Genomic DNA, 72,089 nt, shown 5'->3' on the forward strand with positions numbered 1-72,089 from the left:
TATTTTAGGAGACCAGAAAAGTCTTTTATGCCTTACTGTTTTTATACTTAACATTTATTAGTTTTCTTTAACATACATTGTGCAACTAAAAAAATAGCCACAAAAATATTTTTTAGGTCAGCTGCAAGGATTCTGCTTAGTTTTTGAAAAACTAAATGCCCAAATAAGAAGCTAGAGATAATACACCCTTAGAACTACTATGGCCTCTTCTTTGTAAAGACTACCCTCCAGGGCTATCTATCAAAGACTACCCTCACAATACCACTGTAAAATGCTTCCCCCATTTTACGTGTTAATAAAAAAAGAAAAAAGCTAGAAGTGGGCAAGTCAATTAAAGAGCCAGACAAAACCAGGGTGAAATACAACACCTCTGAAACTGTTATGAGTATCCAGGCCACAGGGTCAGTACTCTGCACTCCCAGCAGCCATTTTTCGTCAGGAGAAGAGACCAGCATGAAGCTGAAGGCAGCAGTGCACCATGGCTGACAGGAGCACAAATGAGAGCCCTGGGACAACCACAGCATTTCCCACAGCTTTGCCAAGATCTCCACACTCAGTCAGGAAAAGCAGCCTCACCTCATGGCTGCCTCACGTTTTCCTTTCTGCTTTACACCTTCCCTACTTTTCAGCCTCAGGATGTCTATTTCTGGTGTTTCTCATTAATTAACTCCTCAAATAAACCAAGCTTTACCAAAGACAATATTAAAACTCTCCAGGCTTGCGACACCTGCTGCTATAAGACTGTTCATAGCTGCTGTCCCTCATGGCCTGTCTGGGCCTCAGCCACCCACCCGGCCTGCCAGGCCTAGCAACCGCCCCACACACGCCTCAGACAGCGACACACTGCAGGTCCTCCCTCACACACCCAAAATCAGTTTTTTAAAAAGCAAAACAGCACAGGAAGATGTCAGCTCACTTGCAGAAAATACCTTTTTAGCCAAGCCAAACGCAAACAAACCAAAAACATCCAAGCACCATCTTTGTCCTTTTTTACCTGAGCCACAGGGAACTATGGAAGTCCTCTTCCCTGAGGCAGCGCCAGCACTCCTTCACTGTTTCAGGCTGCCTCCTCACCAAAGGCACTGCAGTGCACCACCAGCAAAACATCTTGACAGACCCAAGCTGTGGGCCTGAGGAGCAGCCCACAACCCCCTGGGCCCCTGAAGAGAGGGGTACGCGGGCCAGGCCTGCTCCTACACAGCCATGCCCCTCCTTCAGCTGCTGCCCTCACCTTTTGCAGGGAGCTGGCAAACCGAGCCAGAGCTTGGTTACATTACCAAGCTGGTTATGTAAAGAAATGCTCAGCTTAACTCTGAACACCTGCTGCTCCACACTCATAAAATACTGTGCTTGTTGTACCTCCCGTCAGACACCTGTGGCTTGTTTGTTTTCCAGTCCAAGTGAGACTTGGTTTAGTTTTTGCTTGTGGGCTCTGAAGCAGCATAACAAAATGTTGCTGCAAACTTCTATTCTGTGGATATTTTTATAGTTGAACTTCATAACTTTTGAGAATGACAGGTATACATTTATAAGTTAGAATTACATTTCATTGTTGTGCTACTTTAGGGTTTAGATTTCAAGAATATTTCAAAGACGTGATCCTAGAGGTTTAAAGTCCCTCAGTTTTTTCAGATACTGGTGAAATGCTCCAACCAAACCCCATAGCTCTTCTATTAGGTCTCCAATGCTGTCCACGTGCTGTCCCTGTTCACGGATGGGGACACCAGGACTCAGAGATGTGGTAGGAATGGCACCCCCAGCCAGGAAGAGCCTCTCGATCCCCAGTGGGGAACCCTGGAGACACACTGCCTTCCTGACGCCCCAGCGCTTTTTAAGATAGCTAGTGATAGACCCAGAAGCATGGAAGCGTCAACATCGTTTTCACTTGTATGCAATTGGACCAAGTTTTGCTGTTACCACGTCTCACAGCTGAATTTATATTAATGCCTCAACACCCAGTGATTAATTGCATGATGGGTGCAGGGCTTCAAATGTGACTTATTAATAGATCTTGCCCTAACGCTTTTGAAGTAATGAGTGAAGTAAAAGTACACCAGAGTTTTCAAAAATTGTCAATAAAATGCATTGCATACACAATATGGCTAGAAGATTGTTCTTACTGTATTGTTCTACTTTCACTGCTCTGGGGCCTGACTCATTATGTTTAAATTTTCAGATTCTGCTAACACTGGAAGTTATCCAACACATCATTCTTTTGGTATCTGCACAACAATTAGAAACATCAATGAAACAATCTTTCCTCTCAGTGTAATTTTTTTTCCTGCAGTTGTGTTCTAAGGAGCCAAGGGCTGGAAAAGGCCAAGTGCAGCCTCTTCTGTTTCAGCTGTATCACAGGAAGTCTAAAACTCGTCGTAAGTCAAGCAAAGCAGACATGGCATGTGTGATTCTAAGTGTTAGGCACCGATTGCACCTTTTCTGGGATCAGAGGAGCTTTAAAGTGAGAGGAAGAAATATAAAACTGAACAGTCCCCAGCCTGTTCCACACTGGTTCTTCTTCTCCAATCTAAATTCCATGTAATTTTATTTTCAGGCTCATACAATCTTCTGCCTGGTACCCCAGTAAAAGATGCAATGGTGCACTGCAGGACACAGTGTGTACTGTGTTGTCATCTGGAATGAAAAACAGCCTTAAAAGATCATCATAAATTTTAACTGGTGTTAAGCAGCAGAGCAGGAGTTGCAATATTCAAACAGCAAATCAGTTGAGCAGTACAGGGACAGAAACCACGCAGACAGGATTGTAAAGGATTTCTAATTTTGAACCACAACTATTAGATTATTCTGCTTTATTATGTACGTCGTGGAACGTGCCATTATGGATCAGATTGCTGCATAAGGTACTATAGAAATACGTGAGCTCTAGACTTTCTCATGTGCAATTTCATCATGCCTGCAAAATCTCCTTCAGTTTTGCATATTCATTAACTGCTTGAGTTTTCATGGTATTAGGTTCTGAAGCATTTCATTAATTTCCAACTTAGACACAAATATAATGATTTTTCCAGGCAAAGACAAATAGATCGGATCAAGAGTAATCCTACGGATCTCTGAGGCTCAAAGCAGTGATCACAAAGGGTCTCTCAGTTATAGACCAGTGACCCTTTTGAATAATATCTGCATATCATTAATTTAAGCATGTCTTAATAAACCATATGCTCATTCAGATGTTCTCTGCTGTATTAATAACAAGGCTGTCCCCTAAGGGACTCCAAAATGAATGTATATTAGACATATGTATCCTAATAACCAGAAGGTAACACAGTTGTACTTGACTTACTTTAGAGAAGTATTTAATCCAGCATAATTTTAATGACTTTAAGAAAACATATGTGCCTGTCAGCTCAAAAATGCAGTTCACAGGATTGAAGATAAGCTGAATGCTGGGATAACAAACCTCACACATGCCATTCCTCTCCCTTATATATTAATAACAAATGGGATTCACAATAACACATATCTAATGTTCTTACCTCAAAAAAAAGGGCAAGTGACTATAAGGCAAAGTGCAACACAACCAAAACTCTGAGTACATTGTATCGTTTCAGGTCTCATTTCTGTTGCTCATGACCTTATGACATGAACTATAACAGAGTATTGCTCTTCACAGTACTAAAGTAGGCAACCCTTTTTAAATAAAATAATCACCATTATCTCACACAAAGGTTCAGCTGATCGGAATGCTCCAAAATTTTCAACCACATTTTTTTCCTTTCAGTTGAAAAATACTGATTTATCACTAGCAATTTATTTTAAAACAAAACACAAAAAAAAGTTGTTCCATCCCCCTGTGTCCTCACAGGACAGGAAACTGAGGAAAGCATTCCTCAGTGTCAGGGTTTTTCTCCTACTAGCCAAAAGGGACAGAAAAAAAGATATTTGCCTTTTTATTTGTAAAACTCTGTTACCACTTAGTATCTGCATGCCTAGTACTTCCTCCAACAGAGATCTGTATATCTGTGATACGGTCTCATATATAATACACCTGGGTAAATAATTAATGAATAACTTTTTCTTACACTGATTTCAACTAATGCCTTCTCTCCCCTCCCATGTGCATGTTCACCCTGTGCCACTTTGAAGTACAGACAGAAGATTAACTTTTTTTTTTGGCTTTGCTGCTGTGTACAATAACCATAGGTGCCCTGAGCAATGGGGAAACCATAGGAGTATTGGGGGCACCCCAAATAATGGTCTCATGTTGTATGAAACTTGCAATTATCATTCTACCCCTTATACAGCTCTGTATAATATGAGGCAGCCCACAGAAAAGCTCAGTTACAGCTTCAGTTTTCTGAGCAGATGTGATCCGCACCTTACAAGATCCACTGATAGTTAACAATACACTTGTCATTTCGAATCAGATAAAAAGCAGCTGTTCCTAAAGTGTTCATTTCAAAAAATACATACTGTTCTGCAACAAATGGTAATTAACTGTTAAAAGGGGAATATTGAGAGCAGTTCTCCAGATAAAACACTTTTGTTTACCATGAATTTATAACAATAAGTTGCGAACTTGAGAAGTAGACGCAAGAGTCATACAATAATGAAGCCTAAATATTCTGATCAAAAAAACTACAGCCAGTTAAACATCTCCACTGGGCTAAGTTAGCTGAATTGAAATGTCTGGTCCCAATTGCTTGTTGCCGTGTTGTGCTCTCACCAGCTGACATGAGGAAACTTCTTTTCCTGACAAAAGACAAAACATTTCTGCCATATGAGGCGACACTGTGTTCATTCAATAATGATACAAGGCCTCAAGGTTCTTTGTCAAGAAAGATAACAAAGAGAATCCTCATTAACTGACTGCAGAAGAATGCAGGTCAACCCACAGAGAGAATTTCATGCTTACATGTCAGTTAGAACATTTGTTCTTCATTAATTCTTTAAACCCAAGCTGGGATATCATCTAGCAGCATTTTAATGTCCTGTACTCCACCAGAAATAACTCTCAGGATGCTGTTTTCTATGTACTATGCTTAAGAGGCCATTTTTATAAGCGCTTGACTTCACGTCACTGCGCACTAATAATGTTTTAGGAATGTTACAAGACTGGATGTAATACAGGTAATAATAGTTGGGTATTTCAAGATGAAGTAAATGAGGACTGCTGCAATATATTCCAAGAATCTCACTACACGGACATATAAAAATACTACTACTATTATTTATGTTTGTGCACTAGTTTGTAATAGTTGAATTTTTAAGTGCTTCGTGGTGAATCAAAACATCATATTTCTGTCAAGATTATTTTCCCCAGAGAGTAGTATAATTTTATGCAAGATAATGTATTTTCAAATAGGCATTAGTGAATATTACGAGCAAAAAGAAAGCAGAAATATTCATTATTGTTTCTTATGATACTCAAAAAAATTTATTCCGTGTCAAGGTTCAGAAAATTTCACGATTCCTTAATTGCCACATTTTTTAAACAAGTATTCTTATTGGCCACATTCAGGAGATTTTATACTATTATTTTTCATTAGGCTTAACACTTCTATTTGCTCAGCTTCTCATTGGAAATCAGATAATACAAATTTCTTCAAAAAATACCTCTGTCAGAGATTGTATTTCCTCCACCCAAATTAAGATAATATATAGATCTTTCAGTACTTAAGCCAGAAGTTATTACTCAGAAAACACTTAACTGTTAGAGTTAAGTGAGCCTCATATTTCCAAATCCATGGAATTTGGGTTAGCTTGGATTTACTTTTTTTTTTTCCTATATCAAGATGCTACTTTAATGCTGGGCAGAACATCTTCCTCCAATCCACACTAGTTTATTGAAGCTTGAAACAATATGATTCCTTTTGAGACATACATGGCTACTGCTAACTCATTTACAAATGTTCTTAAGTTTCTTTTAATCAATGCAATATACTTATAGTATTTGTATAGTAAGGTAGTATTTGTGATTGGCTTCTTCGGACACAGACACATGAACAGGTTAATACATAGGTCAGTGAACCGTAACATTTTCTAAGTTCAGCAACTTTATCCTGATAATTCCAAATGCATTTATCATCGTTTCAAATGCCTGTCTTTCAAGCTGCAGCTTTTTAATTTCCAAGACTTTAAAATACATCATTTGGTCTACCACAATGTGACTTGTTCCAAGTTTCTATATATAGCTTTGGCTTCCCATTCTGTATCCACAGCCTTACCTTGTGTAGTTAGAATAAAACTTTATGGATGCATCAACATTTTGGTCTATTTCAATCCAGGGGGCTTAGGAACTATACTGTGTGATGCACCACTAAAAAGCTAGTCTATGATGATAGCCACGTCTTTGTTTTCTTAGACTTCACCAAAGAGACCATCCACATGTTAGCGTGTATAACAGTCTTCCCTATTTTCCCTTTCCTGTGGTGGCCACAAAAAAATCCCCAAGACTGATAGCCTCTTGGTTCCACTTATACTTAAGTATAGCTCAGTTCTCATTGAAGTAAGAAAAAATAAAGCACATTGTATATGTGTGTGTATATATATTTTTAATGGACATCCTTGTAAAGATTTTGTTCTGCTTCCTATGGTTTCAGTTTGAGGGCATTCTCCACAAAATTGGATGTGAAATGTGAAACTTGGGAAGACTTTCTGCAGTGCATGAGCATGAGCAAGGACCTTCATCTGGTCCTACTCAAAACGTCAGAAGATTCCACCTATAAAGCAACACTGCCAAAACATACTATCAACGCATTAAGCTACGATGGTTGACTGAACTTAAGCAGCGAAGGAATTCCCATACGTCCCATGTCATCAGCCCTAGTAACCTCCATGTACAAGACAGTAATATCCAAAACCTTTGCAGCTCTGTAATTTTGCCCTCTCTCTATGCCATATGACTATTCTGCTTTTGGTTTTATTTTAATTTACATATTGCAATTAGAGGTATAAGAGACATCAGAGGAAATCTTGGAAACTGCCAAATAGTTACTGCTTTATGCATGGCAAAAGAACTTGCATCGAACAGCAAGGCTTATTCTTGTATCAAGTTTGTTCTAAAGCAGTTTGTGGTAACTCCAAATGTTTTGTCCTCACGGTACCGCATATTATTGGTTATATTGGTCTTCTCTGGATTCTTGCTAGAAAAATAAAACAGTAAAAAGATATTGGAGAACTAACTGAAAAGCATGAGTATTTTAACTGAATGTCCTGTTATTGTTTCTTCCAACAGTAAAAAAATATTGGAGAACTGACTGAAAAGCATGAGTATTTTAACTGAATGTCCTGTTATTGTTTCTTCCAAATCCTCAGTGAGCTGTCTTAAATCTCCCTTCTATCCAACACCATCCTGATATCAATATATTGTTCAATGAACACTGTGCAAATAAAGCAGCATTCTTGTTTCTCAGCAGCCTTTGGTTGATTTGTTTTGGTTTTAATCTTCAGGTGACATTAGATTCCTAGATCAGCACAGAACCCCAGCGCTGCCTGCACAACGTCAGGAGACAACCCGTGTCAGGGAAATTTGACTGATCAGCATGCTGTCTAATCTAACGTTGAGAAAAAACATTTGATTCTTTGCCTACATTTTCAAATTAGGAATCTGGTAGTAGTAAATGTAATAATAAGAAAGCAGAGACATAAAATTTTAAAATACCACAACACTAAGGCACCTGAAACAAAACAGACCTCAAACTTAATTCAAGTATATTGTTCTAATCCAAATGAATAGTGAAGCAAAGCGTCTATATGGATCACGAAGCAGGCTGTAGCCCTGAGTGCACTTATCTAGATGGCTTTTAAACTGTTTCCATCCAACCTTGTCCACTACAAAATCCTCGGTCCAATACCCTTGTTTCTGCTGTCAGGCAACACTGCAAACATGACGTTTTTTCTACACTCCCATGCACCTGTAGCGTTCTGATGTCTGTTCCTCAGTCAGACAGCCCAGCAGACAATTGCTCTTCTCTTTCACATCTCCTTTTTATTACGAAGGCAGCAAATTACAAGCTATTCTCTCTCTTCCGAAACTTGTCCTCATTGGCTTGAAAGGAGATCCCTGAGCCCCCCTGCCACAGCTACTGCACAACCAGGCACCTGACACAGTCTTAAAAAGAAGAGTAGCATTATCCTGTGTTTTTCCTTTCCTAGACACCAAGCGGTACGTCAGTTCTGCCTCAGCCTTCTCCTTGGCTGCTGCCTCGCCTCTTCCTTGCACGGGCAGCCTTGCTTCTGACAGTTGCCATTTCAGATTTAAATGGCCACAACAACCTACTACAGAAGATGTCAGAGAGATACTAGTCCTCGCTATTCTATCATGCTCTACTGGGGTATGCTAAGTAAATCAAGAAACATAAATGGCAGAATAAAATTATCACTAGGCTTAGGTAGTATGTCCATCTTAGCTGGCTTTTATATGTTCCTTAAATCTCTGTCATAATAAAATTGACATATGCAAAACCCTCTCACGTATATATTAATTCACAAAAAGAGAACTGTAACAGAGTTCATAATTTAGAAAATGGCCCATTCTGCTCCAGCTTTTTTTGTTCATCAGTCTAATGTTGATAAACGAAATGGCTTTACAGAGGGGAAGATCCTTACCTAGTAGGCAGATAGGTAGATGAAACACACAGACAGTTGTCTACAGCACAGACACAGAAGCTTCCTTAATTTCTTCTCTTGTGCTTGCATGGTTTAGAGCACAGGATTTGGTTCCCCCTCTTCTCTGCTGAACAATTATGAAGTAATGTCTGGTCTACTCAGCAAATGGTGCAATTTCCTCTTTCACTTTTATTCATTTATTTATTTTATAATGAAGAGAGAGCTCTCAGAGTGAATGAGCAATTATCCAGCACCTTCCTCTGGGATCTCCCTGAAAGTAAGGAACAGAAGCACTCAAACATGATTCCAATCCACCTTTGCTATCATCCAGCAGTAAAGTCAATTTGGAGAGCTGCTGACATATCCAAAGGTCTCACAGGCACTCACATGAGTTAAGTATGTTAATGCTTCCCTAATCAAAGTGAAAGATACAAAGTTCCTATTGAACGTACCCAGTAATTGCTAACAGATTATAAATGTGTGTGAGAAGTTCATAGTCCATCCCCTAAAGTTTATAAAAAATTAACACTTCTAAAAATTACCTGAATATCCTGAAATTTTTGTACCAAGGTTCCTGAACTCAACTGTGAAAATGCCAAATTTTAATGTACACTGGACTAGTTTTCCACCCAAGTCAGAATAAATTGTTGGGTTTATATCACTTGATCTGAATTTAAATGAAACCAAGAAAAGTGTGTGGGGGTGTATTTTTATTTTGGGGGGATACTGCAATATTAACATTACAAAAGCAAGTTAAAGGATGCAAAAATACTCATTCGGTTACAGGAAGGTACACAGGTTACCTCCACACCAATGATTTTCTGAATTCTATCCTGCTATTGTACAACCACTGCAAAACACAAACCTTTCAGTAGTGGAAAATTATTCCTTTTCTTCTCCTGTAAAAATGTTAGCATAAATAACATTCTTTTGTTATTTTCTTAGATAATAATTGATATCAACTAAGTAAAACAGAATCCAAAAAGTCTTCTTAAAATATCCCAGGGTTTAAAGTTACATTACTGGATAGGAGTACGGACTTCATGGAGGTTACATATTGAGTTAAGAAAAGTGAATATTTATTCAATATACTGAGCCAAGTTCTCGATTATCTTGCCCTTTTGCTAAAACTCCACAAAGGAGGTTTGAAATACTGCCATCCAAATCTGCCACAGTTTACAGCTTCCTGTTAGTGGCTAAAGAAGATACAAGACAGTAAAGTATCAGTTCTACTTCCAATACATTTAAATAGATTGGAGAAATAAATTCAAAGCTCTAAAAAATCCTAATCAATAGGAGACTTTTTTATACAAGTATTACTATCTTGTGTTATTGGGAAAACAGATTTTTTTTTTTCTCTTCCATCAATCTAAGTCTATTTATTTAGAAATTACTACGGTACTGAACTGCTATCTTGTCTCTTGCATTTAATTTTCAATCTGCATTACATTTAGGTATCCTAGTGACAGAGAAAGAGGTGGATGGTTCCGTTTCTGTAGCTTCCAGTCCTGTAAAATGAATCTCAGTGTGAAAAATTAAGATTAATGGGCTTCATAATCATTTTGTTCTGCTAAAGCCAATTTGAATAAAAGGGGAAAAGAGTTCAGATATGAAAACATCTTTGACATCTTTGGATAAAAATAAGCATTGTACATAATCGTGAGCTCAGGAACCAATTGTCCTTTTATTTTCTCTCATGCCTGTGTGAGGCATCATTACCATACGCACACTGGATTTCATGACGTTCTCTTTCAAACTGTTAGCTCTGCGAGGTGCAGGAAAATGTCTACGAGAACATGAAGAGTAGAGTACCTGACTGCCACTCTGGGCGTGTGATTTTAAGGATTCCACATGCATGTTATCTTTCAATAGCTAATTTACCTCCTTACTTTAACTGAAGGGTAGAATGGTTTAGCTTGAGACAGATGTAGCAATTCTGAACACCAATTGCCTACCTGGTTCCTCTGTGAGGTACCTCAAGTGGTTGCTTACTAGCTATTTAAGGACACCACGTCAAGAGTTTTGCTTTTGGATCAGCTTAGCATCTAAAGATGCCGTGCAGCTGCTACAGGAACAGCTGAGACGTCCCTGAACTGGAGAGGGAATGTCTGAGAAAGGAGTGGTGAGACAACTGTCCCAGAAATAAGCCAACTCCATCATCTGTCAGCGTCAGGCAACTGCTAGCAAACGTAACGGGCACAAGTTCAGGTGTTTTCTTTCTTCTGACAGAAAAATCACTCTATTGTATGACATAAAAGTGACATTTGATCAAATGTAATCCAAATTAGAACTGCTACAAAACTGATTGTATAATGTTTAATGTATAATCCTCACTGATTTTAAAGGGATAAAACCAGAACTAAATTAGTTAAGCTAAAGAATATTTCATTCCTCACTGGCTGAAAATTACCGCACTAACTTTTTCTTTCAGTCTTAAGTTAAGTTGTGGAGTGTGTTTGATCGCAGTCCTATTTCATAGGGGACTAGGCACATCTTAAATTCTTCCATACAGGATAAAGAAGAGAGCAGGTGATATGCAGTAAAGTATTTCATAGCTATTCAGCTTCTTGTAGCGTCTCCAGACCAATGATCTTAAAGTAGCAGAATGGTTGCTTGAGAAAAGCCCCATGCCACATCTCTGACCAAGTCCAGCATTGATCCAGCAGAATGGCTTTCTCACTGCTACAAAGTCAATATATTTCATCCCCCACCTTCTGCTTTATTTTTAACTTTGCCACTGTATCTGTTGTCATGCTGTTCTGGCATGTTGAACACTACCCTCCGGTAATCAACTGGGGAATGCGGCACATTTCAAATGTATGCGGCATTATACTATAGTAGGTAGGAAATACTGCAGTATCACCTCTTCCCTGCAATCTTGCAAAATCTCACTTTCCCTTCTAGCAAAATACTACTGAATCCATAACCCACACTAAGTATAATTTAGATTTTTTTAAGTGCTGGCTGAGCACCAGCTCATGAGAATGATAAATACTTTATTATTTCTGGCATCTGGCACTAGCAAAACTTTTATTTTTGTGTCATGTGATCTGACATCACCTCAACCTACTGTTATCACGTTTCATTTTGTACTAGAACCAGAATGCAATATGCAGTTTTTAAAAGGTACAAGAGGTGCTGTGAAGTCCTGACGTGGAGATGGCCTGTCGCTGACCTCATTTTTAGTTGCTTTGCCTCCGTAATCACTTGGTCTTTCACGTCAGCAGGGTGACAGCACAAAATGAGTATTTCTATATACATAAATACTCATCAATAATAGCAGAGAATAACTGACTTAAGGCACTGTACTTTGCAGATGAGGAGTCACTTGTTAGACCAGCTATAAGTTCATTGTATAACTTGGACAAATTATCTATTTTTTTGCAACTCAGTTCCTCGCTTGTACAGCAGAGAAAGTAACTTCTTTTTCTTGGCCCATTTAACTTTGAATTCTTTGTAAGGTGAGGGTCCCTCACTATGAATATGCAGAGATACTTTTAGAAACAACTATAACACAAATAAAATTTCTCGGCTCCCTGGTTCAAGAAGGACAGGGAACTGCTGGAAAGGGTGCAGCAGAGAGCTACCAAGATGATTAGGGGACTCGAACACCTCTCTTATGAAGAAAGACTGAGGGATTTGGGTCTCTTCAGACTGGAAAAAAGACGGCTGAGGGGGGATCTTATCAACACTTATAAATACTTAAAGGATGGGTGTCAGGAGGATGGGGCCAGGCTCTTTTCAGTGGTGCCCGGGGACAGGACAAGAGGTAACGGGCACAAACTTGAACGCAGGAAGTTCCACCTAAACATGAGGAGGAACTTCTTTACTTTGAGGGTGGCAGAGCACTGGCACAGGCTGCCCAGCGAGGTGGAGGAGTCTCCGTCTCTGGAGACATTCCAAACCCGCCTGGACGCGTTCCTGTGCAACCTGCTCTGGGTGACCCTGCTCTGGCAGGGGGGTTGGACTAGGTGATCTCCAGAGGTCCATTCCAACCCTATGATTCTGTGATTCTATGATTCTATGAAAATAGCAGCACTGACCAGACAGTACTAAAATAATTTCAACAAAAGCTGGACAGATGAATGAGGAGGCCCACAAGTCCATTTTATCCTGCAAGAGAAGCTCAGATAGCTCTTATACATTACTTCTTCGCAAAAGTGCAAAGCTTAACCCATTAGTTGTAGCAATTTGCTGTGCTTGCATTAGCCTTGGTGCAATATACTGTATACCAAATAATTAACATTTACCTATAACATACATGCAGACACAATAAGTACATATATGAACTTTCTAAAAAATATGGGTACTATAATAACAGAGATAAATTGTGCAAGCCTTTGACCTCACAAACCATGACTATAATATCTGATTGAATCAAACCCAATGGCTGATGAACTCCTCAAGATGAAAAATATCACATAAATTCAAAGAAATGTCAATAGTAATGAAAAATGATGAAAGTAAACTAAGACAACATCTAGTATAACACAGATGTAAAATTATATTCTCATAGAGAGATTTTTTTTGAAGTTTTCCAGGAGGCATCAGTGGATCAATAAACAGTAGAATTAATCCTTAAAACACCGGGAAACGTGAAGCTCGGGCTTTCATTTATCTTGCACTCATGGTGTTGCACTACGTATATCAGGGACCTGACAGCACTGTGTGATACTGCTGCTGCACCATCTGTGCAGCAAATGCACACCTAAACTCCAGGGAAACGCTGGAGGAATGGCGTGGAATTTTTAACTCAGTGTTTCTTTTTAAATATTTTATGGAATCTCACTGCTGACCCAACATTAAAATATTGCTAAATATTGAACAGTAACAGTACATTTTAGAATAGCCTCTTTGGAAATAACACTGGCTTTCACATACATATGACATGAAACCCTACCTTGGAGAACGCGACTAGTGCTTTGGCATTCACATAATGAGACCCCAATTTCATCTGTCACGTTCTTACATAGATAGTGTATTAAATTTATTTATTTTCACAGTACTCTGATCTGGGAGAGAAAACACACTTCAGAGTGGAAAAATAGGCTCATAATACTCTGCAAGAGATGTTTTTTGTATCAGACACAGATGGGGAAGATACTCAGAATAACAGTAAGAACCAAAGAACTGAACATAGTATCTGATAGAGGATGCTTCACATGACATAATATTTAAGGAAAATATCGAAGTATTTGCTCTTTTGACAAACACACTCTCTGTTGTACAAGTAAAAAATAAAAGCCGGTCTGACTGAAATTTTGCCAAATTAAGTATAATTTACTTAATTAGTATCAAGAGATTCCCTGGAAGTTTGTATTCTATGTGATTTTATTTGCCATTTTCCGTATATATATTCCTTCTAAATTCCTTATAAATTTAAAGTCAAAGATTTTATTTGCTACTTTAATAGGCAGTAAATAGAAATTTAGTTATTCTCTCATTTTTAAATAAAGATAAATTTCTTACATACTTCTTTCACAAATAAAAGCTACCTATTTCTAACGACCTTTCCAATACCACAAAGGTAGGTTCCATTCACATAATAAGTGAATAATTATTTTAGGAAATTGAACTGTTCTTTTATTATCACACACAGAGTGTTCTTCCCACTGTGAAGCTCAACAGTAAGAAAAGATGACAAACATGTTTTTCTTTCGACCCTATAATGATCACATATACATGACCGGTGGCTAGAACTTCATTTGAAGAACAAATAAAACAATGGCAAGAAGGATTAGGCTTTCCAGCTGCAGGGGGAGCCGTGGGAGGTGACCACCTCTGCCTGCCTGGCTATAAGCAGCACAGAGGGAGGAAAAAAGTGAATGGAATTAGCAGCTGCTTGTGATGACAATACTCAGTTTTAGTAAGTTTTTTTGATCAGATTGTAAAGGTGACACACATTTGTATTGTCAAACTTACCTCCTATTGGATTTCTACCATAAAAATAAACTCTCTAATCTACACTAAGTTTAAACAATAAATGGGAAAACAGTCAGAAAAATAAAATGTGGTTCCCTGATAGGTTTCAATCAATATGTAGACCTAAAGAAAAAAAATGATTGTAACACAACTATTCCTGCACTTGACTTCCAAATACGCTCTAAGTCCATCAGGAACTCACAGGTTTTCTTCTCCTCTTCTTTTCTGAGAACATTGCTTCAAACAATTTCCACTCTAAGGATTTCCACTCTGTTTTTTCCATTACCACTCAGAGTTTACGTTAACTCAATCTACCTCCTACCTACAAAAAGCTAATTACTGATCTCAGTTAAGCCCATAAACAGTGCTTTTACATTAACCAGGGGTCATTAAATATCAAGGGAAAACACTTTCTTCTCCAGATGGTTGGAGGGCTCTACACAACATGTTCAGCATTTGTTCACCTGCAAAGAAGACTTCCAATTAACATGCTTTAATTTTAAAAACTATATACAATTTATTAGGCATGAAGCCGCTAGCAGCTCTAGGCGCTATTATTGATACATGTGCTACATTAATTCAGTTACTCTTGGACAACTCAATGTAACTCCATAGGTTTCATCACTTTACATGTTTACCTTCTACGTATTTTCAGCAGACTCTGGTATGATTTTTCAAAAGTAAATATATACTTAGGGTATCAAAATTACCTCCTTTAAAGGGATGGAGCTGAGTTCCCAGCATGAATCCCTTGAAAGCCACTAGCAATTAGTAAAAGTACTTTGCACAGAATGAGTAAGATTTTTTTATTTAAAAAAAATAATCCTGCGCTTGTGAGTGGAAATTCTATAGTACCTGTAACACATTCAAGATCTATTTCTTGAGTGGGAGTTATAAATGAAGAACAAGTCACTGACATATGCTTTTTTCTCTGCAGATGGATATACAATGGAAATCACTGTTATATTTAAAGAAAAACATGTGCTTTCCTCCTACTGCGTAATCTGGCCAAGTACCTTAGTCCAAAATTTTCTATCTGATCTGAATGAATTGCTGAACAGATGAGAAAAAACAACCTTAATGCAACCCTCATGCAACAGAGTAACCTGAGGTCTCTGAATGGGAAGACAGGGAATCATCATCTAAATTTCTATGAGACCACAAATACATAAAAATATAAAGAGGACACAGTTCCTTCCATTTGTTCTGGTGTATTCCTTCAAGGTGAGAGCTTTGCAAGACAGTCACTTAATTATTTTCCTGTGTGTAGATCACCTCTTTGTCAGTGAGTACCTTCAGGTTCTAAAGAAGAGATAGATTATTAATAAACTATCTCTTGCTGTCATGTGAAGCATAAATAAGAGAGTGCGTGAGAAAAAGGATGGGTATGTAATGGAAAAAGTGCTGAAAGTGGACAGAGAACTCAGAAATCCCCACTCCTTCTTGCCAGTGTGGATAGCATAGACATAACTATTTTAACCCTAATTTGACACAACCCATATTTTTAACTAATATTTCACAGTGCACACACATATTTTAAATCATCTTTCAAGACTGTTCAGTCTCACAGGGGAATGAATACTATATTTCACATGGTAAGCAGTAATACAGTCATACCAGTAATTTCACTTCTACTTAGATCTGTGTGCCTAAACCTGTGCCACTCACACACACTCACGGTTGACATAAACAAACTGGTTCTGATGGTTTGCTGCTTCTCATGCTACATCATGCTACAACAACCCACCATGAAAAATTGTATTTCTCTAGCTGCCAGATGGTGCTCTTGTGGTGCACACTCATTGACACGCGGTGACCCTTAGTGACACTCAGACCTCTTAACCTGGCTTCGTGCTCAGATTAGGAGGTCTGTATCTCCAGGCTCCTTTCGTCAGCAGTGAGGACGTGCAGTGTCTTCCAGCAGATAATCTCATCCTCCACTCGATAATGTGAAGCAAGAACTCAAAGATTCTCAGAACAGTCCGTGGGAGATACCTCTTTCGGGTTACACAGAGATACGGTTTCCTATCTTGGGCTTTTATCCATTTTACTTATATCTAATTATCAGAAAACTCTGAAATACACATTTTGAGTATCCCCAGCTATAATTGCTAACACAAGATAGCCAAGATTGCCAAAGCCACTGGACAAAAATTTTCAGATAAAACATTTATTTGGCAATACTAATACTAAAGGCATACTAAGCCACTGCATTATGCTTCAGAAATTCATCAGATTTTACCAGATCAGGAGAGGGACCCTCAGAATTTTCTTTAAAAATATTTTTTTACATCACAGACTTTAAAATTTTGGTTGTTTTTTAATTTTTTCAGATGTAAATGTTCATTTTAATGTAAATATTTGCCATGTCACTTAATTATCTGTAACTTTTAAAATATCTTTAAGCGGACCAAAATAAAAAGAAAATAAACCAATTAATTCCAGAATTTTGGATCAATCTCAATGTTGTGTTAAACCTGATGTACCTTCCAAAGTTATTTTTTGTAAGAAATAAGACAAGAGATCTACTATTTACCCACTTATAATCATGATTTTTTTGCAATCATAATCACAATGTAATCATTCACATATTTTCTTTTTTGTCAGAAAATACATTAAGAAAAATCAGATGCATTCGTGATGAAACAGCAAGGTAACAGCTACTGCAAAAGCAATAATGACCAGATTTGAGGATGTCTGTGAATTCTTAGAGCAAGATTGCTACCAAAAACATTCACTAAACAACTCACAAATTATTTTTGGGCTGTTGCCCATTTTATGAATGGTCTATTCTTCTGTTTTTATTGATATTGTTGACTAGCTACAACAGGTGACATTTTTATCCCCTTAGGCTGTCCATTATCCAAATGAAGGGCCATCTGGAAAGGGATTCTGTTCACTGAAAAATGTGACAGAGCTGATGGCTTTTTAACTGCAAGTCATCTATGATTGCTGGTAAACACTGAAAATTAGCATTGATCCCCCTCAAATGAAAAAAACAACAACAATAAAGTACTTCAGACAGGCTTATGGAAACACCTTCTCGGCAGATGTGCATGCTAATTAATAATTGTAGATGGCAACCCTTCCTCATTTTTGTAAATTAATGCCAGTTGAATTCTCTAAAACAAATAAACATGACTACAGATGGAGCAGTTACTTGTATATGCCCAACACAGCATATGTAGATTAGGCAACGAGGTGGGCCTGAAATCGCTGCCATACTACAAACAGGTAGTAGACAAGCACCATTACCGTAACCTGCCACACTCAGAAAATCAGATAGTTCATCCTTTTGCCCACCAGGTTACATTCTGGGAGGGTTTCCAAAGCTGGAGGTAGATGCCACATTGCCTCCTGTTTTGAAGGCACTCGGTACAGAGGCTATGGCTGGGATGAAGTCGAGAAGCAGTCATACATTCAGATGCAGAAAAAGACTGCCACCATTTGGGTATTAATAGCCTTTACTGTTTTGCACCAACAGTAGAAGAAGAACTGTAATAGAAAATTAAAATATAATCTACTGATCTGTCTTCCAGCAGTATTGTGTTTACCTTCCAGGGTGATTAATACACACCTGTAGTGAATATACTTCCCAAACCCAATTGGAAATTACTCTTTGGCTTTGATGGAATTGAAGCAGGCTCTCTAACACGGTACCAGCAAAAACTCAGATAGGGTCTGACATATCATGATAAAGTTGTAACCCACTGTGAACAGAAACAGTTAAGATCATGAGCATCAGAAAACAGTTTCACAGTTCCAAATATCCTCTGAACTGAGATATCGTTATAAACATGTTTATTTTATTACGAAACTGCGCAACATTTAGTAATTAAAAAACATTGGTTCCACGTAAATTGGCCACCAACTCATTATCTTCTGAGTCACTGACTGAAAATGTGTTTTGGAGGATTTATTTTTTTTGTCATCTGAGATCAGAACCGCAATACTCAATGTTTACTCAAGTACCTTCATGCTGGGACTGAAAATTTTTATAAAAAAAATTCTTCAACATACTGTGTGACCTCAAAAGACATGAAGAATATGGTTATCTTGTCCTAGAAAAGTCATATCCATCAGAACCTACGATGACAACAGGACTAACAACTCTTGATTTACTTCTGTCTAGTTTCTCATATTAGAAACCTTCTGTATCACTCTTTCTGCATCTGGTGCAATCTTGGTGACTGCTTGAAGAGCGAGTTCGGGTAACATAAGGTGCCACACACTTGATCTAGCCCGTGTGTGAGTATAAGGTTACACAATGTTCATATATCAAAGTGATTGCAAGGAAAAAGTTAAAAGGAAAAAACAAACAAACAAAACAAAACCAAAAAAGAAAAGGAAAGAAAAGACAATCTACACTAATAATTTTGAAGCTTTCCAGTGTACAACAAATAAAAGCAATAGACTTTGTCACAGCACAAAACATGAAAGAATTTTAGTTTTAAAGTACTGCTCTGCACAACATAGCAAACAGAACAATCAAATTATTGTATGCTTGTCTAACATGAAGGCAGCACTATCAACAAACATCCTGCAGCTAGGAGATAAGATGCTGGAGAATAAGTACTGTAAAATGGTTTATCATGCAACCAACAATGATTAAGTACTTTGGACATTTCATATTTAATAAAAAACTATTTAAATCAGAAATCAGACTTGCAAAGACATGTACTATGTCTCCAACCAATGACTGAATTCTCTCCATTTTTAAGAAGTACCCTTTTAAAACGAAGGCAGCAAATTAGATGCTTGGTATTTAAATTAAACCACACAACTGATATGAATAAAAGGAAACCTCCTAAAGCATTCCATAATAATGGGGATAGCAACTGGCTAGCAGAACACTTGACTTGTTTTTCCACAGCAGATTTGAAGCGCACTGTAATGTAATGTATTGAAAATGATTTCTGGTCCTCCCTGATATCACAAATCATAACCTGTATAAAGCCACCTGAGCAATCAAAGATCCATTTGAGCTGTGATTCATACGTGCGTGCGCTCAGAGCTGGTACTGCTCAGTGCTCTATAATCAGGACTGCAAACATTTTTCATTAGTTTCCCATTTCATTAAAGCTGTGAAAAGAAGGAAGCGATGGAATCAAATGTAAAAAGAATGAAGTTGGTATATAAGGCCAGCATGTTTTGTAAGTCAAAATTTTACCTGCTTTCTGTGTGTATGTGTGAGTACACACATATATTCATACTCAATTTCTGAGCATACAGTATTTCATAAAGTAATCATGGAAGAAGTCCCCTGCCGCCCTTTCAAAAAAAGGCTTCTCAATCTTCAAATCAGAATGTGCACAAAGCAGAGTTTTAGGTCCCATATTGAATATATCCTGATAATTAGGATGTGATTCTCCAAAACATCATATTATGCAGGAGAATAGTACCTACCAAATAACATCTTCTCCTTTTTATTAAGGTGGAATGTTTATTAATGCCACTCTTGATATGTCAGTACTTAAAATGTATCTATTTATTATTACTACATAAAAGACATAATTAGTCGATATACCAAGATGCAGTTAAGAGAAGGTTAGTACTCAAAAGTCTTTTTCAAAGATGAGCAGAAGGTATATCTGAATTTAGAATTATTTTAGTAAGCATGTATGAATTACTCATCATCCATAAAGTCTCTACCCTGCTCTGAAGAAGAAATCATCCAGAATTCACCTCTGAAGATATATGAAGAACAAAAGTACAGATCGGAATGAGGAGCTGAGCTGGCACTCATCACTGACTGGGCACTTCCTTCCCCAGCTATTTTATTTGTAATACTACATTTCTGCATAAACGTGATGCGGTAATTGAAGCTGAAAATTAATTTTAATTCCAAGAAAAGTAATAAACATTTTGGAAGATACATATCAGACAGACAGTTGTAAAACTACCAATTGTGAACAAATAAGAAACATTTTGCAAACGCTGTCCTTTTTATCTTTCTCCACCTAAAAGTAAATAAGCACTTTTAAGTCCTTGGAAAAGCCTCCTGCAGGAAAGGAAACATATCTACATTAATATGACTGACTTTACTTATTCCTTCATAGAAAATTTTTCAGTAACATAGAATATACTTTCTCCATAGCTATGTAAGCACAGCTACAGTTAACTTCTAGAAGAAAATCAAGGATAATCAGCCGGACTCCATGTCGCTCCTCTCCATATTTTCAAAGCATGCACCAATAAAATATTGGAACTTTGCAATTTTGGACTCTTTACTCATCTTTAAGTTCAGATGTACTTAAAGAAAGCGTGAGTAATTTCTAATAAAAATCTTCTTCAGGGTTAAAGAGCTTAACCTTCTTTCCTGAATTGCAAGATATACTTTTGTGGTTTTTTTCCTTAATTATCTCATTATTTCTGGGACACTGGGAAAGCAAATGAACTCCTAACGACCATAATGACTGCTTGTGAGACTAGGGATAAAACACCTTTGAAACATCTAACATATTTGCATGCATTTAACTTATTTTTAAAAACTAAAGTCAAAAAGGTTATTCAAGAAAGAATATAATCTTTAAAGCCATTGTTTATTTTATATGTTTCGTATCGGTTTAAGAAAGAGATTCCAGTGAACGAGACTTACTGAAACACATGAAGATTATTTTTCACTTCCCTGGAAAATATTTGAAACTGGGTAGGTTGAGGGAAAGGAAAATCTGGAGGAAAAGAGGGACTCAAGAAAATCTGGAGAGACATGGATTAAATACACTGTTGCTTTCTCTGTCTGAATGAAATAAGTACTTATAACCAAAATTAGAGAAGGCTACCAACTGGACTAAATCTTACTTTATTAAAATACTTCAAAAGATATTTTCAATAAAAGAAGTCTTCAACTGGAAATTCTGCTGTACTGATACGAGCTTCACAGTAGTAGATTTTCAGAAGCGGATCACTTATTCATGACCTACTAAAGGAACCAGATCCGACACTTGGTCTGGTTTGTCTAAATGATATGCTCTGCCTCTGTCCCTCTAACAGAATGCCAGGAAACTCCTTTATTGTCACAGTCTTACCGAAACAGTCATTCAGTAGCCCAGCTGGGTTTCTTTTTGGAGTTGCAGCAGAAGGTCTTACCACTAGCAAAGTTCCACATCACTCCTACCACATGACCAGAGGAAGCAGATAGCAATGCAACACAGGGAACTGTAAAAACATCCACACAAATATTTATTGAGTATCAAGAGCCAAGGACTGTGATGCCACATGCTCTCTTGATTTGCAATTATGTTATTACAAGAAAATTGTAAAATTTCAGAAATGTTTTTAGTGTAAGAAGAGCATTTTCGTGCTGAATGTGATGCATTTATCGCAGCACTACCATTGGTGATGTTTATTAGACTACTTTCTGTACAGTTATTATGCGTATTTTTTCATGTTCTTTTAAATTTTTTTTAGACAAAAATTCACAGCATTATGGTTCTGCGTGACGACTGACAATTTGTTAACAATGTCCAGCCATGACAGTTTGCCACTTCTAAGCTATGGAAAGCATGGTAGTGTAGTGTTTAAATACTTTACTTTTGACAGCTTAGTTAATACTGAATTCCAAAGGAAAAACCAAATATTGGTTATTAATTAAAAAACAGCATGTGAAAATTGGAATTCAGGCCACGGAGTGACATATTTACTAAATGGTAAAACTATGACTGACTGAAATATTTTACTTGAATTGGAATTAAATATCTAATTTATTTCTTGAATTTTATCTGTATAAAACAAACAAGGCCCCATTTTTTATAGCACTTACACCTGACAGAGGAACAAAGAGTTAACATTTACCACTTTTCTTCTTGCTCTCCATTTCTCAGAGGCAAAACTGGAAAGGAGAAGTACGATAGGCTTTTTATAATGGAGAGCAGAGAGAAATAGTTAATAGCTTGGATAATAATTCAGCAATGACTCAGCAATAATTTAGGAATAAATTTGGAGATGTATATATACATCCCTACACGCACATACTCCATGAAAAAGTAAATTTGATAGCAATCTTCGTTTAAGAAAAGATTCTTTTTCTATGAAAAGAAGTGAAATTTATTAAGTCCTAATACAGGGCAGGAAGGTACCTCAAAACCTTAGGCGGTCATAAAATCCATCTCCCTCAACAAGGCAGGATAAGCTATACCAAAATGATTTCTGACAGCTGTTTCCTTAATCTGTTCTTGAAAATCTCCAGTGTGCAGACAAGTCTGCAGCCTCCCAGGGTGACATATCCAAGTGCTTAACTATTGTTACAGTTAGAAAAGTGGTTTGGGTTGCTTTTCTTTGCTGATGTCCAATCTAAAGCTCCCTCACTGAAAAAGAATCACATTACTTACTGTCCTATCCCCTATCCTGATCTGCAATGGATATGGAGAACAATTTATTGCCTTCCTATTCGTGATAACCTTTACTCCTTTTAAGACTGGTATCCTCTTTCACGGCACTTGTATTTTCCTGTCTAAACAAGCCCAGTTCTGCCAATCTTTTCTGAGAGATCATATTTTCTGTGACCATATCTGTTTCAACTCTCTGGACTGGCTGATCACTCTGCACCTTTCCTTGTACGCTTAAAATCAGACACGCTGCTACAGCCAAGAGTCTGCCAATATGACTATTATTAGCAAATCCTGTAAATTTGCAACAAACAGGCAGCAGTATTTTCAAAAATCCTTAGTCATTAAGAAGCTGAGGCACATTTTTAACCCACAGTGCGTGTATATGCAAATGATACAATTTTTAAACTATTATGCAAAATGTTGAAGCACATCAGGGAGACCTAGAGCTTGCATCTACGTCAGGGATTTAACATAACAAAAACTTAACTCAAACACTGTAAAATGAGGCAACAACTAAATTGTTCATGACCTCTCTCTGACAATAAACACAGCAATGACCAAGGGAAGACACAGCTGAACGCTAAACCTCTGACACGCTGCTGGGTTAGGGCCAGCTACAACAGAGCTAGTGATGTAACTGCCCCTTCGCACTGCAGTAACGAATCTTCCACGTGAAGTGATCAGCCCTCAAAGTTATCAAGTTTCAGTATTAAGAAAGTTATCTGAGCAGCTCCATACAGTGTTGAACTGTATACAGCTCCATACAGTGTTGAACACACATCATTGAACTGGCACATCTCTGTTCTTCAGCATATTTACAATTAAAACCCAGAAGAAAGAGAACTAGCATTGGGATACACATAAGAAAAAAATCTAATTGCGCTAAACAAAAATATATTAAAGAAAAATGAAATTATTCTTGCTATCGCTTATACATAGCTCTTCCAGTCTTCATTACTTTAAAATCAAATCTAATGTATGACTTCTCATTGCTCTCTCAGCCATGAACTTTGCTATCACTAAGGTCCCACGAGTAGCGTAGCAAACTCTGCACTGATTCTTTCTGGATGTATGTATTTTACTGCTCCAGTTACGGAAGTAGCATGGCTATGTTACTTTTGTCTCTTGAAACACAAAGCTAAGATATGCAAGAAGGCCTACTTAATCATCTTACCGCTTTGTTCAGCCTAAATTTAATTCAGGTAACAGGGAATGGATTTTGGTTCTTGGGAGAACATTCCAAAATTGCACAGTTATTAAGACAACGCACAGTTATTATGATATTATGATACTAAAATTCCTTTTACTATTTCACAGCACTACATTTAGTGTAATTAGATGTTCTGAGCAAATTTCTCTCTTACTTGCTCTTTCCAGTCACAGTTGTTCGCAGATATGGGAAAACAATTTGTACAAAGTAAAACCAACACAACATTAAAACTCTAACTTCAAAAATTTAAAGAATTGGGGAAATGAATACAAAACAGAAATAGGTTTTTTTTCTGACTAGTATAATGTGTAGACTTTCTTTCACTACATTTGTTTGAAATTAGGTGCTTTCATTACTGTATGAGAAAGTTGCTCTAAGGAACTGACCAGAAATAGCTCATTAGCTATTAATTAGCTAATAAAATAAGCTAAAATAAGCTAAAATTAGCTAGTAAAATAAGCTAAAATAAATCTTTTTGTTCATTTGAAAGGTATTTTTTTAGATATTAAAATTATTCAAATGCCTGCATTTGAAAGGTTTGGGTTTTTTTTCTTTGGGAAAAATAAGTCCACAAAAACTCCAGTCCTGATCACTTCAGAGAACATGATGACGGCCTCTTCATCTTTATTGCAGCTGGCATCATAGGAAACCATAGCTTAATTTATCATAGGATAAGTAACCTCACTGAGTCCGCAGGCATTAAATTATTCTGCCTCAAACTAACTACAAAGGTTAGTGGGTTTTATGATTCCTGTAGTATTAACTACAAAATTTATAATGCTTTCAATGAAGTAATCTTGTGAAATTTAATTCAATAATAATAGTAGTAGTAATAATAATAATAATAATAATAATAATAATAATAAAGGTTCTTAAGCTTTGACTTGTTATTGAAAACAAAGCTTAAAGTACCTGAAATTTCAGTTGGATAGAAACAGTGGGAAGTTTTGAAACAGCTCTGGATTTACCTTTCTTCCCATAGGAAAAGGAAGTATGAGGCAAAATTCCTCACCACAGCAGAAGAGATTCAAAATGTCCCACTTCAAATTATTCTTGAAAAAAATCCATAAACGTGACTGGTATTTTTCCACTAAAACTAGTACTTCACTGAAAATATATTTATTATGACAAAATTATTTTTAATGAAAATAACTAATTAGAAGACCTGCAGATAATACGAATAAGTTTGTTAACTGTCTCCAAGTTTTTAACTTCAGACGATTGCAAAGCAAGTAGCAAAACTCAAGATGTTCAGCATTCTTGCCCATATGACCTCTAGAAAACAGATTAACTTCATCAAAACGGCACTGGATTGGCCGAAGTTTTGGATACCTATTCACTACACACGCCTCTTCCAAACCAACACCAGGATCCTCTTTCATGGGGCATTTCCTTGCAGAAACCTACCCACTGGCTTCTTTCAGTGTAATATGCAAGAAGCAAATGCAAGCCTGGACAAGGGAAGGCTATTCTGCAATTATGAGCCCCTGCTACAATAGAGCAAAAGCAATATGAACAGCTGTCCAGCTGTGAGTACCCATCCTAGTGGAAATACATTTGAAACTATGCTATTTTGAGGGTCATGCACCTCTCACCATCTCGCTACTTATTTTTCCTCTTCCCTTAGGCTATTTTCTCTGGCAGCCTTCTCCACAGCTGCACTCCCCTTCACCAACCTATTTAAAATTACCGAGCCACCCATCAAATGGCCGTTCACTAAATATATGGCCAAATGTATCTTAGAATACAAATTTGAGGGCATGGTGTTTTAACTTGGCAAGCAATTACATCCAAATTTAACCCAAAGCATTCATGCAACCCTAGGAAGGCATGAAAATCAGTGATATTGCTAGAACGTCTCCCTTTATTGCAGCACTATTCTGGGGTAGTTTGTATATCAGGGCTCCGAACAGTGAGAACCTTGAAGCACACACTCACAATGGCTTTACAGCCAGAGGGCAGGATTCTGCCTAAATTTTCCCTGGACGAGGCTTTCCAAATAACAAGTATAAGGTTATCACATTCCTTTTCTCAGAATTCTATACAACTATATTGTATTAATTACTCCTGCAGTGTGCAGCGTTACTGAAATTAATCCTGTGAATTAACAGCGTACACATAAAATGAGATCCTGTTCATTCAGAAATATTAGACTAATACTTTGCTCTGTTGTTCTTCCATCTAAATAACCCAAATAGTACTAAATACAAGAGAACTATTTAGACATTTTTAATAAGTCAAAAGGTCAAATAGTTTGTGGATATAAACAGAGAGAAATCCCACAGTTCTGGAGAATTGTGCAGCGAGACTGTAAATTCATTGATTATGTTGAATTTTTCCAGTGAGCATGCCTCCTAAAGGATGCCAAATGGTTTTTACTGGAAAAGGGAATGACTGGGGGGAGGGAGAGCAGGAACACAGGCTCGCTTTCAGCCTACCTGACAGGCTAGAGGCAATTATCTGATCCTAGATAATAATAAAAGACTCCTTACTATCTCCAACAACATGCAAATTTTAGGCAAATCTGTGCAACTCCTCTGATATCTAAACACCTAACTCCATTTCGCTTTGGGATCTATCTGCATCTCAGAAATTTTAGTGGTGGTTTCAGCTATTGTAAGAAAGCCGGTTGTTTTCTTTGATCTGTAACATAATGGGGTTTTGTACCACAAACGTGAAGGGTGTTCTTTTGCCCTTAGCAGATTGAGTCCCTAGACAAAGGCCCAGGGCCTCCTCACTCTGTCTTCTGCAATGTCCTCAGTGATTCTTTTCACAGATTTAGCTATTATCTCAGCTCGCTACCACTATGTGAAAAGATGGATGAATAGCTTCCAGTGTAGCTGCCACAGATGTCCCACTCCATAGATCACCCAGTAAGTTGAGCTGAAGCACCACGTAGTCTGGACTCACTGTATCATATCAGATGTCATCCCACATTGCCTGGGGCCTGGGGAACCAGACTTGCTCCAGCAGCAGAAAGCTATGTCAGAATACTAATCAGGTTGCGTTATTAGTCATGATTGGGGGAGTTAAAATTTATAGTAGTAATTTACAATATTCCTAATACGGTCTTTGCTGTCCCATGAAAGAAACGAGCCCACTGACTTCAAAAATCCCACCTGCATATATTAGACATGTAGCTGACAATTGCTATGTGGTGGAATAAGGGCGATTTCTCTGTGTAGTTCTTACAAGTATACATCAGACCTGTATAATCAAAAGTCAGCCATCCAAACTCTAACTGAAATGACAGATAGATGGAATATCTGAAAGGACACATGCACTGTATTCAGGCAAGTCTTCCTAACATCTATTCTGACGTGACAGAACAGCTAGAAAGCTGCAGAGTCCAACTCTGGAGGGGTTTAGTGAAGAGAACCTTGCACATTTGCTTGCAAATTTAAACCTGACCAACTTTAGCCTCCAAGGGGAAATAACATCTTTCCTTTTTCCTTTTATTGTCTTATTTATCCCCTCTGCTCAGCACCATAACAACTATATATCCTTTCGGAGGAAATGAATAGCTTATTCTGTAACCCATATATTTTGGAGAAGTTCAGTACAAATGTTCTATTCAATTCTTCTGATCATGAAAATCAGAGGAAGTTGCTGATAAAAAGGCAGTGAAGTTTTTGGATATGAGATTAAGAGGGAAAGACGACAGGGGCTTTTATAAAGAGCAACCATAAGAAACTACTTTATTATTTTGTAATCTATACCCGAGGCTGATGATCTGAAAGTGCAGCATGTCGTATAGCTGCAAAAGTCACGGTCCGAAGCTTAATTCCACCATAGAGGGATTGACTCTCTTGTGTGACAAGTGTAACCGATCTCAGGAGACCCAGAGGATAGTAAACCAGCTCTTTTAATTATACTATCAGCTGCTATGACATTCTCATAGCCAAAGAATTGCCAAAACAATGGAGATTTCATGGTCTCTCTAGATTTATCTTGAGAACAATCAATTACAAATCTCAAACCTTTGAATTGCTATTGACGCGTGCTTTAAATGAAAACCACGATGAGCTTATGACAAGGGAAATGCTACTGGTATTAGAGATTCACGGGTATTCAAGGAAATTCAGCTAGAGCTAGAAAGACTGACAGGATTCTTGAAGTTTTCCTTTACAGACAGAACGAGAGGAGAAAGAACTGAAGCACTTCACAAACTGACAGGTCTCTTATTGAGCCTAGTGAAAAGTCTGCATTAAAGCCTAATTGTCTGAATAACCCTAACCTTTTGGGAATAAAGAATGCACTCAATAACAGACAATTTACCACTATTTGGATGGCATCACTTATTAGAATAAGATCCATGCTCAATACTTTAAAGATATACAAATAGATGTACCGAAGGGATTTAGTTGTCTAAATGCCTCTAGCGATGTGTGTCATTAGCACCTAATATAGGCTCATACAAATATATCTCAGTCAAGCAAATTTACTAGGTTCTTACCCTCTGAAGTATGACACTCCTTTTTAATTTTAAATCAGAAACTCCTTATATTTCTTATTGTGTTAAGAAGCTTAAGAATGAAGATAAAAGGAAAATGAAGACATGACAATTTATATATATAAAAAAGTCAGTTCACACTTTCAAAAAATGCATGCTGATGAAAAATTAATCACACTATATTTCTCATTATCATGTGAAACAGAAACCCCGTCTCTATAACGTATGGTATAAACCAAGGTCAACACAGGAATTCTGAAAGTTTTCTTTGCTTCATGTATTATTTTGGGTGATACATAACTCGGTTTGAACACTCATCACGTTGCGTCTCCCACACCAGCCCGGCATGATCCTGAGCAAACCCTTTTACCTGTCAGTATTAACAGAAGCAGTAATGGGCTGGGAGTCTGGTCCTTAGTATGAAGGATGGTTCAATTGCTGCAGGAGAAAATCCTAGCAGCAGCAGTCCGACACAGCCCAATAGACTAAAGATGTCATTAACCTTAAAATCATTAATATATCCTCCCTTTAGGATTTTTCTAAATTACTGTATGATAATGCTGCACTACCCAAAAATACACCTTGAAAATGTAAAAAAAAAAAAAAAAAATCAACTTAAGTGAAAGCATGCTTTTGAATTAGAAGCAAATAAATATTGGTATGTAAGCCATGGAACATTTATTTCAGATGTGTTTTTGTTTTATAGTTCTAGTTTGATTGGTTTTGGTTGATGGGATTACAGGGAGGGGAAATTGCTTTGCTGCCCTTTCAAAGACACGTCAGTGCTTTAACAAAGTCTTCCCTGTCCTTTGATTTCTTTTGCAAGTGCCATCAAGTCTAAGTTTATGCTCATTCATAAAATGTGCAACAGTTCAGTTGCTTGTCAGCCTCATGAATGCACGCAGCAGTGGGACAGCTGGCAGGATGACTCTTGGAACCAACATGAAGAATGACAGCAGTCAAAGGAGATGCGAGAGGCTATGGCTTACTCTGGGAAGTGCACGGGAAGGTGTTACTTGCCAGGTGGTATATGCAGGACGAAGCAGCATAGCTATGTGTACATACATGAGTTTGGTATATTCTGCCTGGGTGGACTACATTTTTTTAAAATCAAAGCAATTGAGAGAAGTAGAAAGAAAAATACATAACATAAGGTGGAAAGAACCCTCAGATATGCGAGGAAAATGTTATTGCATACATTATATAGCTTCCTTGATTTAACTGCATGTTATCTAGAGAATTTAATTCGGCAATGTAGCAGATTTTCTTGTTTATTTACACCTCCAGTCATATTAAAAAAATACTTTCCTCTGGAATACCTAAGAGTATTACCTAAGCAGTCAGATGGGACTTTCCTATTAACTGATGTTCCCGAAAGCCTGAGGTCCTAATGTCCTACTTCTCCACCATACAGAATCCATGGGTAAGGCAGCGAGTGCTCAGAATTGTTTTAATGCAGATGCCAGGTAAGTTCAATGTGGGAGCTTTCTCTCTGCAGAGCTACTTTCTTGCAAAATGCTGCTGATCTGAGATGACTGTATCTTCAGCGCATGCTTTACGTAGCACTCTCGGGGCTGGCGGGCACAGCACCTGCAGTTTGCTGCAGTCAGTGTTACTGCAGCAGCGCTCCCGCTCGCTGCCGCCTGGCAGAGGAAGGAAGCCCTGAGTTTTCCAGAGCAGTAGAGCAGGACAGATCCTAGAACTCCTGGTACCCTGCGTGAGTTTAGATTATGTTTCTCAGGAAGCAGTCAAAGATGGGGATGAATTTTACCAAGAGTTTCGCAAACAAAGTAAAAGCCATGGAATTTGAATTCAATTGTTGTCCTGTTTCTACTGGAAAAAGAGATAATAATAAAATATCAGCATAAGAAATCTGAGTCCCAGGAATATGCTCCTACCTCAGCACAAAGACTGCAAACATTGCTATGTCAGAGTAGCCCGCTGGTCCCTTCAGTCCCATCTCAGTAAATAGTCTGCTACCTGTTGTCTTGTGTGGGGATGACACATCTCCTCCAGTGCCCTAAGCCAATTATGCTATTGTGTAGATAAGAGGGAAATGCTTTCCTGACTCCTTTTGTGGTTGGTGAAGGCTCTGAACCGTGAAATTTTATTACTGTTATTTTAGTAAGAACTGCGAGTATCCTGAAATGATCCAGGCTTTTTAAAATTCCAATTGCAACTTGTTCCCCGTGGCACAAATTCAACAGGCTTTAAATAAAACGTACAGAGAATTTTTCCTCTTAGACTTTTTGTAATTTTCCTGCTATTATTTCTAAGGATAACTTGTCCTTGTATTCTAAAAAAGACGGTATCATCACAAGGGACCCTAAAATTAACAGTGACTTTGAACTGAAGTATTACCCAAGAGAAACATCCTGTTCCCGGTTTTGCCATCTGTTTTGTTTCTACATGATGCTCAAAGAGAAAGAAAAAGAATCTATTAAGCAGAGCGTGTATTTAATATTTCTTATGATATGAGATATAAAGCTTTACCAAAATGTGTCTTCAAAAGCTGCAACAGGAGAATGTAGCTTGAAGCCTAAAGCGAAGAAAGTGTTAATTAACACACGTAATAGAAATGGTAATAAAACGACACAAGAAGATGAAGTATAGAAGAAGATGAGAGGAAATACTGTAGTTCCCACTTTAACACGCTACGTCACAGCACTCAATCTCAGCAATTGAAGGGCATAAGAGAATGGAAAAAAAATGCATGCCCTACTGTGCTAGAAAAGAAAGAAGTTGCCTACAGCAGCTTCTCTGAGCGGGTCTCATACTTAACCCTCAGACGGTTTAACAGCCGTGGCTAATGGTCAGATCAGGAAAGCTGTAACTCTCAGTGCAGAGCCAGCCAAAGGGGAGGCTGCAGAAGGTAATTAGCCAATCTTGCAATTTAGCTGGGGTTTTATAGCAACAAATACAATTGGTATGACTTTCTATAATCTTAATGCTGCAATTTGTTCTTTAAATTTTGTAACTGTATTCCATTATGTAAATTTGTGTTGTAAGTAACTGCATTTTTTATTGCTAGAGCTTGTCCGCTGATAAGCTCAAACACACTGCAACACCAAGAGGAATACAAAGATCCTCAAAAGAGGAGAATTCATTCATTGTCCAGCACCAAGTGCAGAACTCCTCAGTATCCTGAAAGGTGGTAAGTTTCACCTGGATGGGAGTGAACACATCAAATGCACACTAAGAAAAGCTTCTCTAATATATATATCTGAAGATAGAGAACTAGCAACAGATATTCAGGATTTCTAAGTGCTATATTCAGTGCTTTGAAATTACCAATAATTTTGAGGAAGGACAGGAGCTGGTAAGGAGCCATGAACCCCTATCAAAGAGTGAATTTCATTTTGAAGCTGGAATTTGTCTGTCTTCTGTTTTCCTCTGCATGCTGAAGTTCCAAACCAGCCATGTACTACTAGCAACAAAGATGTTCCAAAGAACCAGGGGCAAAAAACTGTCATGTAAAATAAATTTTAAAAAGCCCTGTTCTTACTAAGCCAGGACTTGGACGTCTGTGGAAATGGCCTTAAAGTTAACAAGGAGTGGGATTGTGCATGTGGGAGAAAGGCAAACTGTGTATTCGATAGAAGATCTCTGTTCCAAAAGAGACTCTATGTGCAGGATTCTGTGGAGAACCATAAAAATCTTGAACTCCTTAGAATTCAATACCTACAGCACAAGCAAGTGTCAGGAATAGTATAGAAACTGAGGCAGAAAAATAAGTAAAAGTTATTAGATTTATTTAGATTTGTTTTTCAGATAATTAAGATAAAATTGAATACTTGTTTCCCTGTGTTTTGGGTTCCTCGATTAGATAGTTTTTCCTTATTTCCAGTTATATATTTAGCAAATTAGAAAAGAAGGTCAATGGACCAACCTTTATGCAGCTAAAGGGGTGCCCACACCCACTCAGCTAAGCAGTAAGCTTACATGGAGATATGAGCTCAAGGCTTTGTTTCACTTGGAATTCAGAAAGAAAGAAAATGCAGCTGAAGAAGGTGCGATCCCTGACCACCCAAAGGGGTTCCAGTCACCTCATCAGGCAGACGGTGAATCTTTGGGGGTGTTATCTGGACGGCTGTGATTTTGGTTGGCCTGATCACACATTTATTCTCCCAAATAAATTCTCTGCCTTAACAGATGGGCTGTAATCTGCTCATTCTTTTAAAGTCTCACACCTCACTTTTTGAGTGAGGGTAATGGTACTTTGCCTGCTCCAACTATATTCTGGCAGAAGCAAACAGTGAATGAGCAGCCCTACAAAATAAACTTTCTGGGACAGTATGTGCTTAATCAACTGGGGTTTCTGAAGACACTGGACCTAATCCCACACTATGTGGTCTCAGACCCCAGAAAAAAGTGCCATATAGAGGTCTTCCCTAATTATCTGGTAAGACCACTACCAAAAACAAAGACTTGTGATTTCAGGGGAATGGAAGTAACCACAGCTGAACTCCATAAGCCAGCACACTGAAATACTAGATTTAACGGAACCAGAGAGAGTTTGGGAGAAGAGACTAGACGGGTTAGAAGTTACTATCACTACAAGATTTATTGGATGATTTGGACAAAAACAAATTTACGATCAGTCCTAGTCTGAGCACACTGCTAAAGTGCTATGCAAAATATTATCCTTGGAGAAAGACAAGACTTACTTGTTTACTGAAGATCTTTGGGAATGAGTCTTCCCAGCAAGAAGAATGCATTCATTTTTGATGAGAAACAAATAATTTGCTCAATTTGCAAAGGATTCTACAAATTACTTCAGCCTGCTCCTACAATTTTGCTGAGCACGTCCTAAGAAAACAGAGAGCAACATAATTGCTTCTGCAACTGCCTGCAAAAGAGGAAAGACAGAAAAGAGCACAGAGCATCACAGGGGACCATCGGGGCAAAGGTGCCTCTGAGACAGCTATTGTTTCAAGTAGAAAAGTTGGCAAGTGCTTGATTTCTGTTACCATGAGGGCCTGAATGTTGGCTGTTTGGCTTAAGCTAGCGTAAGAGGAACAATCAGTAAAGGCTTGTACCTAAAATTTCTGCAGAATCAACAACCTCACCACCCGAGCTCTAAGCAGCTTTCATGTTGCAGCAAATGTCCCATGGCAAATCACTTTGATAGCACCAGTATTTCCTTTCTCATTGATCTAGCTGCCCTGTGTTTCAACACCTCTCCCTGTTACCAGGGCTAGGAATTAAAACTGAGGAGAGTAACGTCTTTTTCCTTGGCTTTGTTTCTGGGGAAAAGAAGTGGGTAAACACACAAGGGAAACTACTGTGATTTGTCCTTTTTGAGAGAGAGACTCCCCAGTGTCAATTCCACGTGCAACTTTTCACACGATGAATAACAGGTGGGACAGACTGATTTTCACAGTTTCTTTGAGGTGGGATAACATGTTCTTACCAACTCGAATTTGAGTTCGCTCATTTGCAGAGCTGAAGAGTTTGCCATCTAGATGGGTAAAAAGGAAAAGAGGAATGGAGGGAATAATCTCCGCCATGACAGAGCTGTGTCTTGGAAGGTCGCACAGGATTTTTTCCCAGTTCACCCTTCCCTTCTTTGACACCAAAACTAAAAGCAGGAATACAAAATTCAAACATTTTTGTCTCTCAGCTACATAATCTAAATAATTAAGGTACCTAAAGCACTTGATTCCCATGTAAAACTGATCTTCTGATAATTTCTATAGAGAACTCATGCATCATGATTACTGAAGTACCTACATCAATGCATTATTCATGGCCACAAAGTACACATACCATCTTACTCTCAAATGACCCTCATTATTTGGGACATTCCTCATTTTAGATTCACATTCATCTCTATCCCATACTGAGGTTACCATCTGGTCATTTTTTTCTTTACTCACTCAGCCTGTTACTTTTATATAAAACTCATTTAAAGCTGAGCACTAACCAATTCTCTCAAATAACTTCCATAAATAAAAATAAATATACTGTTTGTGATCACAAAGGAGAGGAAATCGGTCGGCATTTAAAGATCCTACAGCACTTTTAGAATGAAGCCAAGGTTAATATAATCGGTATTTGTTTCTCTAATAAATCTTCCCATTAATTTTTGATGTTCATAACAAACAAAGCAAAAATGAGATCCACTAATAAGATATATCAAAATATAGATAAATGTACACATGCAAACTTTAATCTCCCAATACACAAAGGCGAACGAATCATTAGCCAAGAAAATTATAAAGAACAAATGACATGAAACTGAACACATCTAGCTATTTGAGACAAGAACGTAGAATAGACGATACAGTATTTGTAAGTCAAAGCCACTGTCAACAGCATCATCTAGGGGATTACGCACAAGGGAGGACCACACTAGAGATTTCTTTAACTACTCCAGATAAAATTCTCAGCTTACTTAATCTTTTATATTTATTTTTTTCCTAAAGAAGTCAGTGCATCCACAGCAGCAGAGCTGGGACAACACTATCCGTTATTATTCAACTTGACTGGAGGAATCCATTTGCTCACACTGCATTTCTGTCCCTTTTGGTTCAATCTGTTTGATTTTTTTAGCAACTTTCTAGCAATCTGCTTGCAGGCAGGACTAGTAAACCAGGACCACAGAAGAAAGAGAAACAGATTGTTAGTAAAGGAACAGTCACAAGCAGAAAGATGGAAGATACAGAGCTCAAAAACGGTCTTTCTCTTCCTTACAAGAGCTCCTACTCATGAGAGAAACCCCATCAAACTGCACCACGTACACGAGGTGTATTTTTGCATCTGACTTTAAAGTTTTAACATACCCATATCTTGTGTAAACTGAGGTAGGAAGTTGAGTGAATTGCTGAGTCACACGAAATTTTCTATAAGGGTTGAGAAAGGATTTAATGAATTTAAGCAGGGGGTTGTGGTGGAAATTTTAGAATTCTGGTGACAAAGAGGCACAGATGTTACAGCTTCCAGGATTTTGCTCCTCCACTGCAGCTAAACATCCTTTTTTATAGCTGTGCTTTCCTATTAAAAAATTCAATGGTCAGGAGAGATTTTCTTCCTTGCTACCTGTGTGTATTCTGGAATTTGATATCAGTTGAACCATCAGACTTTCTGACAATTAAATTTTTTCCAAAACTGCGTGTTAATTTGCCTTTGCTTTTCTTAAAATGTCCATATAATGTATCAAGGCTGAAATATTTTAATCACAGTTTTAAAAGCGTATTAAAATCTTGTCTTGCTTATGCCTTTATACCATCACTTCTGCAATAATACCAGCTCCTTCAAAGAGAAGATATTTCCTCCATAGAAGTGAGAGTTGTCTAATACCATCTATGATGACCAGTCCTACCTGCCAGGTATTCTGGAAGTATATGAGAGGTGTGGAGCTTCAGCCTCAACAATCACTGCTGAATTTCACCACAAGAATCACCACTTGCCAGATAAAAGCCTGAAAATGGAGAAAAAAGCGGAGCGTAAGCACTAACTACGATTAATGCTGAGAACTGGAGCATTATTTGAATCAACCAATTTGAGGTTTTGCTTTTTGCTAAATTCAAGAAATTTTTGTGAAAGGTAAGTCTTAAAGGACAATTTTCAACCAATTTCAATGAATATTCCTTTAGAAATGGTTTCTTTTCAGTAGCTCTACAATTTATGGCTGGATTCTTGCATGTACTCCATCACTGCCTCCTGCAGCATAATTCATCTTTTGTCTCTGAAAAATTATGAATGAGTGTTTTGGTCTCCTTGCTCTTGCCTTTGCCCTTCCCATTCTCCCCTGCTAGAATCCTCAATATTGTTCAGCACTTGAAGTTCAAACTCCTCTTACTGTTATGAGGAATATTATTAAGAGCTTTGACTGGGATTCTTACTTTAGATTTCTCAGTTCGATTAATAGAAAATAATCACTCTCACACTCTCCCTCTCTGGTGATTTGGTTAATTAACTGGTAGAAGCAGCACAAATAATTTCTACACTAGTGTACTTATTGTTTTAAAAATTATGTGAAAATTAGTCCCTTACTAGATGATTAGGTTTTTAGATCTGCTAATGAACAACAATAGTCTGCCATTGCCATCTTTTAATTTACTTTTAATCACCAGCTAAGTAACAAAGAAGTGTCTTTTAAAATAATTAAGACTACATATCAGGTCTCTGTAGGATGTCAACAATAAAGGGGTTAATGATGCATCCAGTCATCATGGAAACAATCAAAAAATGTCTTGCTTTAAACAATGTAATACAACTGTCGCTATCTAAATGTATCTGTGCCAGAAAATTCCCACAGCTTTACAACATTTTTCTTCCAGTAGAGATCACAAACACACATACACACACAAATGATGGAAATCACCTACATAACACGGCAAAGATTTAAATTAAAGTATCTGTGAAGAGAAACCACTTTCCTCTGACTAGACAGAACTCTCTCAGTATAGTCTGACCTCAACTGCAACAACACGTCAGAATAAAAGATGCCTAACCAAATATAGCACTTGGAGGCATATAACCCCTTTTTCTCTCATAGTATTAACATCTTCCTGCACTTACCTTTAGATATTTAAAAATGAAAATTTGAACAACTGAAAATTAGGTTCCTAAATCTTTATTCCAGAGAGGTTTCATAAAGTCTCTATGACACATAAGAACAAACCTATTTTGAGTTGCAATAGGGTAATAATTTTGCTTTGAACGTATTAACTTTTTCGTAGCAGTTTTGTGGATGCATACCATCTGTATATTTCCTGCCATAAAAATAACCCATCATAATTCTAAGACAGGGTGCTTATTGATTTTTTTTACACAAATCAGGCATAAAAGCTGTGTGTGTGTGCGTGTGCGTGTGCGTGCATCTCCTTCGACCGAGCATCAAAGGATGTGGACAAAAGGGAGACTAAATGAGGATGTCCTTTTGTTGAAAAATTAAAAAAAAAAAAAGGATACAGATAAAAACTACTCCACTGAAACGTCAATATTGCTAGAGTGTGAGCGACTAACAAATATTCAGAGGTTCTGGAAGGGAGCGGCAGGTACTGCACTTAAAATTACCAAAACGTCTGTAGTATTTTGAGTTGTATCCCACTGAACAGTAAATGCAGCAGAAAGCTCGCTTTAATTCTTGACAAAGAAAGTAAATTGTCCTAAAAATTCTCTATTGTGAAGCATCCAAAACATGTATTGTCTCTCCAGGGAGCTACTACAATCTAATGCATGTGCTCCATTTTGAAAAGTGCCTTTTCAAGCAGCACATGTTTTGGCCCATGGGAGTGCAGTATGTAGAGCACTGTTAGGAGACTGGTAGAAGGCCATCTGTGCTCTGGTTGAAAAGACTTTAGTTAATGTGGGAAAAAACCCATATAATTGCTCTCTTCACAGCTTCTATTTTCATTTGGAGAATGGCATATGAAAATAATGTAAAAATGAGAGCTGTCAGTGGCCAAAAAGGTAACTTCATCCACCTTCTTATCGGTACAAGATTCTCAGCCATATGCTTGGGGCAACAGTGAATAACAGGAGTTAGAGAGACTACGTCCTCTTGCCAGGTACACCTTTCACACCATCTACAATACCAGTCACATCACACCCTCTCTTTCTGTCCGTCCATCCGTCCTTCCTTCCTTGCAGAGTTTTGCTCATTTTACACGCAGTATAAAATCTTGATGGTAACAGATACCCATGACTGTCTATGTTTGTACTATGTCTAAAAAAATAGGCTGAATATTGCACAGTCTCTCCAGAAACCATAGTAATAGTAACAAATACAATAATCACATTGACCAGACCAGTTGAAACTAGTTGTGGAGGTCCCAAATGGTGTGGCAGCTTATTCCCTACTGTAATACTCAACTGAATTTTACATTCACTGTGCCCATTGTTTTCTCACTTTCATCTCGTTAACTCTAATTAACGCTCTTTTAACCATTTTCAGTAATCCTCTACCTTGTTTTGTTTTTCCATTCTCTAAAGACTGTTAAATTGCCCATGCACAATACTGGAGTTAAACTGATGTTAATTTTTAACCAGCTATTTGTAGAGCATCCCAAACGCAATCTGTAGTGGGTAAGAGAAAGAGCTTCACCTATTTGTGACTTGATGACTCCATGTACCCAAACAAACGTTACAGCCACTTCTCAGCCACACTGCTCTATAAAATCCTTGTCTACTATCACCAGAAGCTTTCAGCCTGCTACAGATTCCAGTGTTACAGAGCTCTGGTTTTTCTTCACCACACTTCAAGTTTTCCTAATCACTATTATCATTATTTCTATTCTTTGAAGCCTCACATGGTCGTACTGTATTGCCTTATGACATATCAACCATACAAAATATGTCATCATTTTCTTGTTTAATAGCTTCAGTATTGAATGAAGCCTCTTTAAAGGAAACTGCTCAGCAATTCTAGAAAATCAAACTGCTTATTAGGACTTATAATAGGCATTCAAGATGCTATTTTAAGCATCGCTTTTGAAAATCTTGACTCAGATGCTTGTTTTATAAACATAAGATTACAACTATGGAACAATATACATGGTAATGCTTGAAAATGGAAGCTTTTTGAAAACTTTTTAACAAATACTGTGTCAAAAAATCTAGAGCAAAACTGTACCTAATTTGTAGGCTGGTTTGCAGGATAAAACAGGTAATTCAAAGAGGTTTGCAATGCACATTTCAGAAAAAGATAGCTATTATTTAAAATGTAATGAAATACTCAGGTGTTTTTTTTGTTATATTTTGGTCTATACGTACTTTTCGAAATACAAATATAGTTAAACTTGAAAGATGAAAAAAGATGAAAAACTTGTATACAAACCCCTGCAATGAAGAGATTGACTCTTCTCAGCTCTCTGTGACACATCTATTTTCTTCACAGACTTCAACAAGTAAAAAATGTCAAGTTTGCAATTATGTGTATTTTGTCATCTTGCAACACACAGGGTACAATTCTGAGTATCTTATACTGGGATGTCTGAGGAATTTTTTCCTTGTTTTAACATTAATTAGTATCATTATGGTTATGACCCATTAACTTTGCCCATGGGGACACTCCAGAGGCAGTCTGTGTGGCTGATGAAAGGACGCGTAAATGCAGAAGCACATTGTCCACCATACGCACAAGGTCCTCTGCTTTTCATTCTCCTGTAACAATATGGCTCATGTGTATTCAGGAGACTTCAAAAGTGCAGCCAAAAAGACTGAGACTCAGAGTGGTCCTTTTATGTCTTTGATGTACAAAGCAAATCAGCCTGAACTCATCGGAGACTACTGATGACAGGGGCTGGGCTAATCTTCAAACGATCAAAGCATTCAAAGTCAGTGACATTTGCAAGGAAATTAATGATTCCTCCATAAAGGTTTTAACCATCCTATAAACAGGATAAATGTAGAAATCCTTAGATGGATGGTACCATTAAGTACAGCAAATGTTACTGAAAATAATCACAATGGTGGCTCATTTATTAAGAAACTGTTCCCCACATTCATTTACATTCCACTGAACAGATTGTATGAAAACTGGTTTTTTTTCAGTCTGGTTAACGTTCTCTGAAATGAGAAATTACACACTGAAAAGCAGTACTTTGTGTGTGTCATGTCACAGCATTACAAGGGATCATTATCCAATCTTTGAGACGCAGAATTATTACAGATTTATCAATTGTTTCTACTGATGTAAAAGGTCTGACAATGGCACAACGTGCTTGACTAACAAGAACTACTATAATGAAGTTAAATGCTTTAACTTGTTTAATGATTCTGGTGGCAATTATTACTTATCTGGGACCAGAGAAGAAATTGTAAAATATGCTGTTATCCTTGATACAATTGGAGGTTAAAGGGTCAAACTGTAAATTCAAGGCTGGCATTTGCTTTTTAGAAAAGATTTGTTAGCGTTGTTAAATATGCTGAAGTCACATTTGTACTGGCAGAAGATAAAGCAACCAATCAAGCTTTTTCAGTGGAGTGTCTCTCCCTGCCTTTGTACCAGGTTGCTTTATTTAATAACAGCGACACGGTATGTGAATTATTAGGCTGACTAAGTAGTTTTAAGAGTATTTTATCTTTTACTGTGTAGCCTCAAGAAATTCTCATATCAAAAGAAAATGTAGGTGAACAATTGCTGTCACTGTAATTAAGCATGATTTTGACATGTGGGCAAAAGAGGAGCGAAAGGAATAACTGGGAAACATTTTGCCCACCTCTACTTAGAACCGATGTTGCTTATATTAGTGGAATGGCTTGCTTTCAAATTTAAATGCACGCAACTATGAAAAGCAGACTAGAAATTATTTGTTGACATATGGAAGCATCAGGAGTATAAATCAGTTGGTGATTTTTGATACACAGTTTAAGACAATCCTATGGGTTTAGTCAAATACGCTCTACTAATATGGAAGTAGTCACCACAGATGACATCCATCTAATTTTTAATTTTTTTACTGGTTACCATTAAGCAAATTTTTTAAAAATACTTCTGTCACAGATTGTTTAACTATTTAGGCTCTGTCCTGTTAGAAAAACAAGAGTTCTGCCATTAGAAAAGATGGAATTTCTGGAGGTTTTCAAATGTGTCTCTTTCTAATGTTCACATTTATATGGTAAGAGAGCATGGAAGGACATCCCGTAAGAGCGGACTGCTTAGTCAGCAAGCTGGTCTTCAGCAGGCTTTATTTACCCTATCTTTCAGTGTCTATGGGGGCTGTATCAGCATTTACGTGGAACATACACATTTCAAAATCCCCCTATGTGCTGAATTAATTTTGAATGGATGGATTTCAGTCTATTCCATCAACCCATACTTATAATTCTGGAATCCAAGAATTAAATTGATTTAAGACTATGTTAAGCACAACAGAACATGATATTCTGTCTAAAGTATCTGAAATTTTCACAATTGTTCAACACCAAAGAGTTCCGTAAATAGACCCTTGAAAAGTGAATAGATTTTTATGCCATACTGCTATTCTGTGAGTCTAACCACCAGTGTTAAGACAAAATCCTTAATAACTTTACTTGCACTCAAATAAGCTGCTCTGGTTTCAGGACAGTTAGGCTCATGAGTTTTTGCCCCTGTGTGCTCATTTCCACATTGTATTAGGATTTACTTTTTTTCTCACAGATCTGATCAGTAGCTTGGTTTGGTCAGAATCAGAGGAACAAAAGATAATTTAGTCTGGAAGGGACCTCAGGAGGTCTGTAATCCAACCTCTTGCTCAAAGAAGGGAGAGCTCTGAGGTGAGACCAGGTTGCTCTAGGTTTATCCAGTCTGATCTTGAAAACCTTCAAGAACAGAGACTGCCCAACCAATCTGTTGGGCAACCTCACATCCTCAGGATGTCAAAGCTGTGTCTTTTTTTCCAACCTGAACTTCTCCTGTTTCAGTTTATGCCCACTATTACTCGATCTTCCACCAAGCACCACTGTGAAGATGACCTCCTCACAGGTACCAGCAGGCTGCTAGCTGATCTCCCCCAAAGCTGTGTCTTCTCCAGGCTCCTAGCTCTCTCAACCCATCATTGTAGGGCAAGTGCTCCAGCCCCCCGACCATCTTGGCGGCCCTCTGATGAACTTGCTCCAGTTTATCAACACCTTTCCTGTACTGAGAGAGCCCCTGGCATCAGTCCTTGTTGAATTTCTTTAGGTCTCAGTTGCTCATTCCTCCAGCCTGTTTAGGTCTGTCTGCACAGCACCTCTGTCCTCAAGCGTATCCTTCCCCTCATTTTGGTGTCATCTAGAAACTTGAGAGCGCACTCTCTCATCTCCTCCAAGTCAATGAAATGAAAATGACAGAAGCCAGATTAAAAAAAAATAATATTAGAGGATTTTTTTAATCCCAGATCTTTTTGTCAGACTCAGTTTAAGGAGGATCAGGAGATCTGACAGAGAAGTAGCATTCAATATGGAGTAGAAACAACAGGCACAGGGGAACAACCTTTCCCTGTGCTCAACTGCAGCATCTAGTTTGTCTTTGAAATCATCACTATCCTGTTCCTTGGTATAAGGCAGTAGAGAACAAGGGGGCTGCAAAACATAATAAGAACACGGTTGTGATACAGAGGCAGATTCCTCAAACTCTTACCCTCCTAATACAGCAAAGTCTTCCCACAACTTTCAATGCACCTGCTAGAACTTCTCCTCCAACGAATCCATGGCTCTTTTCTTTCACACTTCTGTTTTTCTTCAAAGGTCGATTAAAGAAAAAAATATTATTCTGAAATGTCATACTGACTCCAACTGTACATACACATATGTTTGCAAGGCTCAGAAACTGAGAAATCTGACTGGTATTTAACAGAACTCTCGAGATCTTTGCTCAGCTTGGAGTGACGTCTTGGTGCCTTTCTGCTTCCTGAACCCAGCTGTTGTAATTCCAGATTAGGCAAACAGTGCTTTGTTTCACTTTAAATTGCAGTGAAAGTACAACTGTCCTGGTTTACTTGCACTCAAAAGACTGAAAAAGATTTTTTTTCCCATTTTTCTGGAGGAAAAAATTAACCATCAACAAATGAAAAGGAGAAACAGAAAGGAAGTACCTAAGCAATTTCAGCTGTGAACTATGCTGGAGTTCTAATTGTAATTATCAGTATTAAGAAAAATAAAAACGAAAAACTGAGAAAACATGACTATTTTCACAGTCAGCACCAAATCAGGAAATGGTACGGCAGTGTCAAATTTGGAAAGCTTCATACCTTTTGCAGTATTACTTCAATTCTGTTTACTCACTACACCAAGGTGTAAAATTTGCATCTACACACATCCCATCAGTCTTTTTTATTCTTTTTAATAACTAAAACAATACAAATAACTATACTTCCATCAATGAAAAGAACATAATCTGTTTTTCCAGTTACGAGATGGGTTGCTATATCTGCACCAGAAAGAGAACCTGGGCATGAACCTGTTTCACGCCTACCATTCTCTCCTGGCTTCAGCTCTTACCTCTTCTGTTTCTACATTTCAGTAATGTTGGTTCTCCTCTGTTGAGTCTGATTTTATTTAACTCTGCTTTTCTGCAGTTACAAGCTTCCTTTCCATTGTTTATGGAAATATGTGAAATCTGTCTATAATATTCTGTTCAGTGTGACTGATACACTTCAACACTGTAATTTACCAAAGAAAATGTCAGTTTTAAACATAGAAAATAAATATGTTTGATGTTAAGTTTAGAGTACGAATGAGACAGGTGGAATTCCTAGCACTTGTGAATCTCACCCAGGTGATCTTGCCAGAAAGAAATCTGCATGAAGTAGAGAGCACAGGCATGTATACAGTTGTGGGGTTTCTGTTCTGTTTTGTTTTGCAACTGGAAAATAGAGAAAATTAAGCTTAAGCTTAGTTAGTTGCAGTAAACTAATATAAAGGTGTTTCTGTATTTGTTTGCTACATAGTAACTTAGCACTATTGGTGACTTGCGTATGTCACTGAATTGGAAAAAAAAGGAATATGAAATGTAATTAGCCAGACTAAATTACCAATTGCAATACTTTCAACAATCCAAGAAATTATTTGCTGAAGAAATATGTAAAAAAACTAAAACAATTATATTTGAGGATTTTGCATCCATTCACTTTTGTAAGTACAGCCAGAAAACAAAGTGAATGGGAACCAAATTATTCGTGGAAATTATTCATTCAGCTGTCGCCTTACTATTTTCTTCCCTTTAAATCTTAAATACAGTTGATTTCATCCTAGAAATGGAATTAACACCACAGCCATTCAGTAAAAAATCTCAGTGATAACTAAAGGAAAAACAATCACCTTCCAATGGCTTCATGAAAGAGTAAAGGTTTCTTTTGTTCTCGTGTCAAGCTTTGCATGAAGACAGAAACTAATTCTGTTTGTGTGCAGTTGGGAAGCTACAATTCAGATATTTTTTATAGCATTTGCTCATTGTATTGAAAGAGAAAAGAATTTTAAAAGGTTTTCTTAAGACCAACGTTACTTCAAGAAGAAAATTTGCAACCAATGACTTCCCAAGTGCTGCTAACAGAGCCTTCACGTGTGCTTACCAAAAAAACCTGTTTCTAACTTCATAGGTAAGTGGTTGGTAATGCTTGGGCCACAGCAACATTTAAATGAAAACCACTGTTTTGTACAATCTGTTCCAGTACACATACGCCAGGCATTCCAGGACCACCTCTACTGACCTCAGCACGCCTCTGGGCTTGACCTGAGAAACACAGAACACACCCACTGCAGGATACGCTGTTAGGGGATCTCCACTGAGCCTTCCCCCTGTCCATAAGATTAGAATTCAAGCTGGGGCAGGGTTCAGGTTTGGGGTTTTGGCTTTTTTTTACTGAAGTGATTCATATGATAAATGGAAGCAAAATTTCATGTGAACCAGAATGGTTTATGAATTTTTATTTAACATATCATATCATAAAAAGGAAACCCACGTGAAAATATTCTGAAACAATGCTGGCATGCTTAAATATATATTATTAGTATTAAATGATCCCCCAAGCCCCCAAATTTTTGCAAGCTAGCAAAAAAAGTATGATTTACATCACTACCTTTCCTATGGTTTACTTCAGCCCCAGAACTCAAAAACCTATAAGCACATTTAAGGTGCAAGATGTTGCTCTTTGTTATGTATTCAAACTGACAAATTATTCTATAGCGTTCTCCAGTTTTATAACATTAAGCACTTAATCAGTAAAATCCAGCTCTTTCCAGAAATTAGAGGCCTCTAATCTTGATTTCTTTTAAATGTCATTCCTGTATGAAATATCCCTATTCACTGACAAGTCATTGAGAACTCTTATCAGATAAGGGAAGTAGAGACTTTCAAGCTGGCTGCTCCTTTCACAAGGGATATTGTCATATGTCATATTTTTATTAAACGTTCTTTGATGTTTATGCTTGGAGGAAATTCTTCTTTGAGGAGGATTTAGTTTGTTCCTGATTTAAAAATCCATTACTGACTATTCAGTATTTTTCATATATTCTACTTCGTTTAAACTCTCCAGAAAGAAGTCTGGGATGTTACCTTTATTTTGTCAGCACGGTAGGAAATCTCTTTTTAATGTTGAGAGTGAATTGTGACCTGCCCTATTACTGAAGATGTGTGTTTGCAGCTATGAAAACAGACAGGGTTATCAGTGACTTTCCTTGTTTTTGAAGACTTTACAAAGAAAGGTTTCTGTTATTTTCCTAACAAATAAGCTCGTGTATGTATCCCTTATGAAAGTCTTTATCTTAGGCACAGAAGAAGTCAATGTTGAAGTGACTTAAAGTAAAATTATCAGATATTTACATGTTAAAGATGCTTTTGGGCTTGTAGAGAGCTTTCGTAATTTGTGGTGTACGATACCTCCTGCTGAACATCCTATTAGTCCTTTCTCTTTATTTTTAGAAAACCTGGCCCTTCATCCTATTTTCAAGGGATTTGAGCTCACAGGAGCCTAAAGGCATGTTTACAGCACGCAGTGGAACTCCAGTTTGAGGAGCTGTAACATCGCAAATAGGGGCTGGTGTGTGCTGTGTTGACCAATGGTTTTGGTTCTAACATTATCTTGCAGAGTCAGCTTAGCTGACTGTACCAACTGATGATTCATGTTTGGTGTTACTTCTATTTGAGGCTATATAACTGTTTCTGATAATGTCAGTCTAGATTTTCAAAATAATTGAGAGAGAGAATTCCCAAATGTGTTTAATGTATGACTCTGATTTGAATACAAAAGAACTTAGTTCTCATATAGCCAATTAAATGCCTAAGAAGATATTCAAAAGAGCTTGGGTTCTGAGCCATTTTGAAAACATGGTCTCAGCTGTCAAGTATTAAGTTATACAAGATATACAGACCTAAAGAATTTCATTGATCTCAATTTTGTGGGTATCCAGCAGAAGAGAAATAGGGTCTGAAATATCTAAGGCCCAAATCAGAGAGTACAGTGAAGTAAACAATAATTTTACATGATCTTCCTTTCAGCATTTACCAGCTCATACATTTGAATTTAGAGTTTGGAATTTTAGGATCTTAATATTGGTCACGAATGCCAGCTCCAACCCTGACATCCACCAAGTCATTCAATCCGTTTATGTATCAGATCCTGCTCTGTAGAATGAGCAAGTATGTCCTCTGCATCGTAAAAAATTGTGAGGACAACTCAGTAATGACTGTGATGCTCCCAGTGTATAGGGAAACAGATAAGCACCTAATACATTACTACTTGCTTTTTATCTCTCACTTTACTCTCTTATTTTAATTTTTTTCCTCGAGTTTCCTGTCATCCACACTGTTCCTTCCTTCCTTTTTTTCATCCATCAACACTTTGCCTCCCATATACTCTTTCCTATGTACCCTCACATACACATCAGGCTAAGGATAAACTTAACAGCCAAACCTAGATACCGATATTTCCCATTACTAACGATACAATCATGCCATTCCTTCCCATCTCGTTCCTTCCCTTGTCTGTATTTTGAATTTGCATACATTTTGGTATCAAATGATGAGATAGCAGGTGCTGCATGGGGACTTTAAAGCTTAGTCTAAACTCAAACCATTCAGTCATGACCTGGCCCACCAGAATACCTGCTGAAAATGTGCTACTAATGACACTGCTATGCAGTGCTACTTCTGGGATCTATGATTCAAACAGTAATGGAAGAAATGGAAAGATGAAGCATCCACAGGTTTTGAAACATTCACAGCTCTCTGTTGTTGCTAGTCAACATTAGGGGGGTTCTGGCATCCCTGTAGTGCACAGAGAGAGAGAGAGATCCACCTAGTGACTGATTCATCTACAACAAGACTTGTGCAGTATGTTAACATCATGCAGCACAATCTATGCTTATGAGCATGCCAGAGAGAAGCACGATTCTGTTTGTACTCAAATAAAGAATCCTTTATACATACCACCTCCTTTTTATTTTGATTCTCCCATTAACCTCATTAATTAGATTGTGATCCTGGTTATCACGGTTGTTTGATATGGGACATTTGATATGTGCCCCTTTGCTGATTGTGACAGTTAGCTGAAGACCTGAGCCAGGTCTCTCCTCTAGCAGCATATGACTCTCTTTTACATTTTCTTTCCAGCTTGTAATAGGACGAAGATGCTCCCAACCCCACCCCTTGATGCCCTGTACAAATAGGTTTATTGCAAACATGAAGCAAATCATGAACACAGGAAGAAAAGCACATGACAACAGAACCCATCCCTCATTTCAGCTCATTTTTACACTAAATGACCAAATGAAATGATGAACACGGTAGAAATTCACACACATGGAATCCAGCAGGTCACTAATAGCCGACTTGAAATACACAGGCTCATGTAAGTCTGCTTTGCTGAATCCTCCTGGGACAACTGCAGAGACTACTGCTCCCAGTTATTGGTCCCACCCCACTGATGAAGGTTACCCCATCTTACGCAGGTGCTTACGCTGGCACCTCAAGTGTGTAATTTAGAGTACAGACCCTAAGCTCCATTGGACTATGAACCTCAGCATCTGAAGGATAAATACATGCCCCATTTTGCCTTCATGATGTGAGGCAGTGACCTCTGCAAAGATCAGATGGGCCAGTAGCAGGGAAAGCATTACTGCTGCTGTTTCAAGTATGATTTGGCAGGCAGACTCATTTGCTGCAGTCCAAAGAATCACTCAGATAGAATGACACAAATCACGAGTGACAGGTAGAAAAATTCTACATGGAAGAAAAGAAACTGATTTCACTCGTTTTTTACAAAACTAAATTCCAGGAATTTGCCTTCACTTAATGCACACATTTGCTGCAGCATATTATCAATATTATTTTTTTTTCTTTGATGTCTTCAGCTTACCTGAGATATTTTGTAGCTAAATTATTGGGATATACATCACCAGCTTCTATAGATTTATCTGATCTTTACTATTTCATTGCAAACTTCACAGAAGATGAAAATAAAAGCCAGGTTTTATGACTGACTTGCTGCTGCCTAATTGTATGGAAACACTGCTTTTTTTGATAATAATGATATGTTAGCAGCTTGATTTACTAATCAGATTCGCTATCAAGGGATGGGAAGGGGTGGGTGTGCACATATGCGCATGCATATTTGTTCCAAAATTTGCATTTTATCTAAGTTAGCATTGATTAGTAACTAAATTTTCAACAGTACTTGTAGAGATTAATTTGGCTGAATCATTAAATACAGCATGGTACCTTTGCAAATAGAAACCTACACTTCTGTCTAGAAAACAAGATAATACCAGTATTGTATACTACATTAAAATCCAACAATATTGATGGAATGAGTTACTCGTTTCCCTGAATAAATAAGTCCAATCAGAGAACAGAAATAATAAAAGTATGCAAGTCACTAATCATGCAAACAATACTGAATAATCAAAATAATTTGCAAAACGCAGACTGAAAACCATTTGTTTAACAAGTTGTTAAGCCAGTCCATCCAAACTCAGAGTCACTGCCAAAAGACGCTGGGTATGTAACAAACATAATTTACAGCAAATGTTCAAACTGCTATGCTCAGAAAAATAAGATATCAATCATTTAATTTCTATGCATCAGTTTGACTTCAAACCTATCCTAGCAACAACCAGAATTTGCCCTTATCACCAGCATAGTATGGGCAGGCTTCTTAGCAGGCAAATATACCTATCGTTCTGAGCACCTGACTGTTTTACTGCTGAAGCCCGTGACTGCAATAGGCCACTGTCTGAACAGCCCATTTAAACATACATGAGTTGGGACACGTCAGGGATGAAAAAGTTTAAAATAGCAATTTTTGCTCTATTGCAGTCATGGGTGGAGAAATTCAGCCCGCAATGAGGACAGTACAGCTTTCTTCTCAAAGCCATCTCAGTGATTCCAGGCAGAACTCACTAATTTGGTATGACCTCACCTTGAAGAAAATTCCCTAGGTTTTTGCTAGACTATTGACATACTGATTTCTTTTACTCTACTGACCTCTTCTGAAATGCGGCTGAATTTGTCTGGTGTGACATCTGCACAGTTTGTCCTACTAATTGAAAGACTAGATGTGACTTATTTCCCCAAAGACTGTCTGTAGTCAGCAAACAGCAGCAAACTTCAGTCATTTCTGATTGGCTACATTTCAAAATCATGTCCCAGATGTACCTGGTTTGTGTTTTCTATGTGCCATTAATTTCTTTTAAGCGGACATTTTCATTTAGTTATCTCTGATCAGCTAAGCCAGCTGCACTTGTGCCTGATGTGTCCCTCCCCTACAGAGTGAACGTACAGATGAAGCTCCTACTTACTCCCAAGTCAATCTATATAGCAAAGAAATTACGGAGTTGATGTCAAGTAATGAGAAATGGGGAAAAATGCTCCTAGTAAGGACAGATGAACTAACATGAACTACGTAATTGCTGTTTCTACAGAAAGTATCCTGAACTTTAGGCTTGTTACTCACGAGCATTTATGGCTCATTGTTTGAAAAAACTAAGCAACCAAAAAACACCAAGGAAATATTATCATTAAGAGGAAATTGAGACAAAGAGAAGAATGACCTTCTCCCACATTTTACAATGCCTGAGCCAGGAATAGAACTATTTGAGCTTCAAAATCCCACTGTAAAACTTAGGAGATCTAAAATTGCCAAGGAAATGGAGGGGACACACATAATTTGAAAATTGTCCCAGTGATCAAAGATGAGGTTGTCATGAGTCATTCTAGCAGATGAGCTTTTCTTCTTGACTCTGAAGACTGACAAAGCTACTGGCAACCTTGAGCAAGATTTGCATGTCTCTGCAGTTATCAGCACAAAAATGCGGTACAGAGGGGACACAGAATCTATTATGATATTTTGGAATCTGTATTACACTCATATTTCATCTGAACAGAAAAATGGGAGTTTAGGACAGATGGTAGTGGAGAATTGGCAGGAACAATTACAAACTGAAGAAGGCACAGGAAATGTATTTTTTGTTAAAATGCTTCTCTGTAATTAAGCAATACATGTCTCTTGACACCATTTCAGTGCATAGATATGTTTTAAGACCTGAGAAGGTAAGACAGGCCAAGAAGTTCTTGGGTTTTAAGTCAGCTACACTTGAAAAAGGTCCAGTAGATACTTGTCAGCATAGCAGTTTTTGACTTGTGAATTCCAGGAAACTGAAAATACACATCAACATTTTTAGACAATGAAGATATACTTAGAATAACTTATTCTTTATTACCCCACTTCATCATAAATCCTGATGTATTTGTGAAATTTATAGTTATTTAATACACATTTTTGCCAATTAAACACATTTTGAAAATCATGGATCTTTTCTGCAAGGATACTTCTAACAGCTTATACATCCAGCAAAAGCAAGGCAGAAATATTCAATGAGTTACATGGCATTCTTCCCTAGTCTTTTGCGATGACTAACTCTAGCAAGCATGTTTGATGTTAAGATTAATGTTCAATTCTGAGTGATGTGGATTCACACTTCACGTCTTCTCTGAAAATTACTCACTGCTGACAATGGATGACGCTGAATTGGTGCTGAACACGGTTCAGCTGGAAGTATGGTGCCAGAAAAAACAGTCAGGGACAGGTTTTAAGCTGATGTTTTTGAAGATGCTTTTCTGTCCTTGGCTACATACCCAGTTAAATTTTGCTCAGCAAAATGACCACTGCACTGTTGAGACATATAATTCAGGCTTCAGCTATGTCCTAATAAGGACTATCAGCAAGGATGCTAATTGGTGTCAGATGTGATTAGATCACTGTTCTGCACAAAGACTACTGATTTGTCTTCCTCTGCTTCTTTACTGCTGAGAATCCAGCACCAGGTGACTCATGACCCTCACCTGAAGCAGGATTCAAAGAAATAAAGACACTAGAGCTTTTCACCAAACCTTCTATTCTGTGTACTAAGGCTTTGTTCTAAGATGAGATTAGTTACGGTTTTTATCATTTAGAAGTGAAGAAAATGTGGGTATCTTTTCCTGTAATTTTACAGACAATTGTAATAGAGATCAACAGAATTTTTATATAAAACAATGCAGAACTGTGATGTATTGTTTATTATCTAATAGAACATTGATCCAAACACTTTCCCTTTTGTAAGTCCAGCAAAAGAGAAGCACTGTTATTTCGTAGTGACTGCTTTTGTATTGCTTTTCTTACCAAAACATGTAGATAAGTAAGACATATCTCTCATGCCCAGTATTTAAAACTGTACGCAGGAACTGTGGACTACGGAGCACTGCAGGTGACTATTTCAACACTTAAGACAACCTTCTCTCCTGCTCCCCTCACCTTCTCACGAACAGTTGACTCACAGAAATCACAAGCTGCTTCTTACAAAATGTACTCTACAGTATATTCAAAGAACAATGCACACATCTTTGAGATTAAAGACTCTGAATTCAGTAGAGAATAGCCGAAAACTACTGTTGACTTGATCTTGCTTTTCTGAGCAACCTATATCCAAAAGCAAAATCTGATTTGTTCCAAGGAAGTCAAGGTTTGTCCCAGAAGACAAATGTGGAGCTCAGACTGAACCCCAATTCCAGAAAAAGGGGGGGGGGGGGGGAGGGAGGGCAAGAAAAAGATAAAAAATCTTCCTCTGAATGGGAAGTAAAAAGAAAACTCTAAAACCAGTTAAGTTAGGCCTCCTTATCATACCTGTGTTGTAGTGTGCTTTGCTTCATTTGATGAGTTCCCTTTGCCTTTTATTTGCTTTTTATTCAAAGCAAAACAACAATTCAAACTGACACATACATATGCTGAGTGTGTGTGGGCTGGGGCTGCATTAGAGAACCTGGTTTGATCTCTGTCCATTATGCTGTGTCTACAGGACCTGACACTGTTTAAACAAAACTTTAAAATACATTTCTGACTTGGAAAACTGAAGTATTATATGTGAAGACAAAACCACAGCTTAAAGAAATGGGCAAGGAAGTTGAATTCTACGTCTTCCTTCTCTCAGATCTACTTCTGCATTTGACTGAGAAGAATGGTAGGATGAAGGCAGTGGTGAGTGGGAAATCAACAGCCTCATAACATTTCATGTCCCATTAGCTGTAAAAGAATTTTGGGATCTCTTTGTGTAGGAAAAAGGATCAGTGCAAATGTCTTGATGAAAATCCCTCAATATTATATATTTCAGCGACTTTGAATTCAAGGACAAAGTCTACAGGCTACGATCTGCACTCACAACGTATTCAACAAAAATGCCTGCCAGCCACTGGGATGCGCTTAGGTCACTGAAAAATAGCCGATACAGGAGAGATTGTGAGCCCAGTTCTCAAACGGAGCATAAGGTTTCCAAGCCCTCAGGCCTGGTTCCAAAACCTTAATGTCAGCCAAACCCCACCCATTGACTTCAATAAATCCTGACCCATGCCAATACATACGCACATACCCTAATGACGACTGGCAGAGAGGGGTTTTCAGCTCCGGCCCTCCCGCTCCATGCCTGCAGCATATCATGCAGCTTCTTCTGGCAGTTCTAGACGACAGCGCTTAAGGGGACTTGCAAGTTTGACAAAAAAGTTGGTGAAATTGATTGGTATTTAGAGTTTAGTGGTCTCCTATGAGTATTCCTGTGCTTCTCTGACTGATTTTGATGAAGTGCTTTTATTTGTCTTTCTACCGAGAGACTGCAGATGAATTTGCAATAGAGCAGCATGGCTCCTGTTTAGCTTTGTCAGGCACCACTTAGCCATGTTATAATTTATTTTCCAGGAAAAAATATTTCTCATGAGAGCTTCAGGCTAACACAGTTATAAAGCACCTGGCTACCATTCAGCTATGTGTCTGAAAGCAGTTTCATTTCCATGCATAAACAGAAAAATACCAAACCAGAGAGGAGGAAGAACCAGAAGTTCCTCCACGTAAATGTGCTGCAGGTACACAGGTCTTCTTTCAAGCGGCATTTAATTAAATCAAACACCACCTTAGCACCAAAGTTAGCAGAGTCAAGGTTAAAACAGGCCTACGCAGAAACACAGACACTGCTGTCAGCAGTGGGGATGCCACAGCAGGCTCTGGGAAGGGTTATTCACTTAACAAAGCAGCCTGTCTCTGCTCATTGCTAGGTTGGGAACTGACTGTTCTAAATTTTTGAATGGATTTAGACCTGTATTTAACTTTGACATACTGTGTAATAGAGCAATCTTTGCCTTGCTTCAGCTTTATTTGGTGAGAGTCCCTTCTACTCAGAGCACAATGATTGTGGTGTTTGTTGGGGTAGTTTTGTTCCTATTTTCTGCTGAATTATAGTGATTAGTGAGCAGTTTGAAAGCACGGAGCTCAAAGATCTTTTCTGCTTTGATCACCATTACTGTTATTCAAGAAGAGGCACAAGTCTGGTTACAGGATGAATGTAAATATCAATTCATTTTCACTGCACTTATGGAGGGTCTGTTGTACTTTTTTCCTGTGCTTTCTTCCTACTCTTTATCTCATTAGAATGCAGGGGAAGAAATGTAGTGATGTAGATATAATTAAGAAAGAAAGTCTCTCTAGAACAAGCCACTAATGATAAAATGTGATTTCTAGCGTGATTTATAATTAAAAGAATATTTTTGTTTGTCTCACTTAGATCTTGCATTTTAAGAAAGAGGGATGAAAATATCCAAAGACCCAATAAGAAAATGGAACCTGATCGTAGAGAACGGCTCTCCTTGCCAGTTTTATCAGCTGTGATGTTTCATTAGCAGTGACTTAACCAAACCAGACAATGCTTATCGCAGCACCTAGCCCTATAATCGTTGCACTTTATTGCTGTTGTGTGGGTTTTTTTAAATTGTTCATTGATACACTGCAATATTTACAAGTAAGTGGTAACTGCAGGCTCAGGCTTACATCAACTAACTTGCAGCCTCCAAAATGACAACAGGACAGTTTGGCAAGGAGAACCACCCAAATTCTGCAAATGTCGGTGCAAAGAGATGAAACCCAAATTTTAACGGCAAGTTCAAACGATTCACTTTTCATAGACCAAACTGAGCACTCCCATCCACCCATACTGAGTAATTACATTCATCCTTTCACTTATACCTCCCAGACATTTTCAGGACCTAAATTCAGCTAACCTAAAATTGCCTATTTGCACATTGGTAGCACTATTCTGCTTATTGCTCCAAAACCATCACCCTTTATTCAACTTCAGCCCTGGAAAGTAATTAGTAAATGCAAAACGGACAAAAATGAAAAATCTGACTTCCCGATGCTTTTCCACCAGTGTGGTAAGTGATACATGCCTACATGCTCCAAGGACTTGTTTTTACTGCGATGGGGGCAGTATGGATTTTTAAAACAGTAACGTTATAGAAATTATTGTGAACTAGTGAGCAGGATAATGAGGGATTGTGCTGAACTGGATGAAGGGGGCTGGATGGAGCACTGGTTGTGCTCTGAGAAGGAACCGCAGCAGCACGAAGCTGCCTTCGTGCTCTGAGAGAGCACCAAGGGAGAGGGGCTCTGACACAGGGGATGCTGATGGGAAAAGAGTAGGGCTAGATGTGAAATCCTGCTTCCTAACAAACTTCTGGTGAAATCTAAAGCAGAATCTCTTTTGCTCTGTGTAGCTGAGTTACTCGTCTGTAAAATGACAATAATAGCACTTCTTTATCTCCAAGAATAAACAGTGGAAAGACTGGAAAGTAGTCAGATATCATCATCAGGAGGACAGGCTGACACAGTAGCAGCATAACACAAGGAAATGTTTCTGTATTTTCTTGTAAATTCAAAACAAACTGGAAAAAGCACTCGACATCTCTGGGATTAAAATGGAAATGGAAAGAGGATATTTGGACATATTTTCCCCCCAGAAAACAGTATCGATATCATTTTGCTCTGACTTTATAATTCCCGTAGCTTATTATAATGTAGCTGTCCTCTTTGATTTGTGTATTGGAACACACAGTGCTACTGCATATATTCCTAGAAATAGGCTTATTATTGTAACAACTCAAGGGAATCTTCTGAATTGAGGGAAAACATTTACAGTGGAACAAATTACATTTTACCAAAAAACTAATTGTTACACTGAGAGCTGTATACTGTTGTAATTGCACTGTCCTAATTACACACATTGCATTATTTAAAAAGAATAGCATTGTTTATTTGCCATATCCTCTGCTTATTTACAGTTGCATATTTGAACAAGGAGCAAGGAGTTATTCCTACAAAGCAGCAGAGAGATTGTTATCTGCACAAAAGCACAAAATTAATTCAGTAGAGGAAATCTACTCTCAAACAGAGCAAGAGAGAAATTCCTCCTGAGGCAAGACATTCTACAATTGTTTCTAAATTTCTGTATAATTAACAAAGCACTTACCATCTGCAGTGATTGACCTGTCAGATCTGCTCCTCTGAGATAATTTCAGTGACATTTAAAAAAAATAGTATGAATACAAAAAAGCCATATTCAACTTGTAGGAAATGGTGTTATCCTGAAAATAGAAATTACAAACACTCAAGATGGAATTATTTTACGACGACTGCTGATTAACACCAGTAGCCCTGATCAGATGAGTTCAGCTCAGGTATTAGTGGGATATCCTTTGCTGGCAATTGTAACAGCAACCCTATTTCATCTCCTAGTTTTTACTGTGTAAATGCCTCCCTAACATATGAAAAGGCATCTCAGAAAATTCACTTACCTATTTAGACTAATACGCTAAACAATGTTTATCCTCCATGTTAAATGGAATTATTGTGAAACTTCATTTTAAACAAAGAAGCGGCTGATTCTCTGTTGCTTTGCACCTTCACTGCATATTTCTTTTGACCCAACTAATTAGTATATCAAGTTGACATAATACTACCAAGCAGCAGTGACCCCCTTTTTACCTCAATTGTGTGAATATCTGAGCACGTTTCAAGGCAGCAGAAAATCCATCCCAGTACTATTGTGTTTATAGAGAAAAAAAATTGTCTTTTATTTGTAATTTTTAATTAAATCTACTAATCCCAAACAGCGTAATTTGTGTATTAGCTCCATCTCTTTAACTATTCCTCTTTCTGCTCCTGTGTTACATTAAGTATTTATAGACGCTGAAAAAATGCTTCTCCATTAACAGCCTGTAACATTTCACAAACCTGAATTTCTAGCAAATGTTATTTAGAGACATGTAAAATACAATTTTATCCAAACCAATACACACTTTTCTCCCATCAGGTTTTGTAAGTGATCTTTTTAAAAGTAGCACAGAAAAAGAGCTGGATGTTGTGTGGCATGAGAGATGAATTGCATCTTCAGTTCTAAGGAACAACTATTGAAGTTTCAGATTGGTAACGATCACAGTCAAAATGATATTTTAATCTTAGTACACAGTAGGGAATAGACAGTTACTGCACAGTTCACTAGAATTTTACCCCCCTTGACACATGAAAGAGCAAGTAGTCTGACTTTTCATCTTATTTCAGAAGAGATCCCCTTCTGGAGGTGGTCTAGTCAAGTCCAGCCAGTGCTCCTAATACAGAAACTTTCAGTTCTACAGTAAATGCGACTGATCTTTTATCTTTGATTTAAGTTCATTGCCACAAAATCAAGAGGAATTTGTTGAAGTGTAAGGTTAAAAAACTGCATAAATGAGAACTCCTACAGTAAAAATTGTTTGTAAATTTTTGATCAATGACTTTTTACAATACAAATTGTAAAAGGGCCATCAAACCTTCCTAAAGTATCTTTGACAATAAATAAAGTTTGATCTTTTTTTCTTCATTTCAGAGAGATTTTTGTAGATTTTTTTTTTCCCAATCCATATTGCTAGATGTACCTTGCTATGTTCTCTTGATTCAGTGATAAGGAAGAGAGAAAAAAGGCTATTTTTCTGCTTTTTCTATGATCCCAGTTCTTCGAAAATGTGTGGTTTGGGTGGGTGGTATATTCATTACAACTGAATAGTGGTAGTTAAAGGGAAAGCAGTGAGTGCAATTTCTTCTTGTTTGCAGGTAATGGATAATGAAAGAAGCAGCGAGAATAAACTCGTCTTTCAACAAACAAGAAAGTATGAGCAGAGATTGAGGCCTTCCTTAGTCTTCAAATAAAATTTAAAAAAGGCACGAGAAATAACAGAAGAAAGATATTCTGTAGGTAGCTGTCCTGTGAAGCCTGCTAGGGAAGAGACAGCTGTAGAAATTGTAATTCTTTAATTTGGAGAGATCCTCAAGAAAGCTTCCAAGTTGATTAGAACTTGCACTAACCATGGAGATGTTCCTTGAGAAACAGAAGCTAAACATACAGTTGAATCAAGAATACAAAGTACCCCACACCATTAAAAAGGAGAGAAAACAGGGCTGAACCCTAATGAACTGCTTATCACATGAATGAGAGGACCAGTAAAAATTAGGAACTATTCTTACAGGTTATTAATCTTACACTGCATAATTGTACTATTCCTACATAGACACCTCGAATCAGGTGAACTGGACCACCTAAAGAGCTCGTACTTTACTGGGATCATCATACCTTCAAAGCACTGCTACAGTCTGTCCCCAAGAAGGAACTCCTTAACTACTCAGAGTTTCCAAAGAAGGGAATAGTTTAAAACATTTCACAACAGCGAGGATTTTTAAAAAAGAAAAAACAAAAGAGAGGAATCAGCCAAAGGAACCTCTTTGTCTAAGAGAAGCCTCTATCAGTTGTGACTTCCTGTAGTTCTGAACAAGGACAATATTCATTTAAAAACCTACCTTGGCAAGCACTTTACAGACATGCTATATGTACAGATAAATCTATTTTATATCACGCGATGAGTGCTAATCTTATTGCAGAACACACTGATTACAGCTTACATTGAATTACTACTTTTTATAATTCATTGTAGTGAGGTATTACTGTGTGACAACTCCAAGCTAGTGAGCACTTCATTATTTTCAAACAGCAAAATTGAAGGAAACCACTTACACTGAACTGACTGTTGATCTCTTTCTTTCTCATTCCATGTTAGAAGAAGAAGCCATACAATAAACTAGGACTTCCTGGAATCCATCTGGTTTAGTAAGTGCTTTATATATGCCTACTAGTATCAATATTAAAAGTCCTTTAAACTGCTTATTTATGACTTCACACTCTATACAGCACACAGAAAAAGCTACATTGATGTCCATACACTATAGTACTTCCACAAGGCACGTTTTACTTTTGAGATGTGAATATATATATGCATACGAATGACGTACATCCATATAAATGCAGACAAGCTATTAAAATTGGCAATGATTTACCTTTGCTTTTAAGGTAGCAATGCCAAAACTTCAGGTTTTAGCATAGCAAGGACAGCAGTAAAATGTTGCTTGAACTTGTGCACATTATTTCAACTTCTAGGTCATACCCTCTGAAAGAAAATGGATTATTTTCCAAGGGACTGTGCAAAGATTTTTCATTTGTGCTCAGACAGAGAAATATCCTACATGATGACACATTTTTAGTTCTCTATTTAAAAAGCTTTTGGTGTCACCTTGGAGAGTCCCAGAGTATGCTTACTACAGTAAACTTAAGAAGAAGGTGTGACAGCTGTAGTTTTTGACCTGAAAACATATCTCACTATAGGCACAACAACATTTTATTTATCCTATTTTGATGAGTATGTGCTGACATTTAAAAGACCAGAGAAGGAAAAAAACTTAGCCTCTATTTCATGCAAGAAAAAGAAGGTATTTCTGTATTTTGTTTTGGTTTTGCTTTTCTTGAAGGTTCTCACATACCTTAGCTGTTTTAAATGTTAACAGATGCTCGGCAGACTTGAGCACAGTTAAAAGAAAAACTCACATACAATTCTGTGGTTGAAAATTCAGCAAATAAATACATACTTAAAACTTTTTAAGGGATACAAATACATTAAAAATACATTCGATTTCCATGCTCAAATAAAAAAGGGAACTTTAAACACATGAGTATTATTTAATTATCTTGATCTTTTCTTTCTGAAGTTGCACTTGCTATGTTAACTTACAGATGTTTTTTTATAGCATGCAAATAATACTGTACTGACATTTGCAGCTGGATAGTTACTCAATGACCTATATGAAATTAGTTGTTTGTCTAGCTGCCAAGGAATCAATATTTCATACCACAAAACACAGCACCTCAACTGACAGTATGGATGGCAATATCAGCTAAAGAGATTAAGGCTTGCTTGATTATGGAAAAATGCCTAGTGGCCCCTCACATCCAACACTTTGAAGGGATATATGAAGAAGTTTCACTCTCAATATTAATATCAGTAACCATTAGACCCAGAACTTCTCCACTGAAATATGCACCAGTATTAATTTCTTTAAAAACGCTTTGAAAATTCACTTTATAAGCACAAAATGAATGAGGAAATCTATAAGCTCAGAAAGTGACTATGACATTGTATTTTGCTTAGTTCCTGAAGTGCATACAAAGGCTCCAATTACATTCAGCACTGATGTAACGCGAAGCAGCTTCGTGTGGTTTTAAATCTCAAATGTGACAAAAGGTATCATTTGGCTAAACAATTTTCATAGCTCACCTCATCAAGGAAACATGTATTTCCAGACTGCATTTGTCTTACTGAAGCTGTATGTTGGATAGTATCGAAGAGATTTAAGACAGTATAGAGAAAGGCTGAACTGAGGACATATGGCTGCAATTACCTTCATGGATTGTGCTGTTAAAGCTTTTCTAACTTCCAAGTGTGATTAGAGGGAATGTGGTACCTCACCAATAAAAATCTGGATTAAAAAGAGTAGGCCTAAACATATGCTTTGGTGGACTGCTGCCAGCATATCTGGACATCACTAGATGTGCAACTATTATATAGGGTTTTTTTCTTTTTTCTTTAAGAGGGAGATACAGGGCTAGGATACCTAGAAATAAATAGTGAGACAACTAACCTGTTCTCCTCAATTGTGCTGAAAACATGCAAACCATATCCACCAAGGCAGAAGCAGAGAGAACTGAAGCGCTGCAAGCAACAGAGGATGAGAGCAGAGGTATGGAGAGCCCTTTGAAGTACAGCAGGAGGCTGGAACTGTCCTGGGGGTAAGGATGAGATGAAAGAACTTCTCCTTTGCTCAAGCAGATACTGTGCAAGCTGATAAGACATTATCAATTATATTTAATTGTATTTGATACATGTCATCAAAATTGTCTTTGCAACCGTAAGAGCTGAAAGCATTGCTTTAAATTAAATGTGAGATCCTGATAAAATCATGTAGTTCTAGAAGCTATGTTACAATAGCCTCAGTACTGTATATCTACTGTACTTCAATCGACACTCAGGCCTAGTCTATAAACTTTTTTTTTTTGTCTCAGACACTAAAAATTCAGAAACACAGTAATCCTGACGAGGATCACAGTACAGAAACAGCTCACTCAGAAGACCGAGTGTCCACATCAGCACAACAGGCAGAAGAAGATGGACCCCTACTATCATAATATGCTGCAAATACACTGGGAGGATCTGTATAGTGTGCAGAGAGAGCAACACAGTCTCAGCAGTTTACATGGTCTCAGTGTTCCAGAAACAGTCTTTCTGCTTCAGCTAAAACCTAGGGAACTGGAGAAACATGTTTCATAAGCAGAAAGACATGAAGCAGCTGAGCTCTTCTGAAGATTTCATATTGAATCTTTGGTGTATTCTCTGAATTGTCTCCACATTTAAATGAAGAAAAGATACCCTCAGTCTCTCCTCTCAAATCTGCTCCCCCCATTCTGTTCAGAAAGCGTACCTGTTTGGAAGACAGCTTCACTTATATAGATGTATATTTGCAGCAACCTTTGTCTAATTAGATCCTGCCTCTGTCATTTTCTCATGAACAAAACCATAAGCAGAAGTGGAATTTGTTATCAGAGAATTGTTCTGAACTGAATCCCAGAAAACATCCCTGAGGAAAATGAGATTCCTCTGTTACCTTTGCAGATTAACAAATTTGCAATAGCAATAGAGAAAGTGGGGAAGCACCCTTCTTCATCCACTTGTTCCTTATTCTTCCCTCCAATCTGAATTCAGTTAGTAACTTACCTTGGCTTTGTTTTCAATCCTTTAATTTCCTGTCTCATTTGTCTTTGTAAATCTTCATATAGCAGAAGCTAAGAGAAGTTCCCAGTATGAGTCTATATCGAAAGGGGAGCTTGGTATACTGCAAAAGGGCAAATCTAAAAATGGTTGCTCACCCTCTCTCTGCAGAATCCTATGTCATACCCCTGTTCTGAAGTCCACAGGACAAATCTATTTAATGTTAAAATATCCTTTCTCTAAAATTCTGCCAACTGATTATTTTCACCATATCGCTCTCATTTGATCTGTAATTGAGAATGTACCTTTATAAAGGTGGTCAACCCTTAGTTTTCTCTCACTCTGCTCCACGCTGCAACCTCTAGCTCTTTTATTATCGATACAATTAATAAAATTAATACAAAATATTCCTCTCTCCATACTTCCCCCTGTGTTCCCGATACATACGGTACTTTGAAAATAATTAATACCGTGTATTTACCATGGAAACCTCTGAACTTTAATCTGTTCTTTCCCCCTTCCCACCAGGTACAAAATATAGTTTTCTAGTGAGAATGTTAAAATATCACTGTACATAACAGAATTACTCTCCATTACTTGGAAATCTCTATGTTCAGGAAAAGGGAAATAACAGGTAAAGAAATCCCTGGAATGTTTGTTCTGTTTGTTCTGTTTGTTTTTCCTTCTATGTATTCAAAGTTCATCAGCACTTATGATTAAACAGGATGGGAAAAATACAGTGCAGACAGGGCAAACACTAACCACGGTGGCATACCAAATCACTCTTCCTGAGCAGCTGGGCGTAACAGGCAGTGCTGAGCTACTGGACATTTTTTTAATCATAATGGAGAAAGTACAAACTGTACTGGACTTGCGAAGAACAGAGTAGCCACACTTTTAAACGGTTAACATGCATACTCATGTAGCACAACAGGCATTAGGTTTTTCATCCTCCAAAACTCCGTCCATATGAAAGAATTTCAGTGAGTGTAATCAAAGGCCAAGAGATTAGTAACATGGCAAACTAGAGGCTCCAGGAGGCTTTACACTCAAGTTCCAAAATAGTGAACTCACACTCTTGATAGTAAATTAAGTTGAAGCAGATCCTTCCCTCTCCTCTACTGGCTGAGCAAAGCAAAAAAACTTTCCTGTTTCAGACAGTTGGAAATCCTGTGGGGGCAGAAGGAAGGTAAAGTACCAAGTAGGAGGGACAGGGTGGAAGAAGTCACAGACAGACAGCACTTGCGAAGATGAAGGTTGGGGGTCAGGGGAACCTGGGGGTGTCAGCAGCTGAAAAAGACTTGCAGCTGGATTCATGAAAAAATGTCTCCTGATAGTTGGTTTGTATATATAATTTGCACATAACCCAATTCTGATTTAAAAGACTGCAAGACACCCAATTCTATCAGTAGCTTCCCACCTAACTATAATAACGCACAGTGAATTTCTGACTATCCATCTGAGTGAAAAAAGGGTAAGTTTACCTTTTAATTTTGGAAAATTAGCACGTGAACATTAATGAATAACACAACCTGAAGCATTATTTCAGGCTATCTTTGCATTTTGTAGATGAATTGCACCATCTCACAATGTTTTATGCTAGATTTGCACTAAACTGCTTTTTTTTTCTGTATTTTTTCCCCTGCCTTTCTGAGAGGTCTGTAAAATAGTTGCTGACTCCACATTGACCTCTTTTTCTCTGTCTCTTCACCATATACTTAACTCAGCGAGTAGCCTGTGAAGTTTACTGAAGTAGATACCATCAAGCCCGACAACAAGAGAAAAACTCTGCCTTGTATAAGCAAACAATGGTACTAGTATATGGAGGGCCTAGAGGACAAAAGAATATGACTATTGCAATTCTGTTATTTACAGCTTTGTATTACAGCTTTTATTTCTTTTTCCTTCTTGAGATTGAATGGAGCTGGGTTATCCCCAGGCTCCTTTAGATATTTCTTTCAGAATATACATCAATCTGCAGTCCCTCTACGGCCTCCATTACTTTAATACCCGAGTTCCTCAAATCTTTCACTATCTGTGCTCTCACAACACCCCAGATGCAGGCGATTTTTATGGTATCAATTTACTAAGAGAGAATCAAAGTACACAGAGATTTTTAGGTATCTGTTGTCCGGAGTGGAATCCAAATCTCTCCCTCTGCTCTTTTTAGAGCGCCTGGGATCATCCTTCAGCTCATCAAAATGAGATTCAGGACAATCTGAATACTGAGCAAGTATTCAGACTTGAAAAAAATGAGACTAACATGCACCGCAATTACTAAGGAAACCTATACTTTTGTTCTGAAGCTGTCAATACCATACCACGATCTATTCAGAATGTGTTACTACAAGCCTTGTTTAGAAGAGAGACACTTACATTCTACTACCGAGCACGTATGTGTCTTTCTTTAAGACAGCTAAAGAACAGCCTAGAGGCATACCTCCTCTCATTTTTATATAAAAGTCACCCATGATAAGGGAAATTCTGGTGCAGTTCCTTGCTCTGCCTGAAGGGATTCAAAATTCACATTTCTCTCCTCATAGGAGAGTGCCACAATCATCAAAATACAGCAGAGGCTGGGATGGGGAGGCACAATGTATTTCCTTAGCTTTGAAAGAGCTGAAGAAAGAATTTCGGGTTCAGTGGTCTGGGCAGAGTGAAGGAACATGATTTACGGCTCAGGCAGTGAAAACATCACCTGATTTTACCTGGATTTTACTGCTTATTGTTACACGTATACTAGTCTAAGTCAGGACTGCACGTTTATCTCGGCAGTAGGACTGTCTCAAAAAATTCAAGGACACTGGAATGTAGAATCCTGATGGAGGAGATCCCTGAAACAAATTCAGTATCGGTCTGTACGGCTGAGAATTCCTGTCTGACGAACCAGGAATCAGAGTCAGAAATAATTCTGTCCTCTTGTTCTAAGACAGAAAAGCTAATTTATTTAGAACAATACCACATAACCCTCCTATATGTTTGTGGTGAAACGCCAGCATCTTTTTTACCTATTGCTGGAGGAGAAACTGCTATAACAAACTTTCGCTAGCTTTTATCTATTCTATTACAGTCTCTTGAATATTAATAAATTACCATCTGCCAGTTTTTGCAGGAGCAGCTGAAACTCTGCTTGCATTAGACTTGAAAATAACTTCTTTCCTTTTCACAATCCTCAAGAAAATTCAAATTTTAAAATAATGACTACTGCCTGTACTATTTCAGTGGTATTTCCCTTTAACAAACAATATTAAGATTTATGCGATACAGTCAGCTTTGGGATTGATAATTAATTGTCACTTATTACACACTTTAATAATATTTATTCTAAAGTTATAACAACTCTGGCTTAGAAAATGACCCTGAATCACTTTAATTTATTAATTCACTTAATTAAAATACTTAATCTTGAAAAGAGCTTTCAGGCTGTTCAAATAAAGGTAAACAAATCTTCAAATTAAATCAACACTTTTTTGCTTTGATATATGTAATTAATTTTCACTCGACTCAATAAATAAACCGCATGTAAGGTTGTTCATGTGACAACAGAAAATGGCTTGTTGTCAGCTTAATCTTCCTTAACACTGTAAAGCATTTTAGTTATGCTGACAGGCCTGCTGAAAACCTTTTGCTGGAAAGCAATAAATATTAGCATTTTTCCCACTGGCGCTGCAGGGAAAACATTTATTTGTAAATGATGATCATTAATCAGCATTTCTGTACAAGCAATCAGAAAACCTCCCAGGCTAAAGCAAACTTGATGGAAATGAAACTTCCATTTGCAATCATATTTAACTTAAGCACACATTCTCCACAAATAATCGAAATCTTTGTTTTCTTCTTTTCCTGGCTGTTGGTAGAGGAGTTCTATGTGCAAAGGATTGCACTTTCTATCCCTTGTATATTAGAAGTTAAAGTGTGACAAACTCTAGGACTTAATTATGGAGCTCACAGCACTGCCAAGATTTTCATGCGCTTAACTTTACTCCTGCAATTAGCTCCATTGACATCAATGGCAGACAAATTAACCACATGTGCGAGATGTCAGTATCATGATGAAAGCTGTCACCCATACAGGCACGTGAATAACTTTACAAATGCAAGTTTTACTATTAAATTTAGCACATTTCCTCATATACGTAGCACTGCTTGCATGTATTTCACCGCAGAAAGAAGACACTGTATTTTGAAAAGCTGTTTTCTACTGAAAGCAATTTTCAATTGTTCAGCAAAATTCATCTGGAGATCTCATTACAGCATATACTTGACTTCCCCTTACATTTCAAACAGCTTGCTCTGTATCTTGAAAACTCTGCTACAGGAGGATTCCTCCTCCCCCTTATATCTTAACAAGGACCAGAAGGCCATGGTTTTTTTCAAATTACCGTCTCCTTCTTGCACATTCATAGTTTAAGCTGAAGTGATTCTGGTTGTTTCTCTCTATCAGATGTATTTGAATAAGAAAAGAATTCAAAAATTGGGGCTGGGTATTTACAGCCTAAGCCTCACTCTCTCAGTCCAACTCCGCCCTGAAAAGCTCAAGTTAATTAACGACAGATCTAAGGACCTACTGTCATCAGGATGATAATTAGATGGGACTAGATATGAAAAACAGAGGCTTCAGCTGATGATAGAAAGTAGCTTTCCATCACTCCTCAAAGGCTGTTTGTAGTACAGGCGTTTGTATCTGGCTGCCATGATTTTTAATAAAATTGCAATTCATGAATGTCTTTACTGAACTGAAACCAGCATAAAATTCCTACATGAGCACACACTGTCATGAGTTTTCCAGCTGCTTCTAGCACTCGAGAGAGCGGAAATAAAGCAAAGAATTCCACATTTTTGAAGAGGAGGAATTTTCAAGACTTTTTTCAGTTTTTAGGTGTGTTAGGTGAAAGCACAGCAGCAAGAAATGACTGATAATGTAAAACGGACCTCCATTTCTGATGCAGTATTTTCAGCTGGCAACCCGAGTTTGGTCTGACTTCTTGATAAAGGCTTCAAAGGATTTGTTCTTCAGCTAAATCATTATTCTATCTCTTATTTTCATCCTGAACAAATTCCTAAAAATACACATGGGAAGATTTCACTTTGTTTATTTGTTTTCATTTTCAGTGTGCAAATATGCCTCTTGTTTAGGAAATGGCTAAATAAAACCACAGATCATTTTCACACTATAAATAAAAATAGTCAATTTTTGTATGCATTTTTGGAGAAACACAGAATGTGCTGATTAGCATCATGGTCACCCTGCAAGGGATTCCAAGCAATACAAATCAATTCTCAAGCTGAAACAGCAAGCAGCGTACCTACTGCAGAGGAAGACCAGCTAGTGGCATCTCTGTTAACTGTAGTAAGTCTGCATGTTCAGCTGTTTAATGGAGTGGATTGCAAATTGCAATCACAAAAATTATATATCTATTTAAAACAACTGTCCCTGCAACGTAATGCAGAAAACAGCATTCAAAAATAGCCTCAAGAGATTTGGGTGCCTATGATAAAATTCAGCTCGAGTGCCACTACAGACAGCTGGCCTCCAGCTGCCGTTCCAGAAGGGCACAGTTCTCCTCTTCATGACCAGCCTCGGAAGGTCATTCAGATGCCTACAGCTGGTGCTCAGAGACATTTCACAACCCCATAGACATTTTTTACGTTCCTAAACACTTCTTAAAATCTGGTCCTGTGAGACTAAACTCCTCCCTGGAGTGCAATGGCTGAAAACTGTTTTGCAGGTGGATTTATTATTTTCCTGCTCTGATTTAAAAGGGTTCACAACCTCAATCCCAAAGGGTAGACCAGTGACCTTATTACAGAGCTATACTTCAGCCATAAACTAGTTGCTTTCTATCTTGTGCTGAAGCTCACGCAGGCTACAGTGCTGCTTGCAGGCAGCTTGTTACCTTCAGCAGTAACAGACCAGTTACGTATCCTGAATTAATCCATTTGTATTAAATGTCCATGATTTCTGTTGCCTGCTACTGAACTGGACAAAAATAAAATGTTGTCATGTTAGAAAATGGTGTTTAAACATTAAAAAAAATGAAATTGATCTAAATAAAAGTGATGCTGGACTGGGACCAGTTCTGTAAAGCCTTCATTTTGCCTGTAAACATAACATAAAAACATATAATCTGTATTATGTATTTTATATATGTACACTGTAACTATACAGAATATATGCTATATACAAAATATAAATAAGATTTACCGAGATATACTTTGAGTTTAAATAAATATAAATTTTAGATATTTAAGTCTTAACAGCATTTTCATTGTGGTAATTGGTTCTTGGTGACTCACAGACAAATATTTTAAGAGGCAGGAAACTGTAAGAGTTGGAATATTTGCAACTGGAAACACTAGAGAATTTCCTATTAATTTCATTTATTGTCCAGCATCTCCCTCTGACAAAACGCTGACTCTTTTTGGTCTCAGTTGCTGTACAACACCTGCAGTGTGTGCAGAATGAGGAGCGTGCACAGCCGCAGCGTGATGCAGGGGCTGTGCGAGGCTGGGAAAGACCTTTGGGTATGATCTGGCAGGGCCGCGGCAGCTGGGAGGACACAACGAGCAGCCCAGGGCTGAAAGGTGCCAGGAGCTCAGGAAACCACAGGAGAGCAGGAGAGTAATAAGAGGCATGGGGGAAAAGGAGAAAGGGTCAGAAGAGGAATGCAGCGAGCTGAAAAATCAGAGCACAAGAGCAAAGGGAAAGCTGCACGAGTGCAGCAGAGGGATGCGGGAGGCAGGCTGGGCGCTGAGCTGGGGGCTTGCCCTGCTCTGCCATCCCCGGAGCTGCAGCCGGGCGCTGAGTGCTGCAGGGCAAGGGCCTGCGGTGCCTCTTCTACTGCCTTAGGGCTCATTTCTGCCGCCCTTTGGCAAGGGGATTTTGGCAGCCTGTTTGGATGTGCCCAGTGTGAACTGTCTTATCACCACTGGGATTTGCCTGTTCACTTATTCAGATGATGATTAAAGCTTTGATCTGTTTACTGGTTTATTAATAAAAGTAGCATTGTAAAGATTCACGTTGCAAAGGAAGAAATTACACATCACTTACATGGGACAACCCATCCCATAAAACAACTGAAAGGAAGCACATTTTCACTATTTTGTAGGTAGTGACATATGGAAATTGCATCAGTGTGTGCTCCAGTTTACCAGCGATTCCAGGCTGTAAAATGAGTTGGAGCTGAGTCCAATGCCCCGTAGGCTGTGACGCACTCCCAAGCACCTTGCACCCATGCCTCTTAAACTAATGCAATTCTGGCACTGAGGACCTGAAATTACTGACTTTGCTGAAATGAAGTTCACAAGCAGCTAAGTTCAAACCAAAGGTTAGAAAAAACCTAATGACTACGCAGGCTAAAAAATTCCTCAACTTCAGGCTTCCAGTGGCATTTTTAAGATTCCACATTTTTAATATCAGTTGTTTAGGCCAGTTGCCAACAAACTTCTTCCATTTTTTATTGTTATTACGGTATCATGATGCATGTGCCGGGACCAGCAAGGTATTGGTTATTAGATAGCTTACAAACACAATTGTAATGATTTTATCACCGTACTGTAATAATTCTGCTGCAATAATCTTAGCGATGACTGTACTGACAGTACATGCACTTGACTACCAGAGGGAGCAACGGACTCCTCATGTATAGAAATGCTGTATCGCAAGCGTGGAGACCTTTCAGTCCTTGGCTTTCCCTGCACACAGCAGTGATGTGAGAATACTCCGACTATTGATTTTGGCTGTCAGGTGCTGATAGTGCCATGCTAACAACCAGGCTTCTCCTCAGGACTGCAGAGATCTTTGATTCTGAACCATACCACAAACGAGCACACAGACCTTCAGCAAGCTGCTTAAAAAACTGCCTGTCTCAGATTTCAATACACAGAAAAAAACCTTCCCATCTAGGCAAGGGGATACCAGCATACCTTCAACCTCTGTGAGGCGTTCATACGTTGTAAGACAAATGGTACTCATCAGAGCTGTACCTCCATGAGAGAAAACCAAATCTTTTTCTGAGACAGTGGCCATGATTTGGGTACCTACAACTTAGCTGTCTAAATGAAGCAAACATAATTTTATGAGTACTAAGTACCTGCAGCACCTTTTTGCTGCCTGTAACTGGGCTGGGAACCAAACCCAGTGTGCGCACATAAAGGAAACACTCCAAGGGAAGGAATGTCCACTGGCAAAAAAAAAAAAAAAAAAAGGTAGTTGAAATTCTGCCCCATACTGGACATTTCAAAGGACCGTAGCACACATTTAGTTTAGTTTTGAAATTCATTACTATTTACTTAAAATGTTGTCCTTGATATTCCCTAGAACAAAGACAGTAATCCCCATGTGGGAGACACCTCTGCACACAAACCAGAGTCTTATGTCAAACTTGACCTTTCATCTTCAGAGCGAACCGGCAGATTTGAGGTCTAGTCGATGCTCCTATGTTATGCAAGAAAACGGCACAAATTTGCTGAAAATTGGTACACCTCAGGCTTTCCACTGCTTAAGTAAATCCACCTCTATGAGCAACACAAGCTGCCTGTCTGTACTCCAGCAGCCTAGCAATGTCAGCAGCTGGGACTGGAAAGTTTTGTTAGCAAATCTAAGGTTTTCACAGAATCAAAGTCGCCTTGGGAGGAGTTCTTGGGAGAGTTATAGGACAGCTGTGGTTTATCCAGGCGTGATTCAGGTAATACATTGTCTGTAAAAACACTTCGGTTTACGTAACCTATAACACACCAATGAATCACCAGATCGGTGAGAATGATCTGCTTAGTTCTGTAGTCACAGAAAGAACCAGAGATTTCGGACCTTAAAGATGATTCTGAGTACTCTGCCACCCACATAATTTAGGTCTGCCTCTAATGAAGGCAGTTACGGCACAGCAACATAAAGCCACTATAAGATAATGCAGACTCTTTCCAGTTTCCTAGAAATCATCTTGTCTGAATGGCATTTGGAAGAAAAACTCCAGACACATACCTCTCTGCCAATTCCTAGAAGTCATGAACCATTTTAAAACCTTGGTTCAGCAAATAACCTAAATGTGGGTTTAACCTTAACTTACAAGTAATCCCAGTTTAAGTCAGTTTACTCAATTACCTAGGAATTTTTTGGATCAGGTTCTAAAGACTCTGTTATATTCAGATAACCACTACTATCTACCTCAAGCACTCCAATTCTTCTGGATTTTACTAAACTAGCATAAAATCATGGCATTGCTTAAAACCATGACCTTAGAACCCTTGCTTTAGACAGCGTTTTTTCATTATCGAGAGGGCTTTCATTTTCTTTAACATGAGAATCTCGAGTTTAATTCATAGTTCACATCAAGAAGCTCTATTTCCATCTTCAAATCACAGGATCAACAATAAAATCACAAGATACTGAATTGCTTTTCCCAATTTACTGTATCTGAGTGAGTCTGGAATCTGAGTAAGACAATTCTTATGAGACATACAGCTATGACCAGAGGCAAAAATTCTGGGAATCTAGTACAAAACATTGGTCTTGTGCAGACCTTTCTTGTCAATGTAAGTCTTTTGATTTCAATGCAGTCACTCCTGATTTACCCCACGGGCAGTAAGACAGAAGCTGGAGACACAACAGTACAACTTTTTTCCTTAGGAGCTCCTGTGTAACTGCATTGAAGTCAACTGTCCACTCTAATTTTTGACTTTGCAGGATATCTGCTACTGTAAAGCAATTTCTCCCCTCTTTCCCAGATTCTGAATTTTCTTTTCCCAAAGTAATTAGGTTTGAAAATGAAATAATATTGTTGCTATTTGTAAGTAAGTATTAAGATAAGTACCTTGAAAAGGAAGATGTGCTCAAAAAATAATGTCCAGTTCCATTGCTTGACTTTTTTCCTTGCTACAATTTAATGAATTCTTCATTTGCTATTATAAACTAAATATTTCCTTTGAGTCCAATTAGCATTGCTGAAGGAAAAAGCAAAGCAAGGCACTGTTCAGCATGCATCAATGTAATGGAAAATCAGTTCTTTTATTCTAGCTTTAATAACTGCAGCTTGATTAGAGAGAAAGAAAAAGCTATGAGAGAGAGAGGTGGGGGGGATGAGAAGGCCTGCCAAATTAGTTCTGTAAGAATTCTCAACCTGTCTGCTCGCTGGCTTACTATTCAAATGCTAATTGAGCCTTTTTGTAAACAGAATGGGTAATCATGGAAGACAAAAACAGACGCAGAAAACAAATGAAATATCACACCTTATCCAAACCAGCACAAAATTCCACTGATGAGCTCTAGAAGTCTTAAAATTTTGTGTTCTTTGGTCTCTTTAAAGCACACAGAAAAGCATATAATTAATATAATAAAGTAAAATATAACATAATAAAATAATAAATAATAAAGTGCAGTTCCTTCTGAACAATGAAACCAGTCATGTTATAATTAGATAAGAGGATTTATATTCACAGCTATAAACATGAAAGTGGACCATGAGACCGGATAAAGGCAAGGTTTTAATTCTTAAAAATTAATTACATGGCATTATTGTTATCAGTACACAGGATGCATTAATTATACAATTAATAATAAGATGAAAGGGAATTTTTTTTGCAACTTTAAATCACTTGGGGACATTTGGTTTTATACAAGAATTGTCCTTCAGGCATTTCTATAATCTTGTTACTATGCAAAGTCAAGACCTTAAACCTGTTAGCGGAAGTAGTGGATGGAATGAATCTCTCTTAATTTAGACTTCGTACTCA

The sequence above is a fragment of the Larus michahellis genome, chromosome 11 (genome assembly GCF_964199755.1).
Source record: "Larus michahellis chromosome 11, bLarMic1.1, whole genome shotgun sequence".
NCBI lineage: Eukaryota > Metazoa > Chordata > Aves > Charadriiformes > Laridae > Larus > Larus michahellis.